Source organism: Rhopalosiphum maidis, chromosome 3 (genome assembly GCF_003676215.2).
Source record: "Rhopalosiphum maidis isolate BTI-1 chromosome 3, ASM367621v3, whole genome shotgun sequence".
Lineage (NCBI taxonomy): Eukaryota > Metazoa > Arthropoda > Insecta > Hemiptera > Aphididae > Rhopalosiphum > Rhopalosiphum maidis.
Window position 1 is genome coordinate 47,055,090 of NC_040879.1, and position 72,089 is coordinate 47,127,178.

General features: G+C 25.1%; 4 protein-coding genes across 7 annotated transcripts in view; 2 read left to right on the forward strand and 2 right to left on the reverse strand.

Annotated features, from left to right (window-relative positions):
- Positions 1–3,953: 3,953 nt before the first annotated feature.
- LOC113558616 lies at positions 3,954–6,702 on the reverse strand. The gene is made up of 5 exons (XM_026964111.1): positions 6,290–6,702; positions 5,085–5,198; positions 4,712–5,012; positions 4,575–4,636; positions 3,954–4,508 (listed from the first exon to the last, which is right to left on the reverse strand). Exons 1-5 carry the CDS (start codon positions 6,482–6,484, stop codon positions 3,981–3,983), a joined length of 1,200 nt encoding a protein of 399 aa, XP_026819912.1. The 5' UTR covers positions 6,485–6,702; the 3' UTR covers positions 3,954–3,980.
- Positions 6,703–9,582: 2,880 nt separating this feature from the next.
- LOC113557078 lies at positions 9,583–14,276 on the reverse strand. 2 transcript variants are annotated; one of them, XM_026962376.1, is made up of 9 exons: positions 14,021–14,276; positions 13,627–13,782; positions 13,355–13,565; positions 11,217–11,940; positions 10,963–11,148; positions 10,773–10,893; positions 10,126–10,356; positions 9,947–10,058; positions 9,659–9,875 (listed from the first exon to the last, which is right to left on the reverse strand). In XM_026962376.1, the coding sequence occupies exons 2-9, from the start codon at positions 13,766–13,768 to the stop codon at positions 9,659–9,661; spliced, it is 1,944 nt and encodes a 647-aa protein (XP_026818177.1). In that variant the 5' UTR covers positions 13,769–13,782; positions 14,021–14,276. The 2 variants fall into 2 exon arrangements, with proteins under 2 accessions (XP_026818178.1, XP_026818177.1); XM_026962377.1 differs by lacking the exon at positions 14,021–14,276 and having other exon boundaries at positions 9,583–9,875; positions 13,627–13,768.
- Positions 14,277–19,283: 5,007 nt separating this feature from the next.
- Positions 19,284–39,234, forward strand: LOC113558553. Its single transcript, XM_026964045.1, has 3 exons — positions 19,284–19,700; positions 23,831–24,061; positions 38,956–39,234. Exons 1-3 carry the CDS (start codon positions 19,601–19,603, stop codon positions 39,075–39,077), a joined length of 453 nt encoding a protein of 150 aa, XP_026819846.1. The 5' UTR covers positions 19,284–19,600; the 3' UTR covers positions 39,078–39,234.
- Positions 39,235–56,272: 17,038 nt separating this feature from the next.
- The window catches only part of LOC113555493 (cytochrome P450 4C1-like), a 17,645-nt gene continuing 1,828 nt past the window's right edge, over positions 56,273–72,089 (forward strand). The window contains exons 1-9 of one of the 3 annotated variants that reach the window (XM_026959828.2): positions 56,273–56,519; positions 56,599–56,999; positions 65,448–65,554; positions 66,929–67,019; positions 70,196–70,454; positions 70,772–70,898; positions 71,005–71,083; positions 71,143–71,252; positions 71,398–71,638. In XM_026959828.2, coding sequence (XP_026815629.1) covers positions 56,828–56,999; positions 65,448–65,554; positions 66,929–67,019; positions 70,196–70,454; positions 70,772–70,898; positions 71,005–71,083; positions 71,143–71,252; positions 71,398–71,638 — 1,186 coding nt within the window. In that variant the 5' untranslated portion in view covers positions 56,273–56,519; positions 56,599–56,827. Of the gene's footprint in view, positions 57,000–65,447; positions 65,555–66,928; positions 67,020–70,195; positions 70,455–70,771; positions 70,899–71,004; positions 71,084–71,142; positions 71,253–71,397; positions 71,639–72,089 lie in introns of all 3 variants that reach the window. The other 2 variants (XM_026959829.2, XM_026959827.2) reach the window with 2 other exon arrangements.

Here is a 72,089-nt window from a genome sequence, read left to right on the forward strand (position 1 = left end):
TTTAAAATTATGTAAATGAAACATTTTCAAAAACGCTAATGTTTTCCAAAATAGTACTTATTTTATATTAAACGGATTACCTTGTACGTACCTTAACTACGATTACTATATTTCATCCCGTGTCCCGTAACATGATAAAATTGGTAGTTACCATAGGCATTTCCAGACCTTTGACGCAGAGGGTGCAACCTGGTGCGTACTCAGGGGGTTAAGGGGTTTTAGCCCCTTTTTTGAACAATTTTTCTTAATTCATGGTGCCACCTGAAATTGCAGGGGGGGTATACTCTGTACCACCCGTGGACACGCCTATATGGTAATACTACAAGTAAATATTAGTTTAGTCCCATTAGAGGCATACCCACAATTTTTTTTATGGGGGGGGGCAAAATACTTTTAACTTGATTTAATGAAAATCAAAAACAATAACAATACAAAAGTACTGATAACATATTAACGTTGATTTGCCGTTAACATATTTATTATTTTAAATAACTAAAATTTGTAAGACAATTAAATTTAAATATTTCAAAACAATATAAAAATACAGCCAATTAGCCCCCCCCCTTGTCTACGCCACTGCGTCTCATTAATAACTATACGACAAAAAATTTATTCGAATTATGGCGTGGGTTATTTTTTGCATCATATAATAGCCCATATACCTAGGTACCTACCTAAATACGATGAGTTGCATCCCGATTTCTGATAAATATTTATCATTTTAATATATCTATTAAAATATTATACATGTATTAATATATCTATTATCTGTTGATAGATGTATCAAACATTCGTATACCACATGAACTAAGATATCTAGTATATCTTAGTTCATGATATATCGTATACTGTACGGTATACCTATAATATTATGATCGTTAGCCGTATAGGTAATAATAAATTATTAACGAATACTCTATGCTAACTAATAATAACTGGGGATTTTCATTTATAGTTCAACGACATGGTCTACAAAGCACATACAAATATTTTTGTGTTCATCGATATCTTGAAAAATATACAATAATAGGTACCTATTATAACTAAGAAGTTACCTAGGTATTATTTATTTAAATAATAACGTAAAAAGTATAATGAAGTAATGAACAAAGAAACATTTATTGAAAAATAAATATTATAACACAGTTAAAAGAAAACCATATTAACAAGTTTGAATTTATAACAAAAAAAATACCTAATACGTTTTTCTATTTACACAATAAGACATAATTAGAAAAAAATAATACAAATTAAAAAAAAAATTGTGTCTGAACTATGATTCGTCGTCTTAACCGCTGGAGTTCCTAAAACTGCAGTGTATAAACGATTTTTTAATCGATATGCCGTTGATGCTGAATCACACCACGAATAGAGTGCCGAATAAGCATCATTTGCCAAGACATACGATGATGAGTAATTTTATGTCATAGCAGAGGCCAGGGCCTACGTGGCTACATCAACGCGCCGGTCAGTGGTCGAGACCTAAATCTTGACCACCACAACAGTTGAGACCTGGTGGCTGGTATGTATATGTATACATCGACACATCGTCGAAACTTCGAAATCGAAATACCAAACATTTTTAGATAAGTATAAACAAATGTTTATACCTTACACCGTTGATGTTGAACTATATGCCGCGAATATAAAATTTATTGAGAAAGTGAGAAACTCGGATTAGTATCTGACATCTGTCTAAATCGGCGGTTTTCAAACTGGGTGTCGCGGTTTTTCCATTAATTACCGATTGCATTGAGTTGTGATACAAGAAAATGCGGGTATGTGTCAACTATTCGTCCAAGAATTAAAAATATTTGTTAGCCCATCAATCACATATTTCTTATTAAATGTATGTATAATTATGATTAATTCAAAACAATTTTGTTCATCTAAAAAAATGTCAGTGTGCCGTGAAAATTTTTTAAAGTGTACGGTGTGCCGTGTATAACAAAAGTTTGAAAACAACTGGTCTAAATCATTAAATCATACTATGTGTTCAAACCATAGACTTATAAACTTAGTTTATAGGTGTATGGTTCAAACGCCCATTTAAAAATGCTAAATTGTATAATATTAAAAAATTAATTTGATCGTCTATCAACATATTAATTTAATTTAATACCAATACCAATACCTGTTTCCTATGCAATTTTTTTAATAATACCTACTTTTGATTGCCTGATAAACAAAAGTTTTTGGAAGTTGAATAAATGCTATTTAATGAAGATTTTCAAATACATTTTGTACGTATTTAATATTTAAACATAGATACATTTTGATATATTTTACATATTTCTATTCTTGGTTTTAATAATACATTTTAAAATCTATTAAATATAATATGTAATTTAAATATCTATTGTCTAATTCTACTTTATTAGCAATATGACTAATTTTTTCTTCAATAACACTATAACAGTGTACTATATATAGATTAGACTATCTTCATACATATTTGTGATATATTTAAGCTATTATATGAATAGTTCTTAAATATAGAACATTATTTATTAATTGTAGGTATCAAAAAATTACTAGGAAAGCATTTTAAATAGATTTAAAATTTTTTATTTTCATTAATCAAACTTTAACTGTTTCGAGTAATATGCGGTATGATTTGTTATTAAATTAGAATAAAATTATAAATTAACTTATTGACGATTGTGTTTCATAATTGTTTTAGATGTTAGGAGAAACTGTTAATCAAATTGTATTAAATTGTATAAAAATGATATTGTTCAAAAATCTGCTACTAATTGGTTCACTCAAAACAGATAGGCTACAAAGTTAGATTAAAAATATACTTTTACTTATAACAATTAAAACTGAATAAACACAAGAATGTCATACACATATATAATATATTATATATTTAATAATTAATCTCAAAGTTTTTTAGAGTAGACTTTATTATGAATGTGAGTATGTTTATTAAAGAATTAGTTTAATGTGTTACACCATGTGCAGTATAAAATGTTCAATTTCTATTATAGAATTATAAAGTGTAGTGACAGAATTTAAATGTTGTATTTTGTATAATTATTGACTTGAAGTTTTTAAGATTTTTCTTAATGTACTTACTTATGTCCAATTTTGGAGAATTGAGATAGTGGCAAAGACCTCTTCTATTATATATTCTAATCATTCTATATAAATAATTGTGCAATACATACTTAATAATTAGGCATCCGTTATACTTAGAGCTAGTACACATGGCGAGCGTTAGACGCACGTTTAAAAGGTATACGGATGTCCATGATGATGTGTACATTCACCATTACAACAAATAATATTTTCATGATCTTGAACATATTATTATGATAAAATATATACCTACACGGCTACACAAATTTTTTTATGCTCTTAAAAATATTCCGTTCGAGCCGAGGCTCAACCTGATCACCCTGTGCGCACACCTTAGTTTTATATTCTATTATTTCTTTTTGTTAATAACTTCTATTAAATATTGTTCCCTTCATATTTCTCACTAATTGTAATATAGTTTAAATTTAAAAAAAAGTATAACTAAATGATTGTAATAATTTTTTTATTTTTGTTATCAACAGAACAATATATACATAAAAAAAAATGATAATTTTTTGTGAATCAATAAATATGTATTAGCCCCTCTCTCTTTAATATGCAAATTTAAAAAAAAAGGCTTAAAGGTACACATCCATAGGTAAAATATTTACTATGTACACAGTTTCAAAATCATGAGTACAATAGGTTGTAGATTACTTACACACACAAACATGGCTTTCTATTAGTATAGATAATAAAATATATACAAATTACTTACAAATAAATTAAAAAAAAAAAATAGTATCAATTATAAGGTACTTTTTGTAGTGAAAATTACAAAAATACTTTTTTATAATTATTTATGTTTTTAAAAAGTATTAAAATACTTGAATAAAATAGTTAAAACAAAAATTGTCACTATTTATAGAGTAAAATCAATGAGTTATTAACTTATTTCAACTTTCATCATCATCAGACCACCATATATCTGAATTTTCCATTGTAGTATTCACCACTTTTTTGTTGTTTAGTGATTTTGATTGTAGTTTAGGTATTTCTAATACTTGATCAGTTAAAGTTGACTTGTTATTCTGCTCACATCCAGTGACTGTTAATTCGGACATTCTCGTTATAATAAAATCGCTACATTGTTTTATTTCTGGCATAGAGCAATTATTATTATTAGAAGTTAATGATTGTAAGGAAGAGCTGCTCTTACTCATCAAAGAATTATTAGAAGAGTAAATTTTTTGTTTTTCTATTGGAGTAATACAACCATTTTCTAATTTATGGATTTTTAATTCTGAGTCATCGCTAAAGCAGATACTTTCAGAGTAATTAGATGTTGAGGAAAATTCATTGGTAGAATTATATGACAGATTTATACTTGAATCATTAAGAGCACTTAAATCACAGCAACTTGAAACTAAATCATTTTCTAAAAACAACATATTATTCGGTTCCCTTGGCATAAAAATATTTTTCTAAAAAAATAAAAAGTAAACAATCAATTACAGTTTTCATAAATTAATATGAAAATTTAAACTTACCAAATAATTTAATTCTATTGGATTGAAAATTGAATATTGACGCTCTTTGTACAGGGGAATATCTAAATAAAGTATGTATTTTTATAATTAGTTGGATTAAGTCAAAATGTTATAGTGTATAAATATTATCTAATTACCTTCAAAAATTTTTTTTGTTCTGAAATTTTTTAATAACTTTTTCAATGGTATTTGCATATTATTAACTTTATGATTTACAATTAATTTGCCCGAGTAAATATTATTTTCAAAAGATTCAGGAATAAAACTGAAACTTAATTCACCATATTGATTTTTCTTTATTAAGATAGCAATTGCAGCTTTCAAATCATCATCATCTAAACGAAGATCTATATCAATATAATAGGTCGGAAGTAAAAGCTGCAAAAATTTAGGTGGACATGTTCTGAATTCTAACATGCTGCTTGAGTCAGTGAATCTCTAATTACCAATTTAAAATATATTATAAAATCAATAAAACAACAACTATTTAGTAAATAAAGTTAACAATACCTGAGTGTCAATTAAATAAATTTCGGGACATCTATTATTGTGATGGCATTTTGATACAATACCACGTGCCCAAAGATTACTTATGGGCTTTTTATCAATTTGAACAATTACTACCTGTAAATAAAAAAAATGTGTATTTAAATATGTATTGTTAAAATATTAAAAGTCTTACACCATTTAAACACATAGGTGTGCACAGACTCTAAAAGCGGGTAGTGCCCATATTTATCATCGGCCTTCTGATGTCTGATTACCGTTTTATAATCCCCTTTTCTTACATAGTTTAATATAATTTTACATATATAATTTTAAATACTTTATACTAAACAGGTACTAGTAAATTAAAATAAAGTATAATTATCTAACAAATATAATAATTATGAATTACATAATAGAAATCATAAATATATTTTATGTATTAAGAGAGGCATTAGCCTATTACCCGTATTATTGAATTCATATATTACTACATTTAAATCTACATTCATGACTCATTGTAATGCATAATTTGTTTTTTACTATGGTTAGGTAATTTTGAAAAAACGCGTTCACACGTACAGCTAATTACAGGTATGAATGTATACATTTTAAAAGTTGTAAGAACACAAGTATATACTGTGGAATTTCCATTTTTTTTCAACCGTTGAAAATAATAATAATTTTTTTACTCATTCATTAACAAATTTTTTAGTAGCACCATTTCATTGCATACAATTTTGATAATTTTTAAAAATTTCAGTTTAGTAAATAAATCTTCCTCTGAAACCTTAGAAAATGTTAACAACATTTTTGTAGTATTTTGAGTTGTATTCATATTTAACATGTATGTTATAGCATCAACCAAGAAAAATTTATCCTACCTAAATCTTAAATTAATCATAATGAATTATTAAATATTTTTTTAAATTTTCTTTAAATCTAAAATTGAATGAATTTAATTATTTAGGTAAATTGGGGCATAGGGCGCTTCGGTCCATGAAAAATCACAGAGCGTGCCTGAGTACGCTTATATTTAAACATTAAATAATAATATTACCTATAATTTAATTTAACATGATGTATATTTTTTTTTTTGACATTTATCCTTCACAAATTTAAAAAATGTACTACTTTCTAAATAACGGACAAAATTTCTTTGAATGCCTTCTATTCAGAGATTTCACAGTAATATAACTATTAGCAGTAAGTATTAAGTAACTACTAACCTTTCCAGTTTCAATAATGGGATAGTCAAATTTTTCAAACCATTCACTACAATCGTTAAAATTTAAAAGTCGTTTATAATAGTTTTGAAAATATCCTGTTGAACCGCTATTAAATTGTTCAACAACAACAAATAATCCACGGACTTCGTTAATTTGACTAATTATATTTATATCATAAGCGGTGTTGAACTCCATATCAGTGATCACAATTCTCAAGAGTATAGAAACTGGAGTCCACAATGGATAGAATGACAAAACGTACACATACAAAAGAATAGATATTGAAGAATGAAGAGTGGATGTAGTCAAATACTTTAAATCATTGGACGTACACACAGTCTGTATTACACTGATCGTCTGAATCAGTTACTCAGTACATATTTACCCATGACAATTTGTCATGTATTTACCGATTTCGATACTAGCGTCTTAAAAAATGACATGCTGGCGTGGGAGTCGTGGGATGTCCGTATTTCGATATTCGATAACAGCAAGATATTATCAAATCAAATTTCGAGAGATCGATTGTGCCAACATTAGAATAGTAAATTTCCCGTACATAATAATAAAAAAATTTTTTTTACCTAACTGTCGTTGCGTATGTAAAATTTCAAAAATCTTTAATTACAATATCTAAAAAACGGCTTAAGTACTGGTTATCAATTATCAAGATTATCTTAAATGTAAATTTAAGGCATGTTATTGTTCTTATAATTTATTTTAAACAAGCTTTTTCGTGTATAAATTAATAAAATAAAAATGCTTTTGACCATAGTATTTCAAATAGGTACTAGTTCAATTGTGTATTATCACTATTATAATATAGCTTCCTTGTTATAAAAATATTAATATTCATTCAAAAATTATTTTTTAAACAATTTTAAGCACATTGCCCATTGACATACATTTCATAAGTGTTGAAATAATACACACATTAATATAATAATAACATACATTTAATTGCATTATTCAAGTATGTATAGATAATATAGAATATAGATGCATATAAGATTTTTATTATTAGTTATTACATTATAATTTGCTGGTCTAAAGTCTTATACAAATGGGCATTAGTTTAAGTTATAACATTTAATTGATTCATTCAATAAGGAGCCTATAAATTTGTTTCTGTGAAGCGGTAAAGAAAATCAAAGTTAGATAACTACAGTACATTTACCAGTTAAATTGTATAAACTTAAGTTTAGTTCATTTCGATATAATCAAACACTAACAAATAGTCGATGGAATGAATGAATGACCAAATTATTGAGTGTTGAGTCAAATTTTAAGGGACTTAATTTTTTTTCATAAAGCTTATATTTAAATAGTAAAAAAATTGACATGGTCTGAGCCCTAAAAATATTTTGAACATATTTGTTCCTGTTATATTTTTATTACAAATTCCTACTACATTTGTGCAACTATTCATTAAATATGTACATTAAATTATATTTTTAATTTGAGATTAAAAATAAAAATAAATTACTAAAAAGCTATTTTTTTTATTATTATTAAAAAGGGTTTAATATTACATTTACCTATGTAGAAAACTAATATTAAATATACATAAATTATATATTTAATTCACTTAACAGTGATTAATTTATGCTTGTTTCACATATCACATATAATAAGAATCTGAAAAGTCTGCCTGCACTCAGCTGACAAAGACAGATAGAATGCATTGGTATTTTGTTAAAATTTTAAATGATTTTTATTTTGGATAAATGGACAGCCAAAAAATGAAATATTAATCTCAAGTAAAAGATATTTATAAAACATAAATTATAATAATAAATTGTTCCAAGATTATCAATCACAAATAGAATAGAAGTAATATTAACTATAAAAGAATGATGATTTTATTAAAATCTGTAGAAATATGTTAACTAAAAGACATACGTTTTAAAAGAATAAATGAGATAGAAATATATTAAACAATGTAATGCATTGATATTATGATGATAATAATTGTATTAATATATTAATATTTATATAGTGATATTTTATAAGCTAAACAATTTTTTCAATGGATCGTTAAAAATTAATAATAATTACTGTAGTATCTTATTTAACATAAAATTTATTACAGTGCTTTAAGTACACAGAAACCAAAAGTAATAGGCAATAATAAAAGATATTATTAATACTAAGTAAATACTAATTAAGTAAACCTAACCTAACCAGCTGTTAGATGTATCATCTTGAAAAAAAACCATTTGGTTCTACAAAAAATAGAGTAAATTAAATAAATTTATTCATTTCTTTTGTTTAACTTCTTAGCCTTCTAAATATATCTCATAATATTTAAAATTATACAAATATATCTTTGAACTTTTAAAATGTATGTATTAGTATTATATTTTTTTTTAATTAAAACAATTAAGCTATGATAATAATTTAAAAATGATCTGAAAGTATTTTTTTTAAATTTCTATTTAAAATATTTTATTCAGAAATAGTAAATAAGAACAACCAAACACTAAATATATAGTATGATTTTTGATATAAATAAAATAAAATTGTATGTGTTATGTTTAAATTGTATTTTTAATAATGTTTATTTTCAAGTGGGCTTTCATAAAAGGTTAAAAAATAAATGACATGTGGGTAATTGTAGTCAGCCTGAAATAAGTAAAATTGTAGATCAAATAATATTTTTGTTCATAATATTATATGGTTCAATAACTTATAGGAAAAAATCATGTTACCCATCATTGATGTCGCTATGAACATTCCGCTCACACAATTACCATTTTAAGAACCACTGGTTTAAATATTATTAGATTTTGACAATATTATGTATATGCTTCCTTGAGTTTAAAAAAATTATTATGAATATTAAAAGTTATAAATAAATTTACAAAGTTATCTAAGTCCAATGTTGCCGTGTATGTAATAATGCCATGTAGTTAGTATTGTACTCTTGTCACTGATTGCCTTACCATATATTTTATAATTATACTGTTTTTATTTTCTTGTTATTTTATTATTATACTATAGCAGTCTAATATTGAGTTTTGTTAGTACTATGATATATTTGTATGCTCATACGTGTATTTTAATAGGTGAGAGAAACGCTAACACGACACTAACGATGTCAAAATATTAGCGATACCAATGACTGGTTAAATCAAAATCAGGCACGCAATATAAAATCTTAATATAATATTATTCAAAAATTGTACTAACATTCAAATCGAACTATAAGATAAATTTTTTTTATGAACTTTTGTTAAATATTTTTAACAAAAATCCAAAATCCATAAAAAGATTAAATAATAACAAAAATATATTTACAAAACTGCAATTTAATAAAAAGTATTAAACTTGTACATATTATATAAAAAATATACACAATGTACAACACTATTCAATAGTTAAACTAAGATCAGCCTTTGATTTTAACTCTCTCATGATAAAAGGTATCTTTTCATAATCAATAAGGCCATCCCAAACATCTAATGATATAGGTAAGACTATTACACCTAGAGCTTCAATTGTTTTGTTTGTTAGCATGTATGGACCTCTTAAAGAATTTAAATTGATGACATAACTATTTGGTTTGTAAAGTAGTATGGCAATCCTAAAACAAATGAAATATGAACATTATTGTAAACTAATATATTATAATTAACAGCCAGTAAACTAACTCACGCAAAATTATCACTAGCGCCAACTATATTTTCCAAAAACAATGATTCATTGTCTTTGATTTCATTTTTGATAGCAACAGGGTATCCGCCTGGTCTCATCACGACTAAATGATCTAAAATAAAATATATTTTAAAATGTTTAAAAGAAAATATTTATTTTCTTGAAATAATATAACAAACCAATAAAATGTCCTAATTTGCTTCTGACCCCTGTTAGTACATAATCACTTCCACCCAAGCCATGTTCTAAGGCAGCTTTTAGTGGAAAATCATTGATATTATGTTGATAAATCTTGATAGATTTTTCAATAATTTCCTGGGGTGGCAATGATCCTTTATAACCTCCAGGGTATAAAGTTTTTGAAGCCTGATACAGTTTAAGCAGCATAATGTAATCATGTATATTATCACCTAAATAGATATAGAATCATGATCAAAAAATTAATTGAACTAATACACTAAATAAAAATATACAACTGTATTATTTTTAACTTTAATGTTATTAATTTTATAATATTTCTATTTAAAAGGATGTCAGTGTAATATTTGTATTTTTTTTCACTCTAATTTATATGCAGAATAGATAAAAAATATTCATATAAGTCATCTTAAAGCAAAATCAGCTATTACAAAAATTATAGGATAATATTTTTTAATGTATCTATATGATTATATTATTATTATTATTTTATATTACTCTATGATTACTTAAAAATCATTAAAAATTATTTTATGTGAATGCATTTAATCTATGTTGTCTGTGGACCAAAAATAAAAGGCAAACAATGTATTGACATTTTCATAGTGTTAAACTAGCAATAAATTACTTCGTTTCAAGAATCCATAAAGAAAATCTCTAGAAAATACTCTTTCTAACAGCTCTTCTGACCAAAAGCCTAAAACAGCCAAGTCAAATGTTGCTATTAACCAGGGTAGTTCTAAAACATCCTAAAATAATAAATAGTGTAATTAATATAGTGAATAATGAGTATTCAATTGTCAATAATTTAATAATACCTTTTGAATGTTAAGTCTTGTCAATATAAGTGGTTTTAACTCATCAAAACCTGGTGGAACATAATTTGCATTAGCACATGCTGCAATGTAAGATAATAATACTCCAAATTTCATATTTTCTAAAATATTATGTCTACTGGTTAGTTTATTTGTCATATAATCAAGTAATCCGCGGTGAACATATCCCTAAAAATACAATCTTTATTAATATTCTATCAACCTAATTATTTTATAATAAAATTAATTTGCCTTACAATTCTATTTAATTTTTTTATTACAAATGCCAAATTTTCAAAACTCTGTTCATTTTTTATCATGAATTCCATAATTGTATTTATAAATTGTTCATTATAAAACAACTCAGAATCTGTGGAATACTTATTTATCATTCTTGACAAGATAGCTTCAACATCTGAAATATCAGCAATATATTCTAGATGATTCGTATAATATTGCAAACATCTGTTAATTGTATCAATATATTTTTCAGTTGAATAGTTTTTGTAGTATAGACAAAGCAATAAATTTTGAACAATTTTAGGACTAATCTGATCAATATTTTTTATAATTCTTGCCATGACAAAATCATATGTTTCTTGAGACAACTTATGTTTAGCTATATAGTTGAGGAATTCCACTTGCCAGTATAGATTATCTTCTAGTTTGTATTGTACTTGTGTTTCAAAAACAATTGGTAATGCCAGTTTTAAAGCATCAACTAAAGGGCATGATGATAATTCTTTTAACAAAAAATGTAAAAAAGTAATTTGTTGTAAAGACATATCATTTATCATTTTACTAATTAACTGTAATAACATTTGCATGATGTTACTGTTAACAGATACACCCAAATATGATAAGCACTTGACACTATTCATAACATCATTTAGATCAAGATTTCTTGAATAATTTTGAATTTTATGACACATCGCTGTAAATTCTGGGCTACGAGTTAGTTCTTCCTTAGATATATTTGTTCTAAAATAAAATTATTATATTTAGTAAATAAAATAACATCTTATTAAGTATTATAAAGTTAACACACATTAGTTTTGTTCTTTACGTTTAATTGAATCACAAAACTTTTGGAACAGATAATTGGCAATTTTAGTATGCAAATATATATCTTGTTTAATGTTTATTTTGTAATAACTAATTGTCTTAAAATGTTTTATAAATGGTAGTTTTGAATAGAAAATGTAAAAATATTTATAATTTAATTGTCTGCGTTTTTAGTTCATAAGAGTTTTTTTGGTAAAATAATTCATTTATAAAGTCAATAAATTAATAACCTTACAATTTTTACTTGTATAATAAAAATAAATATTTAGATATCATTTATCTTAGTTGTAATAAAACTTGCATTTGAATGTCAATTTCTCTATATTAATTTCATGTAGTATGTGTAATACATTTTGTATTAAGCACATTTTTTTTTACATATACAACAATTTATAATGGTATTTGGAAAAAAAATCCCCGTACCAACTACATACATTATTTGTTATTTTATTATTATTTACATAATTAAATATAATTATTACATTTATCTATGTAACACTTCTTTAATATATCTAAAATTATAGCTGCAATCTACATTTATCATTGTCGATAATTGTCATTTGTACCTACATAATTTTAAAAATATTTAAAATAATTATTAAGTTTAAAATAATTGTCATTTGTATATAATTTAAATTATTTTAAATTTTTTTAAATTGTGTTAGTACAAATTACAGATAATTATTGACAATGTTAAATGTAAATTGCAGCTATATTTTTAAATATATTAAAGAAATGTTACATAGATAAATGTAATGATTATATTTAACAAGTTGACTGCCTTGTAACTTTCACTGATCTTGCCACAAACGCCTTGAGTATCACGTATGCACTCAGTAGATATTCTAACCCGGGCTAAGTATCATTTATGATATTTAATTTTTTTTAGAGATTCTGGTTTAGGAAATTCCCTAGATTTAAATAAATAAATAATATTGAAAAATCTTGAGTATCATATTATATGATACTCATATAAGTATATATGAGTTAGTTTGTACAGAGCTTTTTTTTCCTAGATTCTTCATAATTACACAACCTTATAGAAAAAAAAAATAATCAACTACTTTGCTTTAATGTTTGAATGTGGTTACTTATAAAGTGTTAACTGCTATTAAAAAATAAAAAATATATATAATTCATAACGTGCATAGTTTTTAAAAATACGTTGTCACAGACAACATTACAATATATGTTGTGCTAATGAAGCACTTTAACATATTAAAGACATTTTGTATACATTTCTTTTTATATATTTTGATTAGTCTTAGCAGAATAAATAGTATAATAGTATAATAATCAACCATAATAGAATAATCCTTTAATCATTTACCTTTTACTTTTTTGCAGAAAAAATAAAGAATTTAATGCTTGTAAATGTTGTGGAGCACTCATTGCAGTACTGTGAAGTCGTAACATTTGCAACACATCACTTGTTTGTTTTGCATTTTTAATACTAGTAATTAAAATATCATTGGTAGTAGCTATGTCTGATAAACCTGATTGACTAATAGTATTTGATAAATATCTTATTTTTATAAAACCTGAAATATTATAAGTATAATTTATAAGTATTCAATTATTATGAATGATTCTTAAAATTACATGGAGACAAATTTAAAAATGTTGAATTTATATTTGTTGAAAACTGGTGTTTTTGTTTAATTGTATACTGGCGCCAAAAAATATTTGATGGTGATATATGCATTTGTCGCAGATACTGCACATACTTGCTGATTGTATTCATAGTAAATTTGCAACCTAAAAATGAAAATAAAAAATATTAGACAAGTAATGCATTGAGTATACTTAATAAATTAATAATTCACAAAATTATTTTTATATTTTAGATGTTCTAATTGTTTACATTTTATTACATAAATATGTCAAAACAACAGATTCAAGACAAAATCTCATGTACAATTTGTGATGATAAATGGCTAACGGTTACACAAAAGTCCATTACAATTTAATAAAAATAAATAAATAAAAACATTACCTTTCTGTAAGTGGTAAAATTTTAAAATGTAAGGAGATCAAAATTATTTGTTTGATTATTATGACTCAAGTCAATAGTAGCATTAAATACATGACTTTTGAGTAGACACTTTTGGTAAAATAATATCAATATCAATATCAGTAAAACCTCTTGAAGAACATGAGTATTATTACACAATTTTCAACTCTTTTTTAGTTTTTAAACATTAAATAACATAATAACATGTCTTATTTATTATTTAATTTTGATTTTTAAATTCAACAATTGAACATAGCCTTAAATTATTGATAAGACTATCATTCGATCGCGAATTATTATCAATGGGTATTGGATAGTTGTACCATCGTCCAATAACAAAATTAACTAGTAACTGTCTCCTGTATACCATAACGTCGAATCTGTTTACAAACCCACCCACCACTACACACCAAATAAATTATTTGGAAATAATAATTTAATATTATATACTAATATATACTGTAATTACTATTTACTATAGTCTATATATCTATATATTATATTATGATGTATAAATCTCAGTATTTATTTTAAAATCTTTGAAACTTGTAAATATTGTTTCAACAATTTTTTAGACCTTAGTTTACATTTTAAGCATTTTATTACTGTTAAAAGTATTTGCATATTTGAATTTAAATACCTACGTTTCCCGGTTATGAGATAAAATTATTCTAATAGATACCCACTATTTAGTAATATTGTCTGGTTTCTGGTTAAGTATTGGCGCATTGCTAACGATAAAAAATTAAAAACGTTACATTCGTGATTTTACATTACCTATAGGTATAATGTGATTTATGTATATTCTTTTACTTTTTATTATTTTAAACAGAAATATGTGTGTAAAATCACATACGTTTCCCCATCTCTTTTAATCCTAAAGATTAAAAAACAATTATTTTCATAAATATTTTGTATGAAATCTATATAAATTAGTACGATTTTTTTTTTTATGGAATTCACAAAATAATGTGTGGGATATTATTGTGGGAAATGTTTCTCCAGCTCCCATAATCAAAAACAACTTTTTGAATTTTTTTCCAAAACTTTTTATGCAAATGTACCTATAGTACGTAATTTATGTGCATTTACTTGCATTTAGGTGTTATCTAGTCGAATAATAATATAAGGGTTCGTTGAAATTAGGATTTGTACATAACTTATTACATGGAAATAAGTTATCATAATACTTAATACAATCTATTAGAGGTACCTGAATTACTGAAAAATCAACATAATAAAAGCATACCAAAAAAATGTACAAATTATAATATACATTGTTCCACTCAGAATCCAAAATGATAATAATTATAATATATAATATATTATTATATATTATTCAGAGCTTGCGCTAATGTGCAGTTCTAAATTAAAATGTGCAGTTCTTATTTAAATGTTGTGCAGTTCATAAAAAATAATATGTTTTGAATTTTTAATTGTAGTGATGACCATGGTTTATCCCGTGGATTTAATCTCTTGATATTCATAGAATAATGATCAATGTTTCAATCATAATTCCTAATAGATAAATTCAGTAAACAAAATAATGTCAAATGATACCTATGTTATAAGCTCATAGATAGGGCTCGAAAGTTGATGCATTTTGCATTTTTTTTTTTTTTTGGAATTTTTTTGACGATACTCTCCTGGCCACAAATGTGTTTTATTAGCATGTGAATCTGAACAACTAATTTTTATTTTGCATTTTTTTGCATTTGTTGGTGTTTATTATATTACTTTTTAAGTCATTTTCCCATATTTTTAGTCATTTTTACTGATTTCACATTAGTTCACTTCTTAATGTTTCTTGTCAATAACTTACTTAAAACTTTAAAATGACAACGAATTAAAGATTAAGATTAGTATTTATCCGATTTTATCTCACCGATTACAGTCCTCGTTGTCGTGTTGTACTGAATATTATTGTACCTAAATTTTATTATTTTTTCGTAGTATTTTCAAAATGCTGAAAATTAAAATGTCGGTTAGTGCTCGTCTACATCTACAATAGTTGTAATTTCTTATTTAATTTTTAAGGACATTTTTTGTCATATTTGCATATTTTTTTAGGTTATTATTTAATGATTTTAAGGTCATCAACTTTCGAGCCCTAACTCATCACCATTGTGTTATACCGTCAAATATTGTAATTGTGTATTTGTGCTCAAATTAACCAAAACCAAATGGAAAATAGTTATAATTTAAGGAATTTTGTTATTTAAACCGTCAATATTTATACATTATGATGTATAATATATATATAATATTTCTGATAGTACATGTTATTTATTATTTTATTTTATTTTTACTTCTGTAAAACAAACAGGGTGTGCACTGTGCAGCTCTAATATTTCTTTAGCGCAAGCTCTGATATTATTTAATAATTATAATAAATAATTGGTTTTTAAATAATGAAATTTATTGAAAGGTATATTGTAGGTATAGGCGTATTGACATATAACTTTATGACTATATACATAATAGTAATAGGTACTATAAGGTACTTCTAACCAGTCAACATTTCAAAATATTTATCAATAGTTGAGTAGGTAATAAAAATGCTATTTATTAAATATTTTATTTTTATTATTTATCATTTAACTAAATATTATATTTTAAAATAGTCATATTGCGCTCGTGTGCTTTTATATCCGTGGTTTCTTTTCCGTCGGCTAAATAGTGGGGGAAAATTACCAGACCGTGTTTATTTTTTTTGATTTTTTCCATGGGTATTTTTCTGACTACCTAGTTACCTATACAGTAATATTGTGGTAGCTATACAATACTATCTATGTACAGTATATGATGGCTGATATAGTGATATTTGATTAACCACTCATCAGTCACGCAAACGGTGGACTATATAATACATAGACACAGTCACACAGATATCTAATAAGCAATAGTCTCGATTCGATTTGCATATTGCATGTGTTAAAGATACATAGATTGAGTAATATTAGTTTCCTACAATAGATGGGATACCTCAACTCTCAAGTAACTCGAGTACTTAGCGAGTGAAAACATAAACGTTATGCCAGTGCAGGCGGATCCAGGGGGGAGCGATCGGGGTGATCGCCCCCCGTTCTCTCTCAAAAAAAAATAGTTTGAAGTCCCTGATTTTAGTTTTTGACGTAATTATACTTCAAGGGTAACAAAATTATAGTGATATATTTTTTTATTACTATTATTAAAAAAAATTTTTTTTTTGTTCTGTACGAGACTGTGGAAAGTAACATATTATGTAATTTGTATGTACCTAAATAAATACTTTATCAAAATTAATGTGTGCCCTTTAAAAATCACCCCCCCCCTATTATATTGGTCTGTATCTACTCATACGTTATGCCTTTCGATTTAATAAATACTTATCAAGTATACGAGTCATGTGAAATAGACTTAAAATTTTTTTTTTATTATAAAATAATATGTATATATAAATATTAAATATTATTATTCCTTAAGAGGATATATTAAGGCGTCATATTTTGTTTTATCTGTCTGGTCTAAGCACATCACATGGACCAAACTTTGTCAAGAAAAATCATTTTATTTATAATTTTATTAATTATATTTATTTAAATAAAGTCTAATTACAAAAAAATACCTAACGAAATGTAGATACCCTCCCACCATAAATACCTAATATTATTTTACTGTAAGATAAATCATAAAAAACGATTTTAGGTATGTATGCGTTTTGTCAATGTATACACGAAGGTCTGAGATAAAACAAATATTGTACTGACTCTGACATCCTCTCAACAAAAGTTGTTAAATTAATTTCTGAAATGCTCCATACTAAAAATATAGGTACCTACATTACGATACAAAATCCTCAATAATTCTCAGTTCCTATGGAGATTGGAGATACAATATGAAATTATTTAACTGCGTTGAAGATATGTATTTAAGATGTTTGTATCAAAGATACTGCCCAACTTTGCCTGTAATTTATTATTCTATAACAGTAAATATTGTACTAATAATACTTAATAGTTATTGTATCCAATAAGATTTTGTGACATAATTTTGTTCGATTCAGCACAAAAAAATAGAAATATCAAGCATCTATAAATTACTTTTGCTCTTAATTTATTGATTTGTATATAATTTATCCATTATACAATATACATCCTTGTATCATGCTAATACTATAACTCTTAAAGTCATAATCATTAAAAAAAAGGTTCTCTAATTTTGATTAATTTAATTAAACAAGCACTTGGTGTCTTTGTAAATAATAAATGGATGTTTAAATACCAAAAATATTCTTATATATTAGCCTATAATTAACACTTAAGCTACAAATATCGAGAAAAAAATCAATTATGTTTTTTATAGTTAATATATCTATATTATTTGAAATATTAATACTTTTAACAAACTAGTTAAACTAGTATAATATAGTTTGCAGTAACAGGCTTCACTATTTATAGGAAATTAATTTATGGTTCTATATAATTTCGACGAAAAAAATTTATAGGTAAATCTTATTCAACCATTTCAAATTGAAGAGAAATTGATCTGATCCGCGGTAACGTTTAAATAGTATTCAAGAGTAGGGGAATATTTCACGATTAGTTAAAATAAGTTATAGCTATTATAAAATTAGAATATACATAGTAGGTACCTACATAGTTATAAACAAAAGTTTAAAAATAGTCAATTGTTTATACGAGTTTAATATAACAGTAAAGTTGTACTTATAAGTTATAGCCTATATGCATCCAAAACACTTAATAGTAGGTACATACTTTAAACAATTTTTTGTCGCCAAAATTGTATTATAAATAGGTATATACTAGACAATTTTTTTTTGACATTTTTGAATTAAAACCAACGATTTTACCCCGTAGAAAAAACGACCATCATCGTTATACACATTTTAATTATTATGATAATGGTAAATCGGTAAATATTGATTGTTTTAGAGTTAATAAATGCGGTTCATGGCATAATAATAACGGCGGTGTATTGTTACGTTTGTTTTTCAACGAATTTCCGTCATTTTATATTACTGGATTTTTTTTTCTACCTGTTACATGGTGTGCTGAACTCAGCTGAACCGGAACACTGCATAAACCCCACTCGTCTGTCAGTTCCGGAAACATTGCCACCAATATAGACGGAATGAAAGTGTTTCGTCTTAATTAAATCGGCCGCATAATATTATGTTAGTGGGAAAAAGCAGGATCTCTGAAAGAAAACCGGTAACTTCCATTCAGTGTGTTGATTAACAGAGTCGGTTTAACTGACCGTACAAGGTATATACTAATATTATAACAAAATTATTAAACGCGCAGCGACGGTCGATATCATTTTTATAATATATTAAAATAACACAAAAAGTGCATGTATACCTAAGAAACTATCCATTTGACTCAGTGAATTTGTAAAGTTCTTCCTTTTCTTTTTGAAAATTTTTTGTTTTGTTAAATTTTCACTTAAAAAACGTGTCGTATTCGATCAAATGTCGGTCTATTTTTGTACGAATAACTGTTGTTAAACTAAATTTGTGAACTCGTTTATTACTGCAAGTTAGGTTACCTATTACTTGCGATGGCAAACAATCGAAAATTGGTAAAATTGTTATTGGTGGTCAATATTGTGTACATTTGTATCGATTTTACATCGACGAGGTCGCCGGGTCTTCATCAAAGTAAGAAAAAGTCGTAATAGGTATCTATCTAAAAATCAAAATATAAACTATAACTGATATATTATTATAGTTATTTTATTACATAACATTAATAAATAAATTTCAAATAATGTAATTAGATCGACGAATAAATGATAAACATTCAAATTATTATAATTATAGTTTTTGAATATTTATTATAATTTTATTAAATTTAGTTAAAGAATAATAGGTATAACCTACAAAAAAAATTACAATTTATAATTAAAATAATTGAGTTTTTTACCACAAATGGTTAAAATTATAAAAAAAAATATTATTTACTTTTCTGCAAAATATCAAGTTTTTCAGCGATTCTTGTTTGTTAATTATAATTTTGTTTTATAGTTATTAAAAAATAAAAACATTTAATTTTGATTAAAATACTAAACTAAAGGGCGTGAAAAGAACAATCTCAATTATTATTATTATTAAGTACCAAACTACATTGGAATTTATACACACCGCCCAATTTAACAGTGCAAATCAGTGGTGGCGTCAAGGAGGGCAAGGTAGGGCCATGGCCCTAATTAAAAATTATTCAATTATATTCAGATTGCCTATAAAGAAATCACATTGTTTATTCTAAAATTAACACAGTTATTTGTTTAACTATTATTTAATAATTTAATGATATTAAAAAAAATAAAATCATTATGAATATTAGTATATATTTAATATATAATAAATGATACGAATATTATAAAACATAAAAAAAATACGAGTGGTTATTATTTTAAAATTTGTTTAACGTTTTGACAATTTGTCGTTGATAAATTGTATTAATTTTTAAAACACTATAGTTCTAATATAAAACAATGTATGTTTAATACTCAAATATTTAAAACTTAATATTAGTAATAATAAAAAAAAATATTAGAATAGTATTTTTTTTTTTTTTTTTTTTTTTTTTTTTTTTTTAATGCTTGTGTCAATTAGTGCATATTTATAATTTTAGAAAATTATTTACTATTATCAAGTTTTTAATAATTAATATATTATTATTATATCAAATCATATAATTAATCAAGAGTCACTAACGGGCAATTTCTTACTCAAATAATGCATGTATAACTTTTTCTATCATCATATACACTTATTGTGATAAAAAATACAGATTGTGTTTACCTTAATGTAAAATAAAAATAAACTATATTGTAATTTATAAGAAATAAAATAACTAATAATTAAAATGGTAATAAAACTTTAACATTTTCAAGTTTGATTGATATGTTTTTATTTAGACGAATTTATTTCTATAAATAGCATAGGTACAAGATACAAGAAATAATTTGTTACTGTGGTGAAAGTTGTAAATTGTACAGATTTTTGAAGTGATTAATATATATTTACTTCTTAGGGTCATATTTTGAATAAATTAAACTAACAACATTTTGGCAAACTTCCATACCCGTTTTTTAAATTCAAATTAAAAGAATCTATTTGACCTTAATATAATATTAAAAACTAAACTACACACTAACTAAAAATATATAGTAGTTATATATATATATTATATAGCAAGTAGGTACACTTTATAAATTTCAGAACTAGAAATAAGCTATAAAGCCTGGGTTATTTATTTTAAGTTTTGTATTTAAAACAATTATAATATATACAAAACTAACTTTCAAAGCCTATTTTTGTATACAAATAAAATATCATATAATTATACAAGAAAAAAAACACGTATATAAGTGTATATGATCATCTTTGAAAATTTTCATGTTTAATAAACGTTGATATGATATTATAAAAAGAAAGCTGCAACTAGTCAGCTGTGAGTGCTCATTGTGTCAGTTTTTTAATAGACTAAATCAGGTCGTGACGCCAAGTAAATAAATCATTGAGTAATTACATAAATTCGATCTTAGTTAAACATACCATGAATAAAATATATATTGGTATATATTATTATACTAATATATAAGGCTCGAGTTTATATGTTTTTATGAAACCAAAATATATATTTACGTTAGAAAAATATATACATAAATATGTGCTAAATAAATCAAAATATGTATTTTACTAATATGATTTATTTATTAATATTTAATTATATAATATATCTATATGAGTTTCTAATGAAACAAATTATATTTTAAACAGTAAAATTATTTAAAAAAAAAGATGTTACAAATTATAAAATACAAATAAAAAAAGCTAAAAAAATTTCAATTGTCTTGATTACAATTTATGATAACAGCCATTTTGAAATTCAAAAGATCTTCGATTTGGTCGTAAAATTGCCTTATACCGACTAACTGATCTTTCGGCTTTTACTGATGTTATTGGATAGTATTGCATTTCGACTATGTCTAAAGGAGTAAGTTATATTTACCGTTGATTAAGTTCAATAATTGGTATTATTTTGTTACTATTTTGTACTTTTGGAAATATGGGAAATTGTCTGTATTGAAAAATACAATCGTATATAATTAATAATTATTAAAAAAATCGCAAATGAACAAATTGTCAAAATATGTAGGAAAAAATAAAATTATTGAGAAATATGTAAAAACATTTACTTATGACAAAATATGTAAAAATATGTAAAATAAAATATAGTTAATTTCATTGGAAATCTCTTGAAACGAATTTATCACTCACCTAAATTAATTTGTCAAGTCACAGTAAAAATATGTATTTACATATAAATCTGAGCTTTACTAATATATATTTCTATTCTTAGATGCCCATTAATATCAACGCATTGCTCAATAATGTGATCTAATCGTAAATAAAATGAAAAAATATGATAAAATAATTATGAATATTTAAGATTAAGAACTATATAGACTTAAAATGGTTTAAGTTATTCGGAAAATTATTTCATACAGAATAATAAACGGAATTAAAATTGATCATTCATTAATCAATTTATAATATAAAAACGAATAATGATATAATATTACGGGGAGTTATATATGCAACTTAGCTTACATTCACGCAAACGTTGCAAGCAAATTATTGTACTTCAGGCAATCGACGAAATTTCAAATAAATTATAAAATTAATTTTATCAATGGAATTAGTAATAACCTACTTGAATACTTTGAATAAATTCTAGTTACATTGCTATAGCAATACAAATTGTAATATATTTCATACAGACTGTATATGTATGTTCATACTTACATTATGTTACAGGCAATTTGTAAAACAAACGAATCATTGATAGGCATCTATATATTTTATTAAAGTTGACATCGTAGAAAATACTATACTAAACGTCTAGACCACTTATTGTTTACCTATATAATTAAACACTAATTAAAAAGTAATTATTGAATTTTAAAATAAAATATAATCTATTATGTTTGAAAAAATCCTTTAGGCTTACATAGTTATCTTTGATTAATTACTAGAATAATTTAAATGTACGAAGAAATATAACATTTAAAGTATTAAATACTAATAAAATACAACAAAAACAACAAAGGTATATCCTGAAATAATGAATGTATTAAATTAACTAATTTAAAACTTTTAATTTTTTAAGACACAGTGTATATTATATTTTATGAAAATATAATATGCACATTATAAAATTTATTGAATTATAAATTGTGTCTTTCATTTAGTATTTACTATGTTTATACATCTAATATATTTTTTTAATATTAGAATTAAACCGAGCTTTATCAATTTGTGTTGTTTATTTAAATTATGATTTTAATAAATTTATTTATAATTTAATAGTGGTTAATTCCATGTATTTTTTTAATTATGAACTTAATAATTTAGCGTAATAAGATTATTTGAATTAATATTATCATTATATTATATTTGTATAACTTGAATGTGAGTTAATACAAAAAAATAATTCTTGGGAATTCGATTGGATCAAAATTTGTGATTTTAAAATAATAATAATTGTATATATTTACTTATAATATAATATAAATACCTATTACTTTTATTAAAATTATTATGTTTTAATTATGCCTTAAAGTGGTGTTGACGATAGAAAACATTTTAATGTAAATTTTGCGTTTATAAAATAAAGTATAATTAATATTTAATTGATGTTAATATAAATTTATAATTAAAGGAATCATGGGACTCTTTTTTACCCACTAAGTTAATTTAAAACCGTATTTTTTCGTTAGATAAAAAATTGCCGAACAAAGCAGAAGAAGTCCAATCAGTTGAAACTAAAGTAGCACCTGAAGTATCGGATGCAGGAGAGAATAACGATGATCCAAATGATGCACCGCCGGAAAACGGCAGATTAAACATGAAACGACGACCCAACGGCTGCCCGTTTTGCGATTCTAGTGTATACAGTTATTGCTCCGATAAATTATTGCATGATGCCTGTTGTTGCTTGGATCCGCATGGTAAGTAAACAGAGCTTATGACTTATCAGAACTCAGAACTTTGGGTGCAATATTAACCGTACAAGTAAAGATAATATGTTGGTATACGCGCACGTATTATACTATTATTACTATTATGTATGGTGCGTACCTTCGTGAAATGTATTATAAAAACCGAATTAGCACTAAACATTTTATAACGAAGTAGGTATTAAGAACATTTGATCCCAACTGTATTGTCCATCAAAATAGACCTAACTTAATTGTACCGACTATCCTAGCATTCGGGTAGAACCTCCGAAAAGGTGTAAATATATTTGAATTTATCATGAAACTTACTTGAGGACCAGTAAACGTTATTAATATTGAAGTATTTAGAAAATTACTTAATATATTTCAATGTAAGAAAGTCGTATTCATTTTTCAAGTAAATTTTTGTGACAAAGAATTTAAATATGCCTTCAGAAATTTCACCGGATAAATAAGTTATTATTTACAATTATTGGTAAAAAGTTAATATTTGTATACATATAAAATGTAGACTTTTTATAACATCACTAATGATTTTACTATTATATTTAACTATTTATTACGTAGTGCCCACGCACACATAGTATATTGCCTATATCGAACTCCTTGGATACGGTTTGAATCGAATCTCTTTTAATCTTTAATATAATATTATGTATTGCCTAAACTTATTTATATTTTATACCTTTATAGTTGTATCATGTAGACTGACCACTAAATGAGTAGTTATAATGTAATTAAAAGAAAACGTAAGTACCTACCTACTTGCCAATACAGTAATTTTATCAAGTCACATGAAATCTGTGTTTTAATCAGTAATCCGATAAAACTATATTAATAATGATAAATGTATTTTTTTTTTATCTTGAGTTGTTTATGAAAAATAAAAAAGTTATTGAACACGGTATGTAAAAAAATCAGATAGTTTTACATTTTCTCAAAAGTATGCACTTATTATTAATACCCTTTAAATATTATTAACTTGCCGTTCTAATTATTAGTTGATCACAGATTCACAAAATTAAAATTTTAAGTTAAAATGACTAGATTTTCAATTTATTAATTTTTGATTCTGAGTGGAGTGTTAATTTTTTTTATGTTTGATTACGTGAAGACACTTTATTTTGTATATCAGAAGAAATTCTTCATTCTTGAAAAATGAATATTGAGGGTGGTGGTAGAAAATGTTATCTAGTTAATGTAAATTGAGGAGTCAAAGTAAATTCCCAGTCATTTTTAAAATAATCGTTAAAAACAAATATTTATTTTAACTAAATTATGAAAAATTGGAATATTTACGAAACTTCAGTTTATTACATAATTAATATTGTATTTTTGTTATAATTTAAAAACAAATAATTGTTAAGACTTTATATTTTTACCAAAATTTCATGCGTTTCGTAAACAAGTTATAATCTCGATTCTTTTTGTTTTTTTCTGTCGATATTTGAACTATTCTAATTTTTTTTCGTTCTGTGCTTGATAATATTTATATATTTGTGTTAAAAAATGCTTGAAATTTTAAGTTTTAATACGATAGTTCTAATAAGTTATTATTGCAAAAATTAAAAATAACAAAAGTACGTGGTTAGTTTTTTTATTTTATTTAGGTATTTTAAAGTTCAAATTTTGATGAATATCGTCGATATTGTGAAAATTTACAAATTATTTGGTAGTAAATAGGTCATACAATTTTTAATTTGAATACCTTATTAATTTGAAAATGTAGTAATATAATATTCTTCTTTTATTTCCTTTATAGTGATTTAAAAATATCGAATTTACATAGTAACAATTTAAATTTATAATCGTTTGAAATTATTTAAATATAAAAATGTAAAATAGCAATTTTTGCTCTAATGATTTTATTTATTTTGTTATTATTCAAAAACATTAAGCTTAAGGGTTGAAACTTTTAACCATTAGATATATTATTATTTTCTATACGAAATTTGTTTTTATAATATATTGACTAGTTTTAAAGTATTTTTATATTATTACATTATTTTACTGTCAGTATTGACTTAAATTAATAACAATAATATATGGTAGGTTTAATATTATAGTTATGTATTGTTTTATAATTTATGTTATTTTTCTGTTAAAATTAGTCCAGTCTACCACATTACTATTTACAAATAGAAAAATAAATTAGTAATTGTAATAATATAAGTAAATTGATTTACTTATGTAAATTATAAAACGTTCTTAGAAATAGATACCGACAGTTGACATACCGTCTCCGTTTAGAATTGTTTTTCGTATGGTATGATTATTATTGAATTCAAATTGAACACACTCATTACAGTGACTTATTCATTGACTTATAATATATATACTCAACACATACTTTATAGCAGAGTGACTTTCTCAGTTTTTTTATGAAAATCTCCGTGAATTACGTACTATTCTACTATTTCAATCGTATTTATCATAAAATGGGATAACAAAATAGTTATATCATTAGGTAATTATAAATATATTATCTTATAACTTAGAAATAAATATAATATATAAGAAAAAGCATATACATCAAACAAATGCAACCACGTTCAAATACTAATCGTCATTGTATAACATGTTCTATCAATAACTAGTACATTTGCTCACTAATAAATAGTTAAAAGAGATTGTTCAAAACTTTAAATTATTTTTACTACGTGAAATATTATCTATGAAAATGTTATGTATAAAATATCATTCTTTTCTAACGTTTTATTCTAAGTAATCGCAGACGTGAATACAGGAAAGGGTTAAGGCCACCAAGCATAGGCGTAAATTTGCCATGTTATAGAAGGAGGGCTAAAAATATAAACATAGAACAGGCCTGCGGAGGGCTTCGCCTACCCCGCACCCCAACATATAAATTACAATTTTATCGTAAAATTTATTATATTAAACGTATATAAAAATTAAAAAACTTCAAAATTATTTTATTTAAGACATAATATAATGATAAATAATTTTTTATCGTTGTCGTTATAAAATATTAACGTATAGCTCAATCATTTTAATTTTATTGTAGAAATTTACAATACAAAATTCATACATGAAGCTTAAATGTTCACATAATACATATTTATTATAATTTTTCTCTAATAAATAAATTTAAATTTCTTAAAAAACAATTTACACCTATGCCACCAAGGACCTTTGGATGAATTATATATTTTAAATTTATTTATATAATAAATACCTACATGACATATTATATTCATAATTAAACTATTAGTACTAAAATTTATCTTTAAACTGTTTTTCTAAAAAAATCTAACACTCCCCATTTCAGAATTTTAGACGTTGCTATACAAAAATATCAAAGTATACTAAATTTGAGTTTTGTTTATTTATATTGTGTAATAGAAATATATGTCCTTTTAAATCATTTAATTATGAATAAAACTATAGCTTTAAATATTATTATAGTTTAAATTTTAACGATCAATAGACGTGAATATATAGGTTAGGAAGACATTTATAGACTATTATAATTGTTTCAATTACTATGACGCAACGAAAAATAAGTTATTTTATTTATTAAAAACTATAAATTTAAATCAGTACTTGAAAGCAATGACATATTTTTTCTGTCTATAAGTATTCTTATATTTTATCGGTATTTTTTTCGGTCATCTAAATGGTCCAACCTCGAGGCTTTAATATACGTCTATAATCTGTCAATAAATATATTATTTCCTTTCGTAATCCTACTGCACGCTACTGTACATATTTTAAAATAATATATTTGTAAAATAATTTAGCATTTTTTTTTAATAATTTTAAAACGTGTTTTAAAGTTACTTTTTCATTTAACTAATTTAAGTAAAAATGTATTTATGTAATTTATCGCAAATTTTTTTTGCCATTCTTATTATTTACAATATTTTTTTTTTTTTTATGAAGTTTATTAATAATAATTAATAAAACTAAAAAAAATTAACAGCAACAAGTGTAAAATATAGTATGATCACAAATATATTAAGATATAATAAATATCACTTTTAGAATAAAATTGTATATTACTTTTTTTACAATTCATTATTATAGATTACAGATACTTACAAAATGCATTTATCCAATTGTTTATTTAGTTAATCCAACGTGTATGAAGTTAATTTATCATACGAGTATACTATATAAACATATACATACTAATATTGTTATTACTATTGTATATAATGTGAATATATATAAAAATATAACATACAATATAGAATATTGAATAATATTATAAATAATATTAATTAGGTACCTACTATCTATATTTTTTTTTAATTTATAATAAATTATGCCTGCATATTTATTAATATAATATATGACTACGACTTGAAAAATTACATTACAATATAACAAGTAACATTTTAACAGCAATAAATAGAAAAAAAATTATTATTATTAATGACTACTATGACTTACTTCATTACTTGTTTTTTTAAAATCGACGTTATAGAAACAATAAACATTTTTAAATTGCTCTAGTTCTTTAAAAATACGATTAATTAAAATCTATTACTGTTATAAAATAGTAGCACTAGAAAAAACAGTATTTAATTAGATAGGTAGTTAAAAATGCATTTAAACTATTTAACTGAACTTTTTAAAATTTCTAACCTATGGAATGAAATTACTGAAATGATATTAAACATTTACAGTAGACCATAAAATAATTATTATGTGTGGTACATCGATCTAAATTGATTGTCTTGTACGCCATCACATGTGTAATATATTATATGAATAAATAGAACATATTTTGTTATTAATCGTATGATATTCCTAAATCTGGATACAAACTAATCATGATAATGCTGATTATTATTGGTAAAACGACGATGAATTTTCGAAAATCATGCGTGTCAACAGCCTTTACGTTTAAATATAGTTGACAGATGTGTATGTATACCTACAGTATACATATTATGTATTATATTTTTTGTGCATTGTATTTCTAATCCTACCCGGCAATCTGTGTACAAAATAAATATATTATTAAGTAATAATAATATTGTTAAACGAATATTATTTTATGGTGACATGGTGTGCATATTATACGCATGGAATGCCGAGCATATTACATGGCGCGTGTAGGTACAACTTGCATTATGTACATTTTATTCATACACAAAGCATCACGATATCGTCGATATCTATATATATATAGCGCGTGTAAAATGCTCGTTTAAAACAATAAAACTAATATTTAAAACATGAACCTCGATTTTGGACAACCGATTTCTTTGAATACACGCGATTATAAAAAAATAGATTTCTGCGCTTGTAACATAATATACGACGATAAAATATTATATGCTACTAAATGTTATCACTTATTATCATTCTCTTTCTGCACACGTGCCAATTATAATATGTATGTAGGTACATTCTTATATTATGCTGTTCTATTTTTTATAGAAAATTCTATGTACGATTCATGACGGAATTGTAAAACTCTCGCGAAAACGCAAGCTAAATAAAATCAGATAATCATTCGCATGGCGTCGTTCTATAGAAGTTATTTATGTCTCAATTTGTTTTTCTCCTCAAAAAAAAAAAAACATTTTATTTTTTATTAAATTTATAAATTTGAAGAGTCTATTTAAAGTTATAAGTCATATATTTTCATTAAATTATCGATATTAATATTTTATACTTTATTGATATTGTATAATTTTGTTTTATTTTATATGATCATATTAAATCTTTTTATTTATTATTATTATTCTTAATAAAGAGAAAGATAAATATTTTTATTTTTAGATGGGTCGAGATTATTTTTCAGGCTTTTCACACTATTCCAACTAACATGTTTTAAATATAAACTCTATGACAGAAAACTTAAACATCAATAATTCAAAATTCAATCTATTAAAAAAAAAAAATATATTATAATCATGTCATATAATAGGTATTATTATTATTTCTATTTTCTATAATAATTATTGTAAGTATCGCATCGTTATATTAATATATACTATAATATATAAACTATTTTATTAGGTATGAACCGGCCCGGGTTAAATCAATTGGGCACCCTAGGCACTTTCTCCACAATATGGAGAAATTATATTATAAATTAAATTGTCTGGTATATATAAACGTATTATACCTAAGAAAGAAAAATAAAGTTTAAATTAATCTAATAAAATTATTTTTATTTGTTCAACATTAATAGTGTGTATTTAATAAAAATGTTATAAAATAAATCAAATGAAAAATAGTGATAATTTAAATAATATTATATAAAATATTATTAAAAATTATTTTTTCTACAAATTAAATGTGAATACAATATTATCTATTATTTTATCGGTATTCATTTCTTGGTCTATTGACAGCAACGATAAGAACAATAATTTGTATTGTGTAAGAATTGACCTTTGCAAATTTTTTACACGTTTCAATATTGAAAACCCTTCACCCTCACATTCCGAAGTTTCTTTGTAGTAATATTTAATTAATTTTTACTTAAAATGTCAAGATTGTCAATTTTATTTATAGAAGTTGAAATTTTTTTCATTTGAAACAGTCACGTTTAAGGGTTTTATAGATGTATACAATTGATCCAGATTGTTTTCTAAGAAATGCGTCTTTTTTTATTTTTTTCGTATTCCGTCTTGTATGTTTTTATATCAATATGCCATCTTAGTTATACTTATATAATACTCGTAAAAAATATGAACAATGAAAAATTTTACTTTAAATATGAAAGTTTTATCATCAAGTTATGAATCGAACTCATAAATGTAAAGGTAACCAATTATTTTAAATTATATTAATATTAATCCGAGAATATATGTTTCCTAATTATCAAAAATTAAAAATTAAGGAAATTAAGTTTTATTATACTTGTGTTCTGTTAAGCTAAGAATACATGTAAACTTTCAAATTTTTTGACCGTTGCACGAAAAGTGGAAAGATTTTGGTAGAAAGTAATTTATTATACTAATTTTATCTAGATTAAACATTATGACTATTACTATTTTTAATATTTCATCAAATCTATACTATGAAAAATACTCCAAAATATTAGTCTTCATTGAAAAACCCCTTGCTTCTGAGCATTGAAAGTAAAAATATATTATTACTATCTAACATACGTATTATTTTTATTCTTATTAATGTATATATAATACATAAATTATGAATATACATTTTTGTATCAATAAAATAATTTTTTCAATTAAACTAAATTATTATTAAAAATTTTACTGGCCCTATTTGTTTGTTGGCCCTAGGCACAGTACCTATAGTGTCTATGGAGTATGCGTTAACACAGCTCTGAGTATGAATACTATATTTAGGTATCTATAAAAAATACTTCATTGAAATATTAATAATATTAATATTAATACACATAAATGTAATAATATTTTTTTTCTTCTATTTATCATGTAAAAATAAAAAATTTAACATGTCTGTGATGAATTTAAATAAGTGTTCAAACCTGGTAGGCTCTTTTACCCTGTCAGTGTGTAACTGCAGATATCAATATTAAAAATGACTTGGAATTCGATGAAGTATGTCTTTGTTTTGCTCAAAAAATGTTAACATTTTAAATCGCTTTGGTACAACCTAAGGCGGCACTAGATATTTTGTTGGGGGGAGGGACTAAGCTATAATATTCATAATAATATCATACCATAGCATAAATAATATAATATATGTATATTATACATTTTATTAACTAACTAGTAACTACACGTGTCTATAACTATAGATTGTAGGTTGACGATACCTGTATAATATGTTTTTTTTATAATTTTGTTTTTAATCATACATTTTTTTTTAAATATGGGCTTGGGAGTGGTGGTTTCTATGTCTCCTTGGAATTATCCCCAGGTACAATGCATAATATATTATATTATGTAGATTTAAGTTCAATAGTACGGGACTGTTATGAAATAATGCTACAAATTATGTATTATACTATTAAGTGCTCGACTTGGCAAAATGAAAGCAGAGGGACTTTCTTTACTTTAAAAAAAGAGCGTGCCCATCACTTTTTAAACGTTATTGAACCGTGGTGGATATGCCCCCACACCCCTTAAAACCCCTCTTTAAATCATATAAAAATATTTATAAATAATCAATTTGAAAAATAAAAATAGTTACAAGTTAATATAAAACATATGTAATTACTGTACTTATTATATATATTATAGTTATAAATAATAATAAACTCAAAAAGGATCCATTTTTGACTACCTATTTATATTCAAATAGTTCCATAAATTATTATTAGTATTATGTTGTTTTTATTTCCTGTTTAATCCTTTTTGGATAACGAATTTCTTCCACCACTCATACGCCACTTATTATCCAAGATTTTACATAGCTGCTTGGTATAAGTCTATTAGTGGGTAGACTAGTAGATACAATAGTTATATTGTATTAAATAACAACGACGATAATGAAATTAAATTTAAAAAAAAATAATATTTCAATCTATGATAATTGATAATAAATTTTAGTGAATAATTATAACAGTAATAACTCACAATATATTACATGGATATTATAATTTTAAGAACCCATAAGATAAATTATGATGGTATCTTGCGTATTTTGAGAAAATTGGAGAATGACGAAACGTCCTTGCGTTCCCTTTAAACTTAAACATACAAGCAAGGATACGCTAAAATTTCTGTAAAATTAGTTGGGGGTACTCCGTCCCCCTAAGCCCCCCAAGTCGATCACTGGTTAATGGTTATACAGTCTGTTATAAATACTATTAAATTGATGATGATTAAACATTTTCATACGAAATATGAAATGCATACGCGTATATAAAAGTAAATATTATAAATTATAATATATTACATTTCGCAGAGACGATCGATGGTAATAACATTATATGCACCGTTACTCGCTGCAGAACAGCTTCACGAAAAAAAAAACTATATGAATAATGTACTGCAGATATAATAAAAAACAGATTTTGCCCATTAAGTCATTTAAAAAAAAAAAAAAACCGTTAAACAGACAATAAACTAGTTAGAGACTCCCCAAAAAATTGGTTCGTGTGCGTTAAATGGGTTTCGTAAATATTACAATACATAGTTATAAAATAAATAATAATATCGTAATAGGACCTAGTCACAGTCTACTGCACGCACCGTTCAGACAACCAAAACAACAACCAAAACAACAACAACAACAACAACAACAGAAGCGACGACACCTTTTCGGGCGCGCTCATAATGACATTAAATAATTGTATTATACCATCCACCATTTGGTGTAATAATACAATATTATCATATACATGTATATATATATATTACGCGTCTCGTCTTCCGCGTCGTCTGTCCCCCTTCGGCGGCGTCGGCGGCGAACAGGAGACTTGGGTGCGAGCCGGGTCAAGGTTACGCGCGCCGTCACGGCCACCGCCCCTTGACGCTGTCGGTCCGGCGTGCCGTCGTCGTCGCGTTGTCCCGACACGCGTCAAGACGAAATACCGTCGCGTAGGGTTCGTTCGGGTTTCCCGCCGTGCATTATCGTCTGTCTCGCAGCCATCGGGCGCGCGGTGGCGGGCGGAGGAGGATCGCGACCACGCACGTGTGTCCCGGACCGACGGCGTCCTCGTGGAGGAGACGGACGACGGTTTTTACCACACTGTTACCCGAAAAACCCGTTTGGCTGTTGGAACTTGTCCCGAGATCGGCGCCGCCCAATCGCGTACATTAATTAACAACAATATCACAACGCTTAATATACGTAGTAAAATATGTTAAATTGTTATTGCTTGTCGCCGGACGGCCGAAATTTTCGCCGACGGTTGTCGTCCGGTTTTGCTGGCACTTTCGCGGGCGGGCGGTTCTACAAAAATCCCCTCCGCGTTACTGCACGTCGGTCCGCCGGCGACACCGACGCGCGGCAATACAATAACAATACGTATACGATAGTCGTTTTTGCATTTCCCTGCGAAGAATTAATATCGATTTCGCCGGACGCTGCAAAAGCCGGAGAAAATATTTTAGAAGTGTAAAAATTATTTATTATTTATTTAGTTAATAGTAAACGTGAACTTGGCCCAATGAACAATTTAGACGTGCGCACGGGTGGGTATGCAGAGGAATATGCGCTTGCATGGGTTAGGCACTCAGCAGATGAGTTTTTCAGGAGGCATACGAACAAAGTACCAAAATGACTCTTTTTAGAAAAAATAAAATTAACTAAATATTTAAGTACAATCGACGTTTACGACTTTATTGTGTAACAAGAAATGTAATTAAATTATATTTTTTCAATGTTAAAAAAATGTTAATGTCTTTATAAAAATTGTTAAAAAATGCATTATTTTCTAATATAAGAATATTAAAAATATGCTTATTTTACATTTAACAGTGTTTAAGATGGAGTAAATCCACTGGCATTTAATTTGTCACGATAGTATAATAGTTAATAATACAACATAATTACTCATTTAAAAATATTTAGATAGTATACCTACTAGTAATATTATGTGCAATTTCACAATACAATTTAAAATGTGAAGTAATGATCAACATTGGTAATGGGCGATATGTGCCTTATAAGTTCATTTTTCGTAGTTTGTACTGAATACTAGATATAGTATCACAGTGAAAAACTGAACGCAATTTTTCACTGACGACTTAGGAACGTTAAAATGTATTTTAGACAGGAGGGTAGCTAACTAGCTAATAGTAGTAAGTTGATTTTACCAGATATGAAATTATTAATTATTATATTATTGATATCTACAAAATAAAACGTTGCATTTTTTCCATACTGTAAATGTAAAATAATATTCTAGGCGTGTAATAATTTCAGTTTCTCCTAAAAATGTACAAATTCATAATTTATGTCAATCATTTTATATATTTGTTGGTGAATAAAATATTAAATAACAATTATGATTAGGTAAAGTAAAATATTGCTGTCGGCTCTTGGACTCTCAGAGCCTCAATGGGTTTTTCAGATACTTCGTTTGACGTATCGTGTCCTAATAGATAAACACAGTCCAACTCTGAAAATTATTTCCGGTAGATTGTGGTTAATGATTACCCTTATGATAACAATGTCAAATCAGAAAATAGTGAAAAACACACTACACGACAGAAAACATAGCTGTGAACACACGATCCATTGTATCTCAAATACATAGGTATACATATACTGTAAGTGGTATTATACTTATATCGCGCATAGCTTGCAATAATACTATATACCTACCGCTGAGTAACTGCCACTGCATATTGTAACGGTTCTCACGGCCAACGATTGAAACGATAAAAATAGTTATATCATCGTCAGCATTCGGCCGCGATAAACAATGCCTTCCGGACAAACGATGTTCCGCCCTTGTTCAAGTTACCTACACCATATTAATATAACATATGTTTATTATGTGATTTATCAAATCCATCATCATTTATGCACCCAAAGTGAGAAGAGTAAATATTAACGTTATTATATATCGAGTGTGTAGTTTTCTATTCATACGAATAACATACTAAGGTGAATTTCATTGAAATTGTTTTTAATGGATTTCGTATCTATATAGGCTATAGTACGAAGTAAGAGTTGCAATCGTTCGATCATAATATATTATATTAAATAATAATAAATTAATTCAACTATACAGAGAATTATTTCAAGTAATCTAGAAATGTTAATACAATTCCTCGAGTGGGTCTTCCACGATATTTTAAAATGATATTACTAACTTGAAACCTGTTGCTGTTGTATATAGCATTATATTAGTGTTAGTGCTAGTGTGCTTCCCCTAAATATAATTGCCACATTTTTCTGTTTCACCAGTTCACCACCGAGAGTTAGTGTATTTACAGTGTAAGAGTATATCCGACGTATTTAAGGCTTTATAACTCCTTAGATACCTATTATTGAGTGGTTGAGAGGGAAATTAAAGGTTAATATTAATATATAATATAATAATATAATACTAATATTTTAGTTAGTACGAGTATAATAGTATATACCTATAATAGGTACCTAAACATAGCAAAAATAAATTTGTCTAGACTTTCCGTTTGTATTTTGTATTTGGTAAAAAAAAAAAATACATGTATAATACTACCACCGGAGTATCGTCTCAACGAAATAATAACGTATCAGTGTATCATAAAGCATTTTAGCAAGCATTGTGGATAGGAAAGAAAATCATAAAATCAAGTTCAGACCGTTCCACGTACTTATTATATTGTAAAGTGTTTATGCACTTGTGTAATATTATATCACATTAATAATAATAATGATAATATAATATCTTCTCGCTCGTGGACAGCTCAACGGAATTTGGAAAATGACGTTAAGCGTGTAACGTAACGAGCGTTAACACGTACAACGCAGTTACCAGTCCGGTAGGTCGTTTATATTGTGCGTCGTCTGGTTATATTAGACATATGCATAATATTCATTATATATATAACAGACTGCGGGTACCTACGACGTGTGCATCTATATTTCTCATTCTCCGAAATTGTCTCCTGCTATTTACTATACAAGTACAATAATAATAATATATGTCAAGTATATGTATACGCGTGTGCCGACGTACATAACACTTGTACGTGATGTTTGTCGCTCAAGTACACACTCAAAACAAACAAAATACTCGCGGACATATTTTATATTACTATGCAATCTGCAACGATAAACCAACGTGGTCACTAACGAATCGTATCTATATTCTACAACACAACGTATATTGAGTAAAAAGAATCCTTTTTTCATCATTTCGAAAAATAATGACGATTTTGAATTGTTTTTTTTCAGGATGTTTTACTTATATTAATGGTGATATACATTTCTAGATTCCTTTTCCGAAGTAGATCAAATTTTTGAGAATTTTGATGTATAAAATCGATTTGAACGAGTAATTAGTTAATTATGACTTACAACTCATAAGTAATTGTTGAAGATGTAGATCAGCCGAGTGAAGGGATAACCAGCAAAATATTAGTCTACTGTTCATCTAAATTATTGTATACTTTTACGCATAGTATATAAATGTTGGGTTGGAATATGATATGAAAAATATAATATGTTGTCGAAAAGTTATAAACATAAAAACATAAAAATATAATTAAACGTTATTGAATAAGTATAATAGTTTTCAACAAGGTCATAATGAATTTAAATTATCACCCTATACACTGTTCTATCAAAAATGGCATGTCGAGACGGTTGTTGCTTTATACGATTATTATTATCTGTTGTCAAATTCGACAGAAAGTTCAATTGATTATTTGAACGTGTTCCGGTAACAGGTGGCTTATAATATTATAGATATCGATTTAAATAATTATTATAATTACAAGCACATTACTATAGTGTATTACGTGTGTGTATTACTATATTGTGCCATAACTTGTATAATCACCTTTATACATAGCAGTGTGTATATAATATTATACATTTATATAGTCTATACACATTGAAAAGTACCTTTATACTATATTATTTATCTTAAATCATAACTGTAAGTAGAGTAAGTCAGATAATCGATGACTTAAGCTCATTGTAATGCACTATACATTTTTCTTACGGTTTAATAATATTATTATGGTATATAAGACCTACTCATAAATTATAATATATACTTTGGAATGACTATGACGAAAACATATTTATCTCGTACTCGAGAAAGTAAAACGTGTAAAACAGTTAAATTCTAAGAACGTTCTTTCCTAAAAAAAACTGTAGATTTTTTTATCATAATGAATCAAATTTTATTGGAAATTAAATAATTATTTTAAAACTAAAACTGTATAATACATAAGGGGATTCAAGTGTATTATTTTTATAATTATTAAGTTTTGTATTAGATGTAATATACAAATACATTTTATTCTGTTATAGATAAGCCCTTAATACCACTAAACTATATTTCGCATATATAATATTTTATTTATAAATTAAACTAATAATTAATAAATATATCATGATCTGAAAAACTTAAGTACAAAATAATATGGGGACAAACTAAAAAATATAACTTTCGCTGTAGAAAATAAATGTTATAAATTCATAATTGCAATATATTTTAGTTTGAAATTATTTTTAGCGATATAATTAATAATGTTATAACAATATTAATTTAAATTTAAAATCGGTACTCAATATATATCTAAAAATAGTTATTATTGAGGTTGAACTTATATAATAATGAGTTTAGCTAATTAAATGTACAACAAAAACTTTTAGATAAGAAAGGTATTTTACTATTAAAAATATCTTGTTCATACTGACCTAAGAATAGTCAATATATATAGAAGTCAATTTTGGAATATTGTCCAGGTCAGTTATGAAATGACGTCATTGGATTTATGACACGTGCCAATGTCAAACTATATAGACAATCAAGGTGACTTTAGTCTTTAAGAATTAACTACCAAAATCAAAATTTGCTATTAATTAACTTAAAATTTTTTCATTTTTAACATTTCTAGATATTTATAGATTATACTATTTATACATTTTCATTATTTCTTAATGCCTATATTAATCTTTTTATAAGGCTAACAATAATATTATGCTTCTTTTTTTTGTAAAATGTAAATCATTTCATTATGAAGATTAAAGACTAATATGTTTTAAATTTCCCCAAATTTATATTTGTTTTTTTTTTTATTGGAATTATTGAACAGAAGTCATGTAAACCATAATAACAGAATTAAACCGGGTTTGAGTTAAAAAAAATTTTAATCTACAAATTAAATATTTGTGCAAAAAATGTGTGCCAAATATTAACTTTACAGTTTATACCTATTTTATTATGTATACCTATCGATCTGAAGATTGAAAATTGAAATAGATTATATCTCTTAGTGCTTACTATCAATAAATTATAGACCTATGTATACAAATTATACATTATTTTCATTTTCTTGTTTTTACAGATACAGATTTACCAAATGAATGTCAATTCGCGGATTGTAGTTTTCTTCACTCAAATACTTGCCGAGAACACCGTCTGATTACTGCTTGTTGTTGTAATCAGTTCCTCGCACATAAAAAGTAAACTAATTATAACTATACATTGTTACAGATATATGTATATTGTTGAACTAAATCAGTCAACAAACAAATCAACTTTTTACGAGTACAATTTTTAAATATATTTAATAAATGGTAAAAATTAAAAACTGCATTGATGTTAAGAACCAATAATCTTTATATTTTAAATCTTCAATATAAAATAGTTGTACATTTTATAGTTAATAATTGGTATTAGTATTATCATAACTTACTATATTTATAAATTATAATATTCAAATGATTATATTTGTATATAAGTACTTGATTGTATTTTTTTTAAATTGTAAGTGTTTGAGTAGCCTTAATAATGTCATTTTTATGTTTAATGATACCTAGACTCTAGAGTTATAACATACGGGATATTTTTTCCATTACAAAATTCAAACTTTTTCATTTTTACCCTATATCTCCACTTATAGATAATAGCGGAGGTATGGGATACCTATACTTTTGCATTAATCAACGCAATTTTTACATAATTATTTTCCTTTCTTATTGAAAATGTTGATTCTAAAATTTCGGATTTAAAATGTTTATGATATACTGTGTACATAATTTTTACAAAACACTGATGATTTATATACATTAGTATCTTAAATAATATTTTAAAATATTTTTGGCCTCAACATGTTTCTGCAAACATCCTTGATAATAAATTATAATGTTATGAATTATATATATATATTAGTATATTATTACATCAACAATTTTACACAACACATATATTATTTTGGTAGAATTTAACACAGTTTATAATATATCATAAGTTGTGAACTTTACAGATACTAACAATTTTAGAATTATAAATTATTTGTTATAAAATTAATGATCTGTATTAACCTAGAAAAAATAATTAGTTGAATATATTTTAAAATAACGATAATTGTTATTTATATTTTGATTGAAAGTAATATTTAATTTTATAGCTTATTAATTTTTATTTTATAATGGGGAATAATTGTGTAATAGATATACTATTTACAATATTCTAAGTTAAATATTTAGTTAGATTTTAATTATGCCTAGATAATGTTACATTCATCCGGGATTTCTAAAAAAGAAAATGTAAAATACCTATAATATTTTTGTTGAATATTTTATTATTATTATTCTTGCTACATTAGATACATAATTTAATTAATAATAGTAGTTACTATAAAACTATATAATATAGTATATATTTTAGCACATGTTAGTTATTATTTCAGATATTGAATAACATAGCACATTAAGTAGGTAATATTTTTTATTAAATGTACCTGTATAATATATATATATATACATATTATGTCTGATAAATAAATGAAAAATTCGTAAATTATAAGTTTTATTTGAAATAAAAAAAAATATACCTACCACTCGCGCACTTCCGAGGATGCGAAATCTGCTTCAGTGATGTAAAAATTATTTCTGTTTTTTTTTTTTTTTTTTTTTTTTGTTATCAATTTGTTATTTATTATTATTGAACAAATTTATTTTTCATATTGTATTTTTGAGTTGAAAAAAAATAAACAATGAATTTTGTATTATGCATAATTCAAATTTACTTAATTAATATTATATAGTTTTATACCTATTGGCGTTTATGCACTTCCCCTACCAAACCAGATTTTTTTAAATATTACACATTTTTAGATATAATATTAATTTACCTATAACTTAAAGAAAAAAAAATATTTATTCAAGAAATTAATTTTAGTTACTAATGTTTACATAATAGTTATATCATTTATCAATTATTACTAGAGTTCAGATTTAAAGGCAATGATCTTTTTTTTGATAATAAAAGAAAAATAATTCTTTTTTAAAAATGTGTTTTAAATGTGTTTCATTTACTTTCTAAGATATAGGTAAATGCTATTTTATTGATTTTTTTTTGCTTTTTTACCTATAAATGCTTTACTTTGTTGCTTTCTCTCTTTTTTTTGTGTTTAATTATCAATTGATCACAATAGTTTTATTAATATGTAAGATAAAAATTGATAAAAAATTTCGAAGACGACGCGTTTTCGATGCTATATTTAAAATTACTTTTAATGGTTATACTGTTTTATCATTTATCACTATTAGACATATCGATAAAAGTAATTTAGCGATTATTTAAGTACCTAGGTAGGTCACTTATGGATTGAAATGTGTTCTTGATGAGTAGATTTAAGATTGTTTGTCAATAAATGCTTGTTTTGCCTTTTTTCACATTTTAAGTGTTATATTATTATTGTTTATTTGTTTATATTGCTTTCAAACCTGAACGTCCTCAACCCATTTATTATTTAGTTCATTATACATATTGTAAGATATTTTCAATTTTCGTTTTTTTTCCATAATATGAACAATTATTTTCAATTACTCTCATTCAATTCTTATTTTAAAATGTATTAAATCAAAATAATAATATCTGTATCTAAACATCCTTTCAGTACAAGACGTATATTTGCGAATAAAAGCTAAAACGTATAAATAAATCAATTAAGTACCTCGCTGATAAGTCCAATGGAGTTATAAATATCATATAATATGTTATATCGATATTAATGGTGCCGATTATCAATAAAGTTATTTCTGTAAATTAAAAATTATAAAAATGCAATATATTTTTTTAATTAGTGTGTTCTAAACTTCTAACACGGAAATTAAGTTAAAGACCGTTTATTATTTAAAATCAAAACATATTTTTAAGCTTTTATAATTATAATTTTATCATAGATAGGTATTAGATATTTAGGTAGTTTATTAACTCTATTGGTTGATAATTAATATACTTAATGAAATAATTATCTACAAATGTTATAGTTTTGTAGTTATTTAAGAAATAACATTTAATGAGTGCACTACCCTGCCAAAAATAAAAATTATTAGTTTGTTCAAAGTTATTAGTTATAAATTAAGTAGTTTGTAGAAGATGTCTTTGGAGAAAATAGAAAAATATTAAATTTTATTTATAAAAGATTGACCGTGATAGGTATAGTCATTATTTATTATCCGATTAAAATATCAATATTTCACTGTTCTGATAGTAAGAATGGCAATATTCTAATAATGCATTTCAGCAAATTACATAATATAATATGCATTCCTATTGATTGAAATAAAAAGATCTTGGTAACAAAATAATAATAATATTTATTAACTATAATTAATTGATAGAAGACCTATGAATTACGATAATACCTATAATATGTATACAATCGTAATAGGTACTGTTTGTATTCTTTATTAATTGTTAAAATTTGAGAAGAGAAATATTAGAATAGTCTAGACACATAATTGCATTTAATGATATTCATAAACCACTGTACAATTAGTATTATATATATTAAAACGCGTTTAATTTTTAGAAATAATTAAATGATTTTATTTATTATATTATGGATTATGATAATCTAAAATTAGTTCAAAATATTTTATAAATGTAATTCAAGTCAATATTAAATTAATTATATTACCATAAATGTAAAAATAATTATTACATTTTTTACTATTTAAAAATTGCTGTTTTCGTTGTCTTGAGTTATTAATAATTCTAAAAAATAATTAACATTACATAATGTACATATTTATGTATTTATGTATGTAACTATTAACCACCTATGTATCTCGTATGATTTTTAAAATTTCATTTAATATTGGTAGTTACCATAATGATATTAATAAATAATGAAATAGGTAGAGTGTAGTTTAGGCCGTTAAGGGTATGTAAATCGTAAGGTGCTATATGTCATAAGGTAAAATATTATTTTGAATACACTCCTTTTTTTAAAACAATGGGTGAAGTAGAATATATTTGTTATTTACTTACCTATATATTAATACCCAATGACTAGTACATAGATATAGATATATTATTATTTATTATGATTAAATTTAATTAATTTATAATAATAAAATAATTATTCATATTTTGTAGTATAGCATAAAAAATTATTTTTTCCCAAAACTTGCTTTCACAGCACCATTTTAAAGGTATTTATTATAATGAGATAATTTCAGATTGAATTATAATGGCACATGCAAATAATAAAAGTGCATAATATTAATTTTTTTTATAATCTTAAAATATAAAAAAAAAAATTATAACGATGATAAAATTATAAATTATTTATTATATGTCTTATATATATATACTTACCTAAATAAATACCATAACATGTAAATTATATTATTTTATATTAGAAAAACGAAATGCCATTTAAAAATATGCATATATATTTCAAACCGCTATAATATAACTTTTTATGAAATGTTATGATAACAAAAATATATACAGCTAAATAAAGGTATAATATATATGAATATATTTTCGAAATTATTGCATAAGCTACAAATAGAAATAGGCCAATGGGATTCATTACTTAATTTGTGTATCGCAAATGTTAAATTGTTTTTATACAAATATATGATACGTATAATACTAGTTGTTGGTAATATTTTATACGTGAAACACGTCGTTTTTATCATCATTCAGTAATATAGCAACAAAATTTGGCCATATGCAAGTTTTTATGCCAAAGTTTTAATGCAAATAAAATCTATGTTTAGCTTATTGCGAACACGTGTTATTTAGTATTTGTACATACATTTTATTTTTAACCAATATTATGTTTCTTATTCGATTAAAACGTCGTAGTCAAAAAGTAAAATTTATAAATAAAGTGGTGGTATTTTCAAGTAGTTGGAGATTATTATTACTTATTTTAAAGATAATTACAACAGAACAGAAGTATGATTGGAACATTTGGATCCCGGGATCTATATAATATAATTGTCACTAATTAATGATAAACGACAATAAATTAATGTATCTTAACCTTAAATGTGACTTAATGATACGCACAATATTATAATTATATGAAAAAGTTAAAAACTAACATTATAATCCATGCAATATAGGTACGATGTTTAGGTAGATAATAGGTACTTTATTTAGCAATATTAACTTATAATAATACTACAGGTTGTGGAACGTATATAAGGCTATAACTTATAATATCTATAATATTATATCATATTATAAAATTGATAGGTTACCTGTTTTATGTTTAGAAATTGCTTAATTGTTGAACCTGTCTTTCTTCGATTTACCTTTCATTGCTGAATTAATTATACATTTATACTTAATATTTACTGGATTTTCACGATATATATCGTTTATAAAGTATTTATGTAAACACCGACGAGAAATCCAATCATCTGATAGGTAATTATAAAATATTTTTCCGACTAAAAACCATAAACTCATAAGTATACTTTATTAATATTGAATATACTGATATAAACATCAAATAAAATTTTAAGATCAATATTATTAACATTATTATGAATCAAGTAAAATTATCTATTGTAAAAGGCGCGAAATGATGCAAACAAAAAACCCTCCAAATAAAGAAGAATATTCCAAAGACTGTATAATGAAAATCAACCGTAGTTTGGGTTAACCATATTGCAATATATAATATGATGTACGAGGAGGTACTAATTACTATCGCCATATTTCGTCTAATATGGTCCTATCCGACTATACGGCGAAGTAGTTTAATACTTAGACATCTTTACAACTCACTATGAAACGCGATAACATGCCAAACACTCGGTCTGAGTAGTACTAAAATAAATGGGCATTTATTAAGTTCCTATTTTCGAGTAATAATTAGGTAATACTTAGGCCTCGGCAGGCAAAAAGTACGTAAGTATAATATTAGTTCTTATATTGTAAAAATACTGGAATTAAGTCGGGGGGGGGACTTAAGCCATGTATGTATGGACTGAAAATCCGTCTCAATAATTCACCATAGTGAACTTATTGAATAAATTAGGTAAAGTTTGGTTTTGCTATAAAACAATCGTAAACGATGCCCATTGATTCGTACAGATAAACACTCGTATATTATGAAACAAAATTATTTATTTACATATAATAACTTAAGCCTATTTTGTCCTGCAAAATTTAACTGGGGTACATAATGTTGAAATATCAAATTTAAATAAATCTCAAACTTTCTAATTATAACCTTACGTAGAATATTTAATGCACCTCCATTTGTAACTAATAGTATTGTCCGTAATAACCACATACACTTAAAACTGAAATAAAATCATTTAATAAATAAAGATTACACAACAGACTAACTTCCTACTAGGGTTTTTAACTCAAAAATGTTGTGTTATATCAAAATATATCCTGTAAAGTGATTTGGAAAAGAAAACGTTTTTAACATATAAAAAAGTAGTGCAAGTGTCTCCGACCAAAAAGAATTTCCGTAGATAGAAATAATCCGAACACGTTAATAAGTTATACATTTTTTGACAATTATTTAATTTTGTCAATATTAAAAGATCGTTGAATGATAATTTATACAAACAACTATAGAATATTATAATTACGTAAAAACGGGTGCATACTCGAAGTCAAAAAAGTGGGCAAGTGGGTATCGCTCTGCTGTTTAGTAGAAATAGAGAGTAAGTCACTGGTCTCTATAATGGATGTGTTAAATTTGAATGCAATGACAGGTATCATTGTGTACGAAAAACGATTCTGAACGGAGATGATTTGTCAGTTAATGATAATTAGTAAGATATATTATATTATTACTTATATTTAAATTGTAATATATCATTATTTTACATGATTTCGAAAAAAATTTTCATTTCATACGCTGGAATTTTTTTTTACAGTTACTTGAAGGAAAACTTATGGATAACCTTGTATTGGGTTTTTTAATCTTAGGTATAAATCACAAAAATTTTATGAGTTTTCAACTTTAAAATTCCTTGCAAATTTTCGGATTTTGATATATTTCGTAAACATTAAATGCTTATAAACAAAAATTGTGATTAACGATTTTTGATTTTTTTTACACTATTGTATTGTAAAGATACTATTGTTAAGATTTTTTGGATAGCCAAATTTTTTTTATCGGCATTTCAAGAAAAAAAACTTAGAAAAATAGAAAATTTCAATTGTCTATAAGTAGCTTAAAAATGGTCAAAATATTTTTGAAAATTTAATCGTAAATAGATAACGCTAATATAAACATTTGGTGAAAATTTCAAGTATTTACAATGATTCGTGTTTGAGTTACAGCAAAATAAAAAATTCGATTTGGTCAAAAAGTGGTTATGCGTAAAATTCTCGTTTTTCCGTTATTTGTTCAGGGTTTTTCTCGATGCTTTTGAAAACTACTGGAAATTTTTTTCCCAAAGTACCAACTAGATGAATTTTCTTTCTCAAAGTGGGGCTGAAGTCAAAAATCGAAGCATTATCAATATTCCAAAACGTGTACTCTAACTACATACGAGTTACTTCCCTACGTACTCTAAATTTTATTGTAAATGAAAAGGGTCTAATACTATTTTCCCATAATGAGCTGGTAATAAATGTATAAAGTGGTACCAAACATTTTCAAATATCATAAGTTAACATAACATAAGTTTGTAATTTCCAAGTGAGAGGATTCAATTTTTCTTCCTCATTAATGAATAGAAAAAAGTTCAAGCATACTGAATACAACCAATGCATGTGAATCTTTCCATAATAAATTTAATATGTACCTATATTAAGTCTCTACAATCTACATAGCATAATAGCATACTAATATATACAGAGTGATTCTTTTTTATCAAACAACACTCATTATTTCAAAAAGTATTAATGTTTTTGAAAATATTTTTTTACATAGTTTCAAATTGTTAAAAAAAACAACATTTTTATTAAAAAATTATATTTTTAAATATTTTTATCCTTATAATTTTTTAAGTTTTTTACTTTTTTGAATGACAACATAGATTTTTTATTTCATATTCCAAAGCAGAATAATTTTTTGAGTATTTTGATACATAAAATTCAAATTTAGAGTGAGTTGTTTATGAGTTATACTTATTTAAAGTTTAGACAAGCGGTGTAGTGGACAAACATTTTGCGGGGTAACCCCGTACTACTCCACTCCGCGCAACTAAACTTTAAATATATATAATTCATAAACTACTCGCCCTAAATTTGATTTTTATGTATAAAAATACTCAAAAAATTATTCTGCTTTGGAATATGAAATTAAAAATCTATGTTGTCATTCAAAAACGTAAAAAACTTAAAAAATTATAAGGATAAAAAATATATATTTTTTAATATAAACGTTGTTTTTTAACAATTTGAAACTATGTAAAAAAATATTTTCAAAAACATTAATACTTTTTGAAATAATGAGTGTTGTTTGATAAAAGAATCACTCTGTATATACATTTATCGAAGTCTTAACTAATAATTCATATCGAAACTGTAATTTTAATATAAAGGTCTAATAAGTCTAAACCACATGCACGATTACAAATTAGAAACAAAATACATTTCATGATACTCAAATAAGAAAGCTAATAGAAAAAAATGTATCAAATTTTGAGTAGGTACCTACACATATTGGCTAAGAAATATAAACCTAAGCAATGTTATAAATATTTTTTTTACCATTATATTACCATACATTAGTTTTATTGACGATTTATAAAGTATTATCCCCTGTTTTATATTAACTTATTAGTTACTATTATAAAATAACCATTTTTTTTTTTTATTTCATTGTTTTTAATATAATAGTGTATCTATCATTTGAATAAATGGATATAATATATAAACTTCAGACTGATATTTTTTAATAATAATAAGACATTAAATAATTTAAAAAAAAATTAAATAATTCTAAATAACTATAATTGTATATAGATAAAAGAATAATAATGTATTAGAAATTATTGTGTTACTGTAAAATTAATTTATATAATTATAATACAAGTGTTTATTTTAGCGAAGTTTATGAACCATTACTTAATTGTAACGAGGGGCAGCTAATGTGAACATATTTGGGAGGAAACTTGTATATAATGAATAAATAGTATACATAAACCTTTTTATTTACGATAAGAATGGGAGGCAATTAATTCGTATATTTTGGGAGGTACTAGTATGCACCGATAAAACAAGGCTTAAAGAGTAGAGGAATAACGATCGCCCTATGACCTCCTTCGTATCCACCACTAGTAAGAATTGCATACTGAAAAGCTTTTTTGTCTATATATATTTTTGTAATGCATATTACGTTTTTAAAGATCTTAACTATCGATTGCTCATTAAGCTATGTATGATTAATGGATTAAGTCCTTAGTTGTATTAAATTTGTATCTATCAGATATATGTATATATAAAACAGCAAGTAGAACGCTGTGAATTTCTGATAATTTCTTATAAAACCGATGGAACCATTATATTTAATCGATAAAATTCCTACATTAAGATATTTTTTTAGTATTCTTTAAGTAATTGTGTTCAAACTTCACAACCCTATTTATGTTTTTACAATATTAATTAAAATACATTGCATAGTTGGTATCTATCTCAATATTTAGTGTAGTTATAATAGTTATATATATATATATATATTATAAAATGTGTATCGATATTTGAATTTAAATACTTAATACTACATCTTATAGTGCCTAGACACCTTCGATTTATAAATCAGTAATGATTTAATTCATAGACTAATCCAGTTATCTTATTTAAATTGGAATACAGATAATAATAATTGGTGTAGTGTGTACAGTGTATATGACTGCACCTAGTTTTGAAACGTTGTACCTATATATTGATTAGGACCTATATAGCTAAAGATACCTATAAATGTAATGTATACAGAGATGTAATTTTTTACATGACATTGGCTGTGGGGATATAAGCTGACCTCCCTCCACCCGTGTATTTGACCAAACATTTTTTAAAGTAACAAAATATACATTTTCGAAGGATTTTCAGATCGTAAAAAGAAGTATTTTATGAACATTAATTAACCATTTAAATTGTCATAATCGTGGACATTTTCCAAGTATTTCGTAATTAAAAATGTATAAAATATTTAATTTTATTAAACTTTAATTATTTTACTTTTATTTTAAGATTTTATGTAATACAAAATTCCTCATAAATGGCCTTTATTAAAATTAAAAAACGATAAACGTAGTTACATTTTTTTATAAGCATTGAAGACTAAATTTTGACGACATTTGGTTTTTAAAAGTAAAACAATGGTTTATTTGTGGTTTTTTTATAACTTTAATCAAAGAAACATGAAACATAATAATATATCATTATTATTATTTAATTATTCTATTGGTATACGAGTATATAGTAACATTTTCAAAATATTTAGATACATTTTAAGCTTTTTATAGGCATTTGCAATTTTTAAAATGGTTTAATTTTTTTTATGAATGTTAATCCAAATTTTCAGTAAAAAAATTTCGAAACAATCAATTGCAAGTTATTTATAAGTCGTAGTTACAGCGATTTATACATTTAAAAAATACATAGGTACAATTTTTATTATTATTTTAAGCAATTATTATAAATTGAATACTTATTCAAATAAAAAGTAACCTTTTTTTTTATTATTTTGTTTTATTTAAAAAATGTTGTTTGTAAGGGATTTTAAATGTTTAATTTTTACTTATAGTGTTATTTATCCTAAATAGAATAAAAAGGCCAAAATATTTAGTTTAATCTTGAGATATTTATACAACGGAGTTATTTACGAAGTTCTATAATAACAACTAGTAACATTAAATTAAATAATATTACATTATTTCTTGTAATATAATATAAGAGATTTATCTCTTATAAATCTATCGTTCAAGATACTAATGGACAATTAGATTACTTAAAGATATAAAAATATACATAATACAAGAACTTAAAAAATATAAGCTTATCGGTTTGTCTCTAATGAGTATTATTTTTCGTGTATAAAGATTTGTCATATTTCAATAGAACACATATATTTAAAAGTAACCAACTTATCAATCATACGATACCTACTACATGGCAGAGGGACTTCTCTGTTTTTTTTTTTTATTTGCTATCACAGATACTTAAATAATCATCAAACATTTATCATAGTACATTCTAAACTTTATATTATTTTCAAAAAAAATTTATATAGGTATTTAGTAGTGTTGGCCAACGATATCGATAATTCGATACGATATCGATATCGTGGGTATTTTTTCAATGATTTCGATATCGATATCTAAAAATAATTATCGAAAATATCGCAATATCGGTGTGATAGATATAATAAAGATAAAAACGTAGATTATGATACGAGGCGATATTAATATGTCCCAAAGAAATAACCACCACACCAAACAATTTAATCTAAATTCAGTATCGAATCTAAATACTCAGCTGTATCATTACTAGCCAAAAAATACTTAAGTATAGTGGCCACTAGTGTTCCCTGTGAACGGTTATTTAGCGAAGCTGGAACAATCATTTCCAAGAAAAGAAATAGATTATCTCCTGAACGACTCAATCAACTGTTATTTTTGAATTCATATTTCAAATCGAACCCAAGTTCTGAAACATTGATGGAAAAACTGCTCGAAGAAGAAATTTTTTGATTAAATACATTGGATACTTTTCAGCTTATACAAAATAATATATAATTGTTAATTAATAATTAATTTACACTCATAATATAATATTAAAACAATATGTATTCTATACTTTTAATATACTTTCAATACACTCATAATATAATATGCATTCTATACTTTTAATGTTTTAAATTTTTAATATGCTTCGATATCGATATCGGTATTTTTCCGATATCGCAATACGATATCGGGGGGAAAAATACGATATCGATATTGAAAATTATATCGTTGGCCAACACTAGTATTTAGGCTATTTACAGTCGTTTGAAATTTAATAAGACTCCTTTTAGTTTTTATTTTCGATTTATGTTGATTGTTGATAATACTATAGTTTTTACTTTAATAAGCTTGAAAATTTAAATAGATAGATTCTTTACATGTGATTTTTACAGTAGTTTGAATATATCATTCCAGTCATAATTTTTATAAGTGTTTCAAATGCTTATGAAATACGTCAAAATTTCAAAAACTTGTAAATCATTTTATTGTTAAAGTGCATGAAATTTATTTATATATCTATTTTATGAATATTGAACCCAAGATTTTTTAAATGATTACCTAATAGTTATCGAAAAAAAAATATTTAGTGTAAAGCTACATAAAACTGAATAAAATGAATCAATATTTTTAAATCTACATGGTTAGGTATTAATGTATTAAAATTTTTTATTAAATTGTTTAAAACCAAAATCTTTGAAAAATTATAACATGTTAATACAAATTGTGCTTATAGTTATAAGTAAAATTTGGTACAATGATGTAGATTGCTATTGATCAATTATTGTTAATGATAATAATTATAATAATAATGTCATTGAAAATGTTTACTTAGAAAAGTATATTATGCTGTATGGTCTGTAATAATAATTTAAATATGATGTAAATGTGTAGAATAATATATATAATACAAATTACATAATACGTAGGAATCTATTTATATTTGACTAAGCACGATTTGTATGTTACATAAGTACATTTTTATTGTGCATTTTTGATTTTATTTTTGAAATGTCTTATTGATATAGTTATTCAGTGTATACTGTAGTAAACCTAAATATTTGAATTTGGAAATAGAAACATGAATTATTAAATTATTAAAAAATTCTTAGTTTACCAGTATGTAGGGGGTCACTATTTAGATACTTACATAAGATTCTGTATGATAACATATTGAATTCAAAAGAACGGCGTGATTAAATTATTGGGTTTACAATAATGTGGTTTATTCGGAAATCACTTCTATAACCATTATATGTACTCTGAATGTTTTATGTATTACTAAGTTTAAAATTAAATACAAATGGCAACTATCTTAAGTGAAAATTTATGGAATTCCAGGGTATTTATTTATTTTTTTAATGGGAATTGTTATAAAAAACCACAACAATTTTATAAACTTAGTTTCATATAGGTAGAATATATTTTGATTCTGCAATTTTCTTACTGCTATAAAACAAAATAAAAGAATAATAGTGCAATAGTTAGTAGATATTGTTATTTATTTTTACAATACGTCTATATAAATGCGATTTATTTAACTTGTTTTATTGCACACATATTATTTGTAGTGCCATCATTTTGTTAAACAGTTCCCATTAAATTTATATCAAACCAGCATCAGTTGCATTATTATAGTAATGGACGTGTGTCAAAACACAACGTAGTATGAAAAAAATTGCAGTTTGACTAAATAAATAAAATATACAAAACAAAAATAAAAACACATATTCCAACAAAAATTTAAATTTCTTATATTGATAAGAAAGAAGAAAAATGTTTTATGTGGCAAATAATATTGTATCTTTATAAATATATGTGGTTTGAGAAAATTAATAATATAATCTACCTACCAACTGTTATTACCTAATAATTATTTAATAAATTCAATGACAATTGAAAAAAATGATTTGTAGTAACAATAAGTACACATCTATAATAAGAATTTAAATTAGGAAAAGTATTCAATTCATTAAAATTCACTTAGAAATAACTTAAAATTTCTAAAAATGGAAAATAAAACAATTTTTTTTTAGTTTTATATATTAATACATACTTTTAATTAGGTATTTGTTATGAAGAGCTGTGTATATTATTTATGTTTATATACTTTACACTTTATATGCTTTTAAATTATTAATTATTTTTAAAATATTTTTATAAATATATCCAATATTAAAGGTAAATATAGATATTGATGTTTCATAACAAACTGTAATTACTTGTGAATGATAAACAATGGATTATTAGTGAGTTGGAACTAGGAACTTATCTGAAATCGTATAACTCAATATATAAAAGTGAATGCACTAAGTGTTTAATAAGTACTTCAATATTTCACGTCAGTCTAGGTAAATCATGAGTAAGTGAGGGAGTGGTGTATACAAAATGGTTAAAATTAAATTATTAATTACATAATATTATTATTATAATTAGTAATTATCTACCAATAATAATAATAACTTGCACTGTAATAACAATAAGTATTATATTATGTAATTTAAGTATTTTTAATCAGAATAAAATAAGTCAACTTTTGAATAAGATGATGTATTTCAATTATTGAATTAAAGTGAGTCGTACTGTGTATTCAATTTGTATTTTGTTTTTGTAATTGAACAAATATTTTACTTGAATATTTAGAATTATATTCTTCGTTGAAAAAACGATTGTAGCCCTTGTTAGTTCTATTTCTATAAAATTTAGCACTGATAAATGATCATGGCTTTTATAGTTTTATGACTAAATTAAAAAATACTACGTAAAAACAATGTAGATTATTTTATAATTAAAATATTTAAAAGTACTTTAGGAAACATATTGTATATTGATATTAAATCTAAATGGCTAATACCAACATTTTGTATTAATCGCCCTATTTCTTATTTTCATATTGATAATACCCACACATTAATTTATTTTTAACTACACGTTAAAGACATTTTCAACTCCAAGAATTTTATATATACCTACCTATACAAATATTTTATTGTATTTATAATAATTATTATTTTTTGTTATATTATAGTACAATCATAATGTAGAAAATTTTGTGTATAAATATTAAAATATATTTCATATTAATTATTTTAACATTACATTCTTGTTATATAGATTAGGTTAAATTTTTGGGTGAGATATTTCATATTTAGAATGAGTTGTAAAAAATGGTGTTAACATACAAAATTCTATTTTCATAATTATTGTCAAGGTAAAATTTACAAAAAAAAAAAAAAATAAATAAATACAGTCGAAATATAATAGCACATGCAGTAAATTATTATTTAGTTGACACATTTTAGTTTCTGAATTTTTTTTATGATCTTAGACAGATATTTTTACTGTAAAAATCGGTGAATAATTTGTAATTACAATTAATAATATTGTTATTATTAATTTTTAATTGTATTATTGAAGTAAACAAACTAGGAAAATTATGAAAAATGAAAAAATTCTTTTAATATTATTTATATTAGTTAAAAAAACTGATAAAACATTAAATCATTAATGTTTTGTATTTTTCGATCGTTTATATTTTAAGCGCATTTCGCATCCAAAAGTGCAATATAAGAAATACTCATAATGTTGAGTCAGATCACGAGGAATCGCTTTTTGTGACTGTGTAATAATTAGAATCTGGTTTTGTATATGCATTTAATTATTTTTTTCGATATACTTGAAAAAAAATCATCATTTCGATGTAAGTAAAAAATTTTGATGGTTTTCTTTAGCATAGAATGCATTTAAAAAGTTTATGTTGTAGATAAATGCATATTTTAGGGATAATTATATAAAAGAAAGTAATTTTTATTTTATGCTTCGATTATTTTTATAAATATAAAACAAATTTTTTTTAACAAAAATAATAAAAATTGTTTGTGTTCAAACTCGTTATTTATAAATCCATAATATATATACTCGGGGAATTTTTTTTGGTAAGACGTTTATTTAAAAAAAAGATTAGCTTTAATCTGTGGAGGTCTTTTATTAATATTTTCTTTTAAATTGTCACTGTAATTGTCAATTTTATGTATAAAATTCAATTTATTTCTTTAAATTTTAGCTAAAAATTAATATTCATTTTTAATATTTATCGAAGACACCTATAAAATAACCTATGCAATATTTTAAACAGTAGCTTGTTTTTGGATATTTTTAAAACATTTTAAGAGCATATTAGGTTGCATATTTCAAAGTTTGTCAATATATATATATATACATGTATACAATTATTCTGTACTATAGTAATGATATAATATTAATAGATGTATTAGGCCTCTGTATAGGTACTACGCAGCTGTATATGTAGTGAATATACGTTAATATTATTGTAGTATTTAAAGTTCATAAATCATATTATATTTTATGCAGTCCTTGGCTGATACAGTAGATAGTTACTGATAAGTATCTGTAAACTTTGGAGATGAATTAGTTTATTTAAGTATACATAAATATAAATTGAGGCTGTGATGGGGGTTGTGATGTTTAATAGTAAAAACTTTCTAAAATTGGCTTGAACTCTGAAGAATAAATAAATAATATTTATTTTAGTATTAAACATATTTTTTATATTTTTGATTACATTAAATATGAAAAGAGATCGTGTTGTAAGAGTATCGTCATACGTTTTACATTTTTAGATACTTCTGTCGACATTTAACTGGTAGTATTTTATGAAAAATTTTGAGAATAGGTTCGTTGTTTTCTTTTTTTTTTAGATGGGGGTTGTACAATAAAAAAATAAATAGTAAAACTATTTTCCGGCTACAGCCTCACTACAGAACTGTATCGAGCCTATTACTTGCACATAGTTTTACTACGCACGTATCTACCTTAGAATACATTTATTGAATAATATACTAGTACAGGAAGACACTCGAACTTCATAATCCACTTTATAATACGAGTATATATTATTATAATATATCATAGTAAGTACATTTCATGTACGTTTACTATGGGCATACTCAGGCCGAGTGAGAGTGATTTTATTGGTGGCCTTATAGATGGATCGCGCTGAACGTTTTAATAGTATAATATGTACGTATATCGACGTGTACACGTGCAAATTTATCATGTACCTACCTACCTACCTACCTACCTACCTACCTACCAATAATAATACAATAACGTACAACAGCAGTGCTATACCTATATATACGCGCGCACTGCGCAAAATATAACATATATATATATATATTATTTATATAATATATTATAAAACGGGAGGTAGGCATGTGATGATAATAATAATAATAATAATAATAATATGATGATGATGATGATGGTGGTGATGATGGTATGTGCGCATTGGGAAAAAAATTGTTATGCTCCCATCGGGCCACCTGCGATGAGTGTGCCCTGCTGCAGTGTGTGCTGTCGGACAAACGCGTACCTACCTTAAAATATATAATGTTGTGTATACCGCGTAATACTCGCGCGCACACATACACAGATACTCACCTATACGTATATAATATAATATAATATAATATTATTTAGTGTATATATGTGTGTGTGTGTGTGTGTATACAATATACGACAATGCGGACGGGACCGGGGCGGCGGCGCGTGCGTCAAGCGCCCAAGTCTGGTTGTGTAGTAGGGGTTGTTGGTCGGGCCGCCGTTCGCCGACCGCCGCGTGTATGTGCGTATGTAATAATATGGGGATGGCCCGGGCCGGCATATAAGAGCGCGTCGTGCAAAGCGTGTGCGCACTAGATCGGCGGCAATTTGTCATACCGGCTGCGTTGAGTAAGTACCTACGATCTCGTTAAAATTTCCGTACGCACTGCGACCAAACCGACACTATCATCGTTAACAAATCGCGTTCATATTATACTCCAAAATAACTGAACACTGCAATATAATATAATATAACATGTCGTATCGAACCGCGTCGCCCGCGACCACAATTTTGCGTTAACGTCACGTCGTTGTACATCACGAGGTGTGTATACCTACCGGTAGCGACTACCACACGTTTTAAAATATTAAAAAAAAAAAATTGTTTTTCGTTCTTCTATCAGTTTCCGTGATTCTTCGACGCTCATCACCGCACCCTCGTTTCAGACGCGCGTTGTATCGTGTGCCTGCACACCCCGTGATCCGCTGCAGCGCCATTGGCGATTCCTGATTCTTACGGGACTAGAACACCACCGCAGTTTAATAATAACACAATATACCAGGTATACCTAACACGCGGTCCTCGATCAACGCGGTAACCATTGCGGTAATCTACGCCATACACCAACAACAATGGACAGCAGCACGTTGATTTTAATATGCATTGCTGTAGCGCTCATTGCTGTCGCGCTCATCGGCCCGGTGGTTCGCAGACGCGAATTTGTCGCCTCGTTTCGCTCCATAGCGGGACCACCATCTCTGCCGCTCTTCGGCAATGCACTTCAGCTAAATGGATCCCCTTCCGGTAAGTTGGTATATCTGTTCAATTATTATTACGCTTTTTTACGTAGCATATAATATATATCATACTATTATACCACTGTGGCGATAAGTTTTTGTTTTGTTTGACCAAACGTACCAAACAGGGTCGGAAAAATTGAGATTCGCAGTAATTTTTTAAATTTTTATTTGGATCTTAATCATATATTTATCAGTCTAAGTATTTTTCTTTTATATATTATATCAGCAGCAGATGGACTACGCAAAGACCAAACGAAATTATTTTTTGTATAATAAATATTATACAACAGTATTTATTAGTTTTTGCTTAATATATATAAAATGTACTATTATAATTTGTAAATACAAATTAAATAAATAATTATAATTATGTATATTACACAAATTACTATAGTATGAGTAAACTATTGTGACGCATGTGAAGAATTTTTTGTTTAAATATTTTCTGTATAAGTACCTACTAAGTAGGTATGAAAATGTAAAATTTAATTGTGAACGAAATTATCTCATTTTTTAATGATATATAATAATGTTTAGCAAAATATTTAATTACATCCTAATTGCATCAATAAAAATGGGTATATTTTATTATTGTTCTTAGGTGTTAAATTCTTAGATCTATCCCTGGTACCAAACGTATCACGTATTGATGTATTTATGCCGAGTTGCATAAAAAAATTATATTGATCTAATTGTTCACGGAAAATAAATGGACCAGTTATGGGCCACTAAATCATGTTTAAATGATTATCAGTTTACTATCGGTTCATTAAATGTTAATAGGTATAGTCATTATTTATGCAATCTGGAATTATAGTTGCCTATATTGTGTACCTATATTAATTTACGACAATATTTACAATGAGTATATGAAATATAAAGATACGTTATTGTGTCACTATAAAAAATATTTTTACTATAATATTACGTGTTTACTTACTTTATATTATATAATTTATTATTAAATCGTTTTTTCCGTTGTCAAAAAATCACGCAATTTTTCAGGTAGCATTATAGGCCTGGTCATAATAATAATGTACTGTTGGTATTATTTATTTATACTTATACGATACTACGCGAGTTAGGACTATGGCAATATTGAACGTACAGTAATCGTTTTAATAATGATAGCTGCTTAAACGCAGGTTTTTATGAACATTAAAACAAATAAACATCAGTAATATTAATTCGAGAAACTTAACAACTCCGCCGAATATCGTCCAATCGTACAAGGATAATAAACATAATAAGTACACAGCGTGATTAAATAATGATTTGTATTTAATAACATTTACTTATTGTTATAAAAAATATGTAAAAACGGTTTTTGAAAATATATTTGTAGTTTAGTATAGTTTACCACGTTATTTAGACTTTTATTCTCCCAAAAAGTGTATAATTTTTTTAAATAGATTACAAAAATGGAGATTATTTGTAATTAATAATTTGTAAATAATTATAAAAGAATAAAATTATTGCGAATGATAAAACAAGAGTTGTGCTTAATTATTAGAAAAATTTGAACTCAAAATTAATTTACAGTCGAGATTATTTAAGTGAAAAATAAATAGTAATTGGTGACTAACATGGTTTTGACCTAAGCACCTTCACTTTTATTCGTAATTTAAATTACACCAAGTGTATAATTCGAATAATTAATTTAAATAAAAAAATTTTAAAATAAAGTTAGTAATATAAATAACAAATTTAAATTTAAATCCGTTGAATGAATTTTCAACAATTTCACAAAATTTATGTTAAATTGGTGGAAAGCCTTATATGTATTTGATAGCAATATTTGTGTTTAGTATTATTATTTAATTTAAAAATTATTATATGTAATATGATTATGATATAAAATACTTTATTTAATAACAACAATAATTCTTCGTATAAACAAATATTAAGTATTTTATAAAATATATAAACTATTAAACTATCATATAATAATTATTGGTAATACATTATACTAATTAAAAATAATAATATATCTAATGTATTTTCTTCTAACTTTTTGTATTATTAGTGGAATTATTGCCAGATAAAATTATATTTTACAACATAGCGTAATGTGTATGCTATAATAATTAAGCCAAGTACTAAGTTTTAATTAGAGTGGGTCGTCATTTAAGTGCAAGTTTCAATTATCTGAATAGATAGAACAAACAAAAGTATTTGGTAAACGAGAATTGGTTAGGTATATGTGTGTAGTTCAGTTGATTTATCTGTTATTGATAGCTAACAAGTAATACAGTTGAGATGTCTAGTATAGATAAACGATAGGTATAGACTAAATATCTAGTGAGACAAAATTATTTAAAATAAGTACTTGGTTTTATAATAATACAATTTTAACCAAAAAATTGAAGAAAATTTCTGCCGATTATTTACTTGTTCTACTTAAAATATAAAGGAAATAATACGATGTTTAATGTATACCTTAGCTAAATGAGGTTAATTTAATTTTTGATTTAGTAAGGCACTTATATAATATTATATGACTGTGCTAGGCCAAAGATATATGTATTTCATTATTATATTTTGTTTTTTTGTATAGGTACTTGGTAGGTATATTTGAAATGTATTTATTAGTTTGTTGTTGTTATATTAGATTCAGTATTAAATCCTACATTTACATATGTTTGAAGTTGCCTATAATAATTGTAATTAATAAACGTTATTCATTTTTAATATAATTTATAACTATAGTTTACAGTTTACATGTAGTACTTCGATTAGTTAATCTCCTAGCGTATCGGTAATAGATAATGTAAATTATTTTAACTTTTTTTTGTTTATAAAAACACGAAAATATCAAATTTTAATAAATGTTTTTATCTACAAACATATTAAACAATTCGTGTAATTTGTATTGATATAAAATTCAAATATTATAAGGATTCTTTTTCATAAAAAATAACTATAAAATGAACGCGATACTATATTGTTTACTATCTAAGTCGCATACCGTTTTGATAATTTTGAAGTCAACTTATTGATTTATATTCATGACCTGAGTATGTAATTTAAATTGTAACGAAACATATAGTTACATAGACGGAGTCTATATCAATGGTATGTATTAAAAAAAAATTCCAAGATAAGGTTTGATATATATGAAATAATAGTAGAAACTTTAATTTATAATGTAGGTATCTATGTAAATTTCAAAAATATTGACTGTCCATAAATTACATAATATATTAAAATAATTAAATGCAATAATTAATCAAAATAATATTATTTTATTTATGCCATTTATTTAATAAAATTGCTCTTTATTTAAAAAATTAAACTTATATATTTACTTGATTTTCTTAATCACTTCATACTCAAATAATTTGAATGGTAGTAAAATTTATTTTGATAGCGATAAACTGACAAATAACGTACATTTTATTACTAATGTAATACAATTTTCTTTTTATTATTAATAAATAAAGATTGAAACAATAAATAGGTGGATATTAAGAAAGTAAAAAACATATTGTTCAGAAATTATGTTATATATTTTAACAATCTAATAATAAATGTGATATGGTTATTACATTTTTATATCATTAATTATAAAATAAAAATATATTTTTTATAGATTCAAATAAATTTTGATTTTTTTTTAAAATTTTTTTTACCAAATTGAATTGATAATTTAACAATTCAAATTACTTTATCCCATTCTTGTCAATAATTGATTTTCATTAAATTCGTTAGCGTAGTTTAAAATTAAATCTAAAATAGTAAAATATTGACAAGGAAATATTTTGAGAATTATTAATTGAGTAGAAAAAGGGTATCTTTATATGATAGCGTTGTATTAATTTACCAGTATAAGATATATAAACATAATCCGTACCTGTAGATCGATTTCTTCTAATTTGTTCCAAGGGCGTCTACTGGCAGAGACAGGTAACAAGGGTTCTTCCTCCCCACGAATTTATAATAATGACGTGGTATATAATGAATATATTTTGTATTTTGTATTCAAAATTTAAAAATCAATTTTGTTATGTAAATATTTTTACGGGAACTAGAGTTTAATAACGATTATCTCTATAGATCAACGAACCTTAGTTCCCTGAAACTGTTTATGTGATCGCCCTTGAATATATTTTTATCTTTGGTTATTTTTTACATGTTAACATAGGAAATTATAAAAGAGCAACATAACTAATTCTGTCTTGGCAGATACCAATTATATCATCTTTAACCTTCTCGTATGTAGACACTTAACCACTCAAATTTATCTTAGAATAACTACACATTGTTTTATTTTATTAAAACATTTATAACAATAATTGTATTATTTGAATAATTATTTATTTTATTTATGTTAACTGTTGTCTGTTTAATTAAGGTTAATTTTGATAACATAATAGTCAATGAAAAATGAGTTATTTAAGTAAAAAATAATTAAAAATAATTTTTTTGTCAAGAACAATTTACGACGTAGATATATAAAATATTTAACACCTGTAGAAACATTTATCTAATGATATAATTAATGATATCCCTGCAAGGTTTATATTTGTATTAATATTTTTTACTAATAGTTATCAAAATTCCTTATATATTTCAAATAAATGTTAAAATAACTCGCGAATTAATACTGTAGAAATATCTAATAACATAGGTATTTTACAAACTAGTGTCATCAATATAGAATACCCAACTAACTAATCGTATATTTAAATTAAATCGTAAAAAGCACACAATATAAATTATAATGTGATAAACTTCATTAAATTAGCTATACAATACAGAGTATTGATGTAAATAAAAATTTTACTTTAAACATAATACTAAATTAAAAAAATTAAATTTATTATGTTACTCACTGAAAAGTTGAAAATATAATATGTAGTTATAATAAATAATAATGCATAAATATGTTATACTTTATATATGTATTATAATGGCGTATGGGAATATAAAATCAATATGTTGATTACAAATTGGTTTATTTATTTTAGTCCATAAGCGTCATAACTTCCTCTTTTGTATGAATAAAACATATTTTTATATACACGGAAGATGATTATCGGAAAAATTTACACGGAGAAAGTAGATATTTGTTGAGTTGGTCGGTTGTACCTTTATAAGTATTGTAATTTACTTTAAATATATTGTATTTGTTCATTTATTTTTGCAAATTATAATTCATATTTAATAAACATATGTGTCTAGACTGTTTGACATGGTGGCCTTATGAACATGTTAAAAAAAAGAAATATAATAAATAAAGTAATATTTATTTATATTGTACGTTTTTTTTAATAGGTCAAATTTAGTGCTGAATATTGTTGCACTTAGAAAGTGAAATAAACAGTAATACGGGACTGCATTTTGCACACATTGCCAATGTCATGGTTGTATTTATGCACGCTTTTCATAAAATATACACAATAAAATTGAAGAAGAAATGGGTTGTGTATGAATTATATTGGAAACAGTAAATTCGCGAGTTAAGCATTAAAAAAAATATGTTTAAACTGCTATTAATATTATACAGATAATGTTTTTATTTTAATAAACAAAGAGTTGTTTAATCAACAGATTTTTTTATCCTTAAGTATTTAATCGAATCTAAAAATAATTTAATATCTTTGATATAATATTTTTTAAATTGCAATATTATAGGTAAGCACTAATAATAATAAAAAAAAAATTATAGATATAATAAATATGAAAACATTAAATAATTCTTGTAGATTTAGTAATAGAAGTAACTAGAATATTTGCTTCCAGGATAGTGAGTTAAAATTGCTTATTCTTTTTTCACCCTGCAAAATAATTTATGTTAAATATCATGGTGGAATCGTATTATTACATATTATGTAAAGTTTTATGCAAATCGTAAATAAGTATGTTAATTAGTTTATTATTATTAATAGAGTAGTGTTTTTTACAAATGTTTAATAATGGACGACAGTGATAATGAGTTATGTTATGTATTGTATAAGCGGTGTACTACCTTTAAGTGGCAAAACCTTCGAATTAAAGTTCGTTCCCGTTGTGGCAGCCTCGCCGCCCGCAATCATACCTTCGGAATACACTCGTTGGAGCACTCGGCGGACGTCGTCGGCCGTCATTGACACCGCGGTGCCATCGTCGGGCGGCCGACGTCCACCGTCTGCAAAGTCCACGCGTCGAACGTAATACGGCAGCAGGCCGACCCTCTGCACTGGGACGGGCCTCCGCCGGCGTAACACGTTGGCCGCAACCGGTTTCTCTCGGTATGTCACACGGTTTTCGTAGTACGCCGCGGGTTTCACCAGGTACCGATCCACGGTCCTGGTCGATTCCAGCACCGTATCTGCTTCACCGCTGCTCATACCACCACCGATGAACGACGGTAGAGCGCACCTTTGATCGCGTTGTTCCGCTTGTCTGGCATCTCTGTGCAGGTTTTCTTCTGCCGCCGAATTCACCCCGTCGTCAGTGGCGTTTTCTGTCGTTCCTTCGACCATCAGCAACGCCGCTGACAAGACGGCCATCATCTCGCGGATGGTCCGTGCCATCATCGCGATCGTCGTTCTCCTCGGTAAAGTGGCGCGGTGGCCGTATTTAAGTTTTTTAATGAATGGTTGACGTGCAACCGATTGTTAATAATTTATAGTGTTGAAAATAGTATTTTAGTGTTATTATTAAGACAAGAGTTTATTCAAAATATGTAAGAAGTCACTTCTCACATCACGATTTATTCCCTTTCGCTGCTCCAGCAGTTAATAAAATATTGTATTATTTGTATAGACAATATTCCGTAACGAATATTATCACGAACAGTTCACCATTGCATTACTGCCGAAGAAAATGATGCCGAGCGCAATCCAACCACGTGTATCATGTGTATCAGTGCGATGTTTTTTTTATTTTGTTATTTTTTGTCCTCCACTTCTTGTTTAGTGTTTTGGCAAACATTAATCGAATCTTCGGCCCCCGATGGAGAAAAAAATTGTACACGCATTTTCGACGTTATTTTCTAATAATAATAATAATAATACGTTATGTACATAATATTATATATTAGGTTTAGGTATATTGTTTCTGTGTAACGGGACTTGTTCTCAGTAAAAACCACTGGGCTCGTGCTTGATTGTTATGCTCGCGAATTACATAAACAAAACATTGTGCAATGAATTGTATATCTTTTATACTGTACAACAATAATAATATTGGTATAATAAAACAATATACAATACTGATCAGAGTACTTGTACAGTATACTCCACTAGAAACAAAAATATTTATAATATAATAATCGACAGCAAATTATTCAATCACAAATCACCGCATACATTATACTGGTTTTTAAATATCTTATATCATATACAGTGAAAATCTCTATAACGAATTTGAAGGGACCTCAAGATCTCTTTCGTTATAGAGAGTTTTCGTAATAGAGAGGGTATAAAAAACTATATAATAGGTTATCAGGTTATAAACAGGACTTACAAAAGCGCTTTTAAACATCATTATAAGCATTTAAAAAACTAAGCAAAAATATTTATAAAAAAAAAAAAAAAACTTTCTTTTTACATGTTAAAGCAAGTACTAAATTTAATATTTAACTGTGCTAAAAATCATATAATTAAAGATTACAAAAAATATTGAAACAAAATGATTAGGAATAGTTTCTAAGTAAAAAATAAAAAAAAATTAAAATAAATCTTTATATTATAAAAAAATCAAACTTCACTTCCGAGACATTTTGCCTTATTGTTTATAGATTTTTAGAGAGATTTTCTGAAAAAAACCATAAAAAGTAGAAAAACAGGTCAAAAAATCAAAAATAATCAGAAAAACTGGAAATAAGCATCTTTTTAAAAAATCGTAGGTAAAAGCAAAAAAAAAGCACTTTCAAATTTCATAATTGTACGTGTTGTAACATAAAATACACTTTCATATTACTCTGCTAAATTTTAAGTTAGTCCATAAAAATAAGCAAATGCTTTAAGTCCCGAGCCCTGATTATAAATCAAACCAACCATTATAATATAATATTAACGTTATATAGAGTTTTTCGTTGTAATAAGTTTTGTTATATCGAGTTTTTACTGTATATAATATATTAGGGTTGGCCACAAAAAAAATTTAGAATTAAGGAAACTTTTGTATAATGATTTATAGTTACGACAAAACAATTTAGATCAGTATGATTGGAAATGTGGAATAGATAACTTTAAAAATTCTAATTTGAAATCATTATGAAAAATGCATTTTAACTTTTTTTAACATACATTCATGTATTCATTTTGCACTTACACTATTTTACCTTTGTAAATAATACATAATATACACTATAAATATATATATATATATATATATATGTATATAACTCCAAAGTTAAAAAGCATTTTCACTGCTAAGAAATTCACAGTTATCTAATACACACAACAGTACTTATACTATTGTAAATATATTACTAATCAATTTTATTATTTTTATTTTATAGATTTCTTTAGACTTTTACTCGAATGGCATTCAAAATTTGGAGACACGTATCAATTGTGGATTGGTCTTCGACCATTCATTGCAATGGCTGATGCTGATCATATTCAGGTAATTATAGTAAATTATTAATTTTTGTATGGACATTTTTTATAAAGTTAATTATAATTGATGGAAATATTTTAAAAGAGATACAAAAATTAGTAGTTAGACAGGCGAATAAAATAATATTAGTAAATACCATGAATTTTGATATTAGTATGTTTAATTGTATGGAACCATACAATATTATATTGTCAATTTTAGTTTTTAAACCTAAGTAATAATGAATACTATTATAAGTGAACGATATTAAATAATATTCACATTAAAAATAATTTGAATTTATTAAATGTAAAATAGTTTATATATTTTTTAAATTATAATACAATTATAATAGCTGATTTACGATATCAGAATAAAATAAATTGATACATTTTTCAAATTTAAATTTAATATTTTATAGAATAAAAATACAAACATACAATTCAACTTATTTTGTAGATAATTTTTCAATGTTTTTAGGTTGCGTACGATTGCACATGTCAATCGAAAAAAAAATACACAAACATTAATAATTGCTGTGTATAACTTATAGTAGGATTTTGTATTCATCAACGACCTTGCTTGTTTTATATTAATTGAGCTTATCATCAGGTACCACTTTTGTGTTTATGACACTAGTTTATATATTCAACACGTGGCGTGAAAATACTATAATCTTCTAGTAAAAGTTATGTAAAAAAAAAAAAAGTTTTATTTATGTTTATTGTATAATTTTTTTAATTCATCATTTTCATAAGTACTTCTTTGTGTGAGTTCAACAATATTATAGTCATGTAGTAGGTAATTCCAAAGTTAATTAACTAAGATAATATAACTTTAAAATATTTCGTTTTAAGTATGTACGATATGCGGTCATTCATTATTAAAATAAGAGCATATTATTATTATTATTATTATATTGTTTTGTTTTCTTATACACTTATTTTTTGTTGAATAATTAAAATATTTATTTTTTATTTACAGTTTTCACTTGTAAGTTCTAAAGTTTTAAATGTATAAATTAATACACAGAGTACTGGTAAAGTAGTACAAATATAAAACTAATCAATTTCTCAGTATATATAATAGTCTTGTGTAAATTAATAATAAAAAAAAAATTGTAGGTGCTTACTGATTAGGTATACTAATTATTGGTTACTATATGATACCAGAAAATCCTTTTACCTATATTGTAAAAAGAAAATGTATTTGGGTAAATTTACTTTAATTTTTAAACATAGGAGTCAATATATCTATCATATCTGATTTGAAGTGTCACATTAATATCACGAGTAAATAACTATATAAATTTTAAAATATCTTTTTTTATTTTTATATAAGTTTACGTTTATAATTAATGTATACACAATTTATAAAATTTTATTTCAACTTTTATTTCAGCAAATTTTGAATTCGCCTATTCATATTGACAAGAATTTAGAATATGATCTTCTACTTCCGTTTATCGGCACAGGACTAGTGACAAGTTCAGGTAAAAAAAATTTAAATAAAATAGTATACAAAATAATAATAATGTAGGTACATACAAAAATAGTACCTAATAAAGTTAATTATTCATATAAGATAAAAATATTAATTGTATATTTAAAATTTAAAATGTTTTATAGACGTCTTTAATTTAGTGAAATTAATTAAAATTATACCTAATGCTCCAGTAATAATTTTTTTCAATTTAAGACGCATTTTGCAAAATTAAACTAGTACATAATTTTATAATGCTAATCTTATATCGTATTTTTCATATTTAATACAATTATGAAGTATCTATATATTTAATTTCAACTTAATAGACAAAAATGAATTTATTCAAATCAAGTATATAACTTTAAAGCTCAGATAATACACATGGCAAACCTTGTTATCATGACCTAAACTACTAATCACAAAGACAATAAATAATACACGTTAGTACCTATTGTGAATAATAATTAAATTGTTCATTATTGTTATATCTATGATTGTTTAAATTGTTCGTAAAATTATCTATTTATGCCCTATAGCCCATATTGATATTTTTATTCTATACAATACAACAATCTTAAAATGTATATCAAATATCAATCATTACAACACCTTATCATTGTTCTCCCTAAGGGAATTCTATCAACGTATTAGTTAAGTAATAATTCAATAAACACAATATGTGAATGCATTATAATGTAAATAATTATACTAGTACATTTATCATAAAAAAAGTGTATTATTATTTTAAAAATATATTTTATTATTTGTAATAATCAAAGATCAATATGCCAACTGCTAAAGGGCTTCGAGTAAGTTAATAAATAAATTAGATTAATAAAGAGACGTAGACAACATATAAACTTTCAATATCAATCTGTTATATATATATATATAAATTTAAAATTACATTTTTATAATTAAAGTTACAATGCTCACAATTTATGACGATCGGTCAATATTATTCTGTTTGAGCAATAATGTATTTTGATAAGTCATCCCCAAACAGGGGCAACATCAAAACAGCTATATATCACCGTATAATTTTAGTAATTATACTTACCAATAATTTTAGCTAGGAAAAATGCAAACTTTTATAACCTTTATTCAAACAATTCATTTTTGATAAAGCCTTCTAATGAGTCTCGTATTTCTTTAGTAATTTTTTTTTTTTTAATGATAAACTATTCAAAATCTTCTTACGTAACTATTTCTAATTATTTATTAGTATTAAAAAATTAGAGTTTTTTGGTGTTGGCAGAATAAGAGTCGATTAGTAAAACCTAATATGTCATATTCAATCAATTAATAAATGCAAAAATGCTCATAGCTATGACTTATGCCATACTCAATTTAATAGACTATAATATGTTGTACAATGACCTGGTTAAAAACATCTAAAGTCTAATGTTTTGTTATTTGATTTAATATCCTTTTCTACCAGTTGTATATATGATATTTTGAATAATACAACTGTAATGTCTTAGCAATTATACTAGAATAGTTAATAATTATACAATTTACTGTTTATAACCGTAAAAGTAAAAAAATAAAATAAAATGCATTTTTTTTTTTTAATAATATAATATTATTGTTTAATTTGTTAAAAATAAAATCATTATTTATCTATTATAGAATAATGTTGTATGATATTATAAGTATTTTTAAAATGTCGAGTTTATTAGTTATATACTTTTTAAAAACTTACTAGAAATACAAGAACAAAAACTGTTGAGTATATGTATTTCAGTACCCAACTGTACGTCTATACATAGCATTTACTCATCATTAATAATTCACAGTCAATAACGGATTACTTGGTTGTGTTATAAGATTTCGTGTGCTCTAATTACTAATGATTAGATTATTTTTGATTAATATATTTCATGCAAACTCACACAATTATTTTTATATAAACAATTAAAGCGCTAATAGTTTTAGATGGCAATAAAAGTACTACCTAAGTAGGCCAGAAACGTTAAATCCTTGACCCGTTGCCGGTATGGCTGTATAGCACAGGTTAGCAGTGGCTGTTGTTTGCTGCTATTTGTACTCAAGGTCAAACATTACCACAACAATAAATGTATACGATAGTATCATAATTCAAAGTATAATGAGCTTAGTAATAGTCTCACTATATAGTTTTTAAGCAAGATGAGTATATTGCGGGCCTATAGTTCAAAATGTTAAGTGGTATCCATTAAAAACTAGTATGTACCAGTAGCACTAATTGAGAGTTACGATCAAACAATGAAAGCTTTAAATTAATTATCCATATTTATTTACATTAAATGATGTTTAAAAATATGGCTATAACATTTATCAAGACTTCTAAGAGTATATTGATTTGAGATATATACTTTTTCTTTTCTATTTTTAGAAACATTTGAAATTTTAGTAAATAGCTCGACCTATATAACTTGATTGTTTTTCTTGTTACTAGAAAATTCATATGTCTACACTTAATTCTCTATAACTCAGTTTCATACATCTCGAAATTATTTTTACCACCGTACAGAATTTCAAGTTATTGAATATAGACTATATATTTTTTTTTATCATAATAATAATATTCTAAAGTCTACAACTGAAACTTAAAAACATTGAAACTATAAACATAGAACATTTTTTCATGACTAAGTTAAAAAAGAACAAAAGCTATTTTATTTTTTATATTTCCTGAATGTGTATTATGAATTATGATAGGTACTACAGAATACAAACAATTAATATAAAAATTGTAAACTCATAAAAAAAAACTCGTAAGAAGTATATTCTACATCATAATTTCGTTAAGTATTTAAAACTGGTTCTTGCTCCTGGTAACTACGCGATAGTACCAATACAAAATCGACACATTCATATACTATACCAAGTCTTGTAACTAGATACTAGCGAGGAAAAAAGTGCTTGCAAAATGTTTAATTGTTACGTGAAACAATAGTAAATTTAAAATTATATTTGACATTTTTGTGCACGTGAGCATGTGGCGTCGGATGTATAGAAACAATTTACCTGTTAATACACGGATATGTATACAAATACTAAAAAAAAATAAAAAATAAAATAATTTAATATTTCTTTTTTGTAAATAAACCAGTTACCAGTTTATTTATGTATATAAATATGTTGAATATACTGTTTTGCAAAATAATAACCATAATTATTGTATATTTTTAAACTTAGGACCGAAATGGCATTCGAGAAGGAAGTTATTGACTCCAACGTTTCATTTTAGTATTCTCGAAGAATTCTTACCATTAATAGAAAAACAGTGTAAAACCTTAGTGAAGGTGTTAAGAAAAGAGCTCAATAACGTTACTGGATTCGATATAAAGCCTTACGCAAAATTAGCTGCACTAGATACCATCGGTATAACGGCTATGGGCTGCGAGATAAATTCACAGGAAAATTCTCAAATGGAATACGTTAAAGCACTGGACGAGTGAGTAGAATTTTAAATACAAATCAAAATTTATATAAAATTGATTGAAATAAAATCTATAATTGTATACAACTATATGAACATTTTGAAAAGCAAACAATTAACTGTGACGAGAACACAAAACTTAGCGTATATGAAAAACATAAAATAATTTAATGAGTAAATGTCAGTTTACAATATTTAAATCTACATTTATTTATGATAAATTTATAAAATAAAATGTTTTTTAGTTTATCAAAAGTATAACATTAATAACGAGTTATCATGAAAATAACCTTTTTCAAATGTAATATAAAAGTTTTGATTTTTGATTTCAGGCTTACTGCAATCATGCAGAAACGATTTATAACACCGTGGTTGAAACCAAATTTTCTATTCAACTTAACGTCTCTTAGTAAAAGACAAAACGCGTGTATAGAAGTTATACATACATACTCAAAAAAGGTAATGCTATTGCAAATAACTAATGTTTGCAGTATTATAACTATTAATTAGTACCTATTAAGTACGTTTTTATATTATAACAATAAATATTTTAAATTTGTTACAGGTTATAAAAGAGAGGAAGGAAAATTATAAATTATTCAATAGTCATATGTCAGATGCGAATAAAAATGAAATTCATCATGGTAAAAATTACATAGTGACACATGTTAATAACATCGTAATAATTTTATTTTATCCTTAGGTAAAAAATATAATAAAGCACTATTGGATTTATTGATAGAAGTTTCTGCAGATGGAAAAGTGTTAAGTGATAAGGATATTCAAGAAGAAGTTGATACTTTCATGTTTGCGGTAAGTATAACATTTTATACAAAAATATGTAAAAATGTAGAAAACTAAACTTGAGTTAATATTTATTCCACAGAGAAAAAGATTAATTAATAATTATTTATAGAAATTAATATATATCTAATAGTATTATTATGTTTTTTTTTAGGGAGTTGACACAAGTTCCGTCACTTTTTCTTGGATTATGTATGTCTTGGGTAAACATCCACATGTACAAGATCGTATACTAGAAGAATTAGACGAACAAATTCCAAAGTTCGGTGCTGTAAAATTATCAGTACAAATGTTAAGTAATCTTGATTATTTGGAGAGAACAATTAAAGAGGTGCTACGACTTTACCCGTCAGTCCCATTTATTGGTAGACAAATTTATGAACCACTCACAATCGGTAAGATAATCTATAAAAATTTTAAAACTTTAAATATTCAATAAGTATTTATTTGTAAGATTTATAATTTGAAAAATCAATATTTTTTTTATCAAAATATTTTCCAACTTCAAAATTAGTATCTATAGTCATAGTCCATAAAATATATAAGTAATATAACGTACCTACATATAACATTATTAAAAAAAGAAAAACAAGACGTGAACAAATTCTTTAGCCTCTTATAATAAACTATAGGTAGGTACTTAGTATTATTATATAACAAATAAAAATTATGTTTATTTATTGTATATATTATGATGCATACTAGAATTACATTTTACAATACAATAGCTGAAATCTTTTTTTAAAGAACAACATATGTATTAACATAATCTTAGCATAAATCACTTACTCAGTTATGTATTCATTGCAAAAGAAAACAACTTTTTACAAACTTGATTTTTAAAAA

Excerpts from the sequence above, each read along its gene's own strand:
- LOC113558616 (XM_026964111.1), bottom strand. The coding sequence starts at position 6,484 with ATGGAGTTCAACACCGCTTATGATATAAATATAATTAGTCAAATTAAC. Across the intron at positions 5,013-5,084 it reads TTTATTTAATTGACACTCAG|AGATTCACTGACTCAAGCAG; the intron begins GTATTGTTAACT and ends ATTGGTAATTAG. Across the intron at positions 4,637-4,711 it reads AACAAAAAAAATTTTTGAAG|ATATTCCCCTGTACAAAGAG; the intron begins GTAATTAGATAA and ends TACTTTATTTAG.
- LOC113557078 (XM_026962377.1), bottom strand. The coding sequence starts at position 13,768 with ATGAATACAATCAGCAAGTATGTGCAGTATCTGCGACAAATGCATATA. Across the intron at positions 11,149-11,216 it reads TAAAAAAATTAAATAGAATT|GGATATGTTCACCGCGGATT; the intron begins GTAAGGCAAATT and ends TTGTATTTTTAG. Across the intron at positions 9,876-9,946 it reads GGCGCTAGTGATAATTTTGC|GATTGCCATACTACTTTACA; the intron begins GTGAGTTAGTTT and ends CATTTGTTTTAG.
- LOC113558553 (XM_026964045.1), top strand. The coding sequence starts at position 19,601 with ATGGCAAACAATCGAAAATTGGTAAAATTGTTATTGGTGGTCAATATT. Across the intron at positions 19,701-23,830 it reads GTCGCCGGGTCTTCATCAAA|ATAAAAAATTGCCGAACAAA; the intron begins GTAAGAAAAAGT and ends TTTTTTCGTTAG. Across the intron at positions 24,062-38,955 it reads TTGTTGCTTGGATCCGCATG|ATACAGATTTACCAAATGAA; the intron begins GTAAGTAAACAG and ends TTGTTTTTACAG.